We start from the raw sequence: 72,089 nt of genomic DNA on the forward strand, positions 1-72,089 counted from the left end.
GATGAGGACGGCCGTTTGGCAACGTTCACGTAACGATTTGGAAAGATGATTAAGGTGCTCTGTGCCTTCACTTTCTTCTTTCACACTGGCGTAGATGACTTTGTTGTCAAAGTGGCCAACCTGTGCCAAGTGGAGGTCCAGCTGTTGAGTTTGTAGCCTGGAAGTCGAGAAGACTCTCACCGTTTCCTCCAGAACCTGATTGGCCCTTGTCAAAGACAAATGGACAGTTGCTGCTTGCCGGCCTCTCCTCTGCTGTGCAACACACACGTTAATCACCTGACCAAATCCTCTGGGCTGGACAGGTGTGCAACTGCCAGCGTGATGTGGAGAGTTGATGGAGACACCAGGGCGCTGCTCAACTCGGGTTCCTGCTCCAATATGGTCCTGTGAACGTTGTGGACTGCTTCCACGATCTGCCAAGAATTGAAATGTAACCACCACAGACAAACTGGACATATGCTTTTGAATTTTGATTGATACCTGACAATCCAAAATTTGGATAGCAAAGAAGTGATTGGCCCTGGGCGTCTTATTTTTAGACGCGTGCCCTTTCTTCCATTTGGAATTCCGAAGTACCGGGCCGCCGCTCATCTCCCTGTAGTTCTTGATGAAGTGTAATATTTTAAGGTGGAAAAAAGTCGTTAAAAAGTGCATATGCAACAGCAGGTGGCGCGTAGTCGAGACAAAGCCAAACCCCACACAGCAATTGTCACGTTACGTACGGTTTTTATCTTTTTCTTTCTCTTCTCTCTGGTAAAAAAGCGTACCGGCAACGTTTTCACCTGACAACCAGCAGAGAGAAAGTGATCCGTTGATGATGGGTATTTATTTATAAATGTTGTTGTTGTTGTTGCTGTCAATTTCTTTCGGAAAATTACAGACGAAGAAGAAAAAAGAAAGCGTTGTCGCCAGATTGCTGGGTAATTGAACTCGTCGATGACTCATGTCTCATGTGTGTTGGACTGTTGGTGTTGGAATAAATGTAGGTCAAACAAGAAGTCGGAAGAAAATAAAAGACGGTCACGTCAGTCACACAAAGAATTTTTCGATTGTATTCACGCTGGACGCTCATTCTTCACCAACAATGGCCGTCAGAGAGAACAAAAACATTCGTGAGAAAATCTCTCCAGTCGGAATCGTCAACACACAAAATCGAAAGGAAATAATAAAGAGACCGGTGATATATTCACAAACCGAAAAAATAAAAAATTCAAGCCCGTTATTATGACCGGGGGTAATATATCGGTAAGAAAGCTAGAAGAAAAACCGTTGTTAAAAAAAAGTTTCTTAACTAATAAAATCACGAAAGTTTAACTATTTCTCACACAAGAAATTAAACTTTTTGCAGTTGGTGGGAATGATTAAAAATAAATTCCAAGGTTCTCTAGTCTAATAAAGAACAACGGAATTTCTTGTCGCCAAAATGGCGCACGTTTTATAAGTATATATTGTGTGTTGTTTCAGCTTAGCTTGTGCCTTATTGAGTCTCTGCCTTAAATGGAGTGAAAGTCTCTGATGTAAAAATCACACAGGGGTCCCATTAGAAATACTTGGATGCTGAGCAGCATAGAATATTATTATATAGTGAATGCGCCCTGACTCTGCAACATATTAAAAACCATCAAAATGATACTGCCAATGTAGCTTAGAACTCTCTCTACTTATACTATCAAGGCCTCAGGGTACCCACCCAAAAATTAAACTCAAAATTGTTCCAAAAAATATACAAAAAGATGCAAACAATAACGAGGTGTAATAATAACACGACCACTAGAGTAAATGAGACAAACTACCCGAGCAGAATTTTTCCTATGAATTTTGTAGAAAAAATGCATTTTTCGAATGGATTTACTGTTTGAAATCAATTTTGAAAATGTAAAAGAGACACGTGCATTCTGCACTTGTTTACACTATTTTACAATAAAGTAACTATATAAATGTTCATTAAAAATGCGTTTGAAGATCCCATCAAAATCAGCAATTAATCTGTAAGGGAATACCGGCTACATGCATATTTATGACGCTTATGGCGATGTTTAAAGAGTATAATGATAACAGAAAAGACAAAGAGATGTTTTACTCCGGGATTCTCAAATGTATTGTCCTATTGCTTAAACTGAAACGTCAAAAAAATTCTTAAATGAGCAATGAAATGAGCAATTAAACACGGGAAGTACTTGAGGAATCAATAACTGCTTAACACAGATGACCTGTAGACAAGAAAATGTTATTGAGCATATAGCGAGCGATAAATCAATAATTTTTGTGGTGTAGGTACAACGTACTTGTACATAAACCGCTAATTTAGTTCAAAATTCAGGATGGCGTTGTACAGTTCTGCCATTCTGCTGTCTACAGCGAGTTGGGTTTTACGATCGGCTCTGTGCCCTTCTACCTCGTCTGGGACTTCGAATTGATTCAATTCTTTGTTTTTTAACTCGAACGACAAGATGCGACGAGCGCTTTGGATGGTTCCTATTAGCTCTTTGAAGTCCACTTTAGGTGCCTTATTGTTGATTTCCCGTATGATGTTAATAATAACTAATAAAAAATATATAATCAATAACAAGTTATGTGAGGACTTGAGGGAAAAACTAACCTCCCATAACTGCAATCAGATTGGTCAGATGACCGAATCCTGGACGCCTGTCGTTTCCTCTTTTTTTCCATTGAATCTTTGATCACAATGAATTGGTGAAGAGTTTGCACATCAACATCTTCGATATTTGATCGCGAGATGACACGGTTTTCAAGATTTTTGAAAAAAAGGCACACTGTATTTAAAACAAATTGCATGGTAAGGTTAGAGTAAACATATAGGTGCTTTTATAAAATACAGCCAATCTTACCATTGCAATCGATAGATCGTTGTTGGCTAAAGCCCAATCGAGATCTTCAATTTGGTTGTCGTGTTGAAGGGGCAGCTTCACATTAGATGTCACAAATTTTTCAAAGTGGTGGAAGTGCTCCAATGTAACGTTCCCAACAGTCAAATCGGCACTCTGCTGCCCGCTATTTCGTCGACCGCTACTTTTAAGTCGACTTGAAAAGGAGTTATCTGTAAATGAACAATATAATGATGAATCATGACCAGCGCTTTAATATAATGAAATATGACACGGTTACAACCTGGTCAAGAAGGATAAAGAGATGTTTGATGTGGAATAAATGGGCGTCTAGGCTTGTTTTGTGTGTCGTAATGTGTCACGCAGCATTTGCCAGTGAACATAAGCTGCCAATAGAACTTCCTTCGAATTCCTTTTAGCATGCACAGAGAGTTAGAGTAAATCCAAAACTTTCTCGACATCTTAAATTTTCAACTTTACCTGGGAAAGTTCTTGGTATGTCGAAGATCAACAGAACTTTAAAGTTTGGCACAGCAAGGCTCTTCTCAAAAGGGTTTTACCACATTTCGTGCTAATAGGCCAGTGAATCTGAAAAGAACAAAAACAGTAAATCATAATGAGAATCTATCTGTAAAAGTTGCAGTACTACTAAGTTATGCACCAATGAATATTTTGGATCAAGAACCTCAATAGTTCACTAAAGACCGGCTTCTGGAGGGAAAGTATTGTGCCAAAAAAAATCGGCAACAAGACCAAATTTAGACTAGAGCTAATAGTTAGCAATACCAGGATTCCACACCATCAACACACGTGAAATTCAATAGATCTCACATGGGAAGCAAAATGTGGCAGCCAGCGAGTAAACTTATATGAACAAACAATCCCAGAAGTTCAGATCCAAGAAAGTGGATGGGGGACAATCGAGGAGTATTTCTTGCTGGCATCAGCATGGCTAGCATGTTATCAGTCAGAATCTAAACAAAGCACAAATGAAATAAATAAAATGCCGTAATAAACAGACAAATGAGCAAACATTTGACATACAATGATTAGGTAATGGAGGAATACCAGCATAAAGCAATTAGATTGGGATGTTGCGTGCTCTGTGAAAAATATGTATTACATTAATGACAATATATAAATTAAGAAAGCATACCAATCTTCACCTTTTCTAGGCAGCACATTGGAATGTTTACAATGTGTCACTAACTCCATGATAAAATAGCTTGCCAACACTCTGTGTATGTATTCGAGTCAACACTTTGGTCCAGATCCTGATTTGACAGATAGCCAGTGCTGCCACTTCTGAAATAGCAAAGTCGTGCAGGGTTGCCTAAAAAGTCCCGAAAATCCGTTTTTTTTTTGAAAAATCCTGCACTTTTTCTTGCACGATTATCTTCAAAATCCCGCAAAATCTTGCAAAAAACAACAAAAAACCCGCATAAATCTGACACGATCCAACAAAATTTCCTAGTTATCCTAGTATATTTGAAGTCTTTTCTTGTCAGACAGATGACAGTAAAACATTATTCTGAAACTGTTGACCGACAGTTAAAAGCTAACGACGGGAGACGGTGATGAAAGTTTTAAATTAAAATCTCGAGTTTCCAACGCTACCATTAGTTAATGGTGGCACTGGCTTTTTTTAAAGGCGCCTTTAACCATCCCTTCAGGAACTTCGATGGATGCGCTTGAAGCTTGTTTGTTTTTCAACCATTGCTGCGCCAATATAAGACTGGAGAGGGACACATTGCGCTGAGAAACGGTCGAAGAAAAACAGTAAAGTAGTTTTGTCTGGGAAAATACGCGAGAAAGCATTCTTAGTTTGCATTTTTGAAATCTATATGCTGTACATGTTTTACAAAGACGAGAGGCATAAGGTGCATCTGCATTTCTGTAGTTAATGCAACGACCAAAGTAGAGTTAATAGTATAGTCAAACGTATCGGTGAAGTGGTTAGCGCACAGCGTTTCTGTTTTTAAAGTCTAAGGTTCAACCCCAGTCTCAGACATAATTTTATCGTCGAAAACGTTGAACAACCTGCTAATCTAACAACAATCGGCGGTTGCGAAGGTAACTACGGTTACTTCGTATGAAGCGTTTCTCAACTTATAAGTAGCTAAGTAGCCCTCTTTTGAACGAGTGTATGTTAATATCTTAAAGTATTTATTACACACATTTGCCATTAAACTTTCCAAATTTTATTCGTCTTTTTCACATCAAGAAAAACGCGAAAATGAACGGTTTCCCAACAGTTAAAATATTCATTTTTTTACTATTTTTCCAAACGCAATGGTTCTTGGACAGAAAAAGATTCTTCTCGGGTAGTTCCAGGGGATTTGCGTATTAGCCTTGTTATAATTCAATTGGTGATGATGATGAAGAACAAGCACGAGCTCCCCCGAGAATATAAGGAGAGAGTTATACACTCTGTGACATGGCGCTAGCTCGGGGTTCAGTTCAAAGAGGTTAGAAGAAGAAGAACTCCTTTCTTGTTTATATGGGTGTGTGTAACAATAGAGAGAACTCTCTCTCTCTCCTGGAACATCTAGTAGCTGCTAGAGTCTAACTAATTACGACGTCTTCTCCTAATAAGGAGCCGCTGTATACCCACCTTCATTGTGCACTAGTGTCTGATTTTTACATGTCTTTTCTCACTGGTTCGATTGTGTAATATTTGACCTTGTTTTCTCTATACTAGCTATATGCTAATGAGACAAAAAATTTAATTTTTCAATCAACTTTTTTTAAATTTTTCAATCAGACGGGGAAATTATTATTCCAATTTTATTATGTATGCGGGTCGATTTTTTCGATCGAAACAAAATGAGCGAAATTTTGATGTTGTGAACTTTCACACACAATGGCCACCACCACCACCAGTTCAGCCGAATATGATGAATATCAAAAGGAGTCATTCGTCATTTTGAAACCTTCCGGCTCTCTTGCTGGATATAGTTTATTTATAACGAGGTTTCACCGCTCCCAGCCCGACTTTGTGCATATATTATTTATGGTGTAACTTTTACACGTGCCCCTTTACCCACAGCACTACGACTACTACTATAGACCATAGTATCTACTATGTGTGTTATTATTCTCCATACAAGTGTCCAATATCATCACCTTTTTCTTTTTGGTAAAATTTTCCAGTCCCGCCCAATTGATGGATTGCTATATGCGGTGCTGTGTGTGTGTTATTTTTACAAAAAGTAAATAAAATAGAACAGACTTTTTATTTTATATAAGGACAAAATGTTGGCGATCAAATAAAACGATCTAAATACCTTAGCAAAGCAAATTCTTATTTTATTATGTAAATAAATAAACTGACACACTTATTGCGGGATAAACCGAATACAGTTATAAATAAATTGAATTGCCTAATTCTCTTTTTTCCTGGGTGAAATTGTAGAAACAGAACGGTGGAAAACTATTCCAGGTATTTATTATTTCTTTTCAGTTGGCAAAATATGCATAAATTTATTACAGCAGCAGCTAGAGGCCCCGCTATTACATGAACGTGAAAAATTCTTTTGGCGCAGCAGCGGTGAAAGGGATAGGGTCATTGATTTTAGTTTTTCTTTTTTTTTATTCTACAATAATTTAAGCGCAAATTTGTAATATTTATTTCAATGTGACGTGGCTGCTGCCGTGAGTTTCACCACGTCAATTTATTTTTTCTGGCCGCCCATTATAACCGATAATATATACAAAGTATATGCAAATCTTTTCTCGGCGGGTCTTCTATAAAATTTGTTCACAGAAAACCCCCCCAAAAAGTCTGAAATATAAATTTCATTGCCGAGAGAAGAAGCTCAGCTTGTGTGGCAATTAAAATGTATATACTATACCATCATCTCTCCTGCGCATATATTTTTTTCCGTTTGGGAAATTTATTTATTTTATTCATCGGCCCGGAGAATAACAAGTATTTGGCCGCGGGGGCCGGAATAATTTCATATAGAAGAAAGACATGTGGAATAACTTTACCGCGATGATCTTATGACATCAATTTGGATACGAGCATATATACATACACAGGGGGTGGGTGGGTCATCGTAAATAAGTTAAGAAAAAAGTCAATAAAAAGTTCCAAATTAATTTGTTTTCCTAAATTTCAATTTATACGAAATTATTTATAATTCCGACACGATGAATAATTAAAATTTTAAAAAATCGCTGGCGGGTCAATAATAATTTTTAAATTGTTCGACTATTCCTTTCACTTTTTACATACTAAAACGACACTTTGAGTCGAGCTGTGTGACTTTTATACCTTCTTCTAAAATATTCGTGGGACGACATCACATAATAATAGAACCGTCCGCACACATGACGTAATTCGAGTCCATAAATGTGTAAACGTCTTGAATTTCCCCCCTTTCATCCCCAGTATATAGTGGGGTAAAAGTCCGTTCTGTTTTTCTTTCTTTCTTTCGTGTGAGAAATTTTTCGGTTTTCTTACATATCCATAAATGATTGCGGGACCGTAAAAAAAGACCCCCGACTTCCGGCGAGTGTGTGTCTGAGCAAGCTCCTCCGGATTTGAACCCACCAGTCGAAATACGACACTATATGGTTGTATAAGGTAACAAAACAAAACACAAAACAACAACCCAGTCAGTGAGTTGTTTTTTGGGGGCATGGATAAAAATGTCGGAGGCTATAGGCCGCAGGCGATGTATAAAAGATCGATCGACGATGATGATTGAAACCGTGATTTCGTTTCTTCATCATCGTCGTAGTACTCTTATTGTTGCGTGAAATATATTATTCATTTTGTGATGTGTGCGGGGTACGTGTTTGATGAATGGCATTTCACATTTATTCAGACGCTGTGTGTAACGATTGAGACCGTATAATATAATAGTCGGCCTATATTTACAGACGATATTATAGCGGAGAAAATAATAATTGAATGCCAGCAGAGACGGGTTTTCTTTTATAGAAATGGATACAGCGGATGGAAGAGAAAAACGGGCTGATGGATCGACGTGCTGCACATTGTGCCATTGTTTGCCTGGCCAATCGTCTCTACTACAGTCATATTGAATGGCACGCATGTTTATTATTATTATAAGAAGAAGAAGAAAAAAATCTTCTTCACAATAAACAAACAAGTCGTGACGCAATGATGGAATAATAGCTCGGGAAAAAAGAATAAGAAAAAATGTTTTGTGTGTGTTATTTTCTCCGGCGATTCCTATCGCGACTGTGCTGTGCACAGCGATTAGGGTTACATGTAGCACACACACCTGTGTGTCACGAAACGTATCTATTCAGATGGGGGGGGGGAAGCCAAAATCAAAATTTTTACAATATTTTTTCCATCAAGAATAGAGAAAAAATGAACATGGAAAATGGCCATTTTGGCTGATTGAATATATAATATACGACGATGCCTATACAGTATACACCTCCCAAATAGGTTAAACGTGATGTCCAGCAACTTGTTCCACTCACACCGAAAATGTGTACATGTGGGAAAAGGAACAAAACAGGACGAGGCGTGACTGGCACACAAGGTGCAAGCTTAGTAGCGGGCTTAGTATAGTAGGCTATAGCATCTTTTAAAATATATAGGGGGCTATATCACTGAGGGAAATGTATATCACAAATCCGGGCGGTATAAAACTGGACACAGAAGCGGACACAAGATCAAAAGATGCCCCTGAGAATTTAGATTTTCTTCGGGGAATTTTTCTAGTCGAGAGAGAGAAAGTGATGGCGGCTTTAGATGACATATAAATTTTAACAAATGTCCAAATATGTATTCCGAGTGTAGATACTACTCCCGGCAGCATCCGAAAGATTATGACATCATAGGCAAACATTTTTATTTTTTATTTTACGAGCGCCAATGAAAAACTTTAAAATTCCTTATAAAGAAGATTTGTGAATATGACGTCTTATTTCTGGGCTGAACAAAAATTACGTCGCAACATTTTTTCCATAATAATTACATATGCAAATTATCCCTTTTTTCCTTGTTACTATATTATATCCATCGATATGTAACAACCGCGCTCAACAATTGATAATTAGATTCAATATTATAGCTTCCGGGGCTGTTCGATCTATTTTGTTATTAACGAGGTGAATAGGAAAGAAAATGGATATCTCTCTCTATTCAGATTACATAGGTTTGCCATATCATTCCCGAATAATTTTTTGTTTTTTTCTCACGTCATCGATTCCCGAACGAACGTGCCATAATTCACCTGGAAGGCATCACATTCACTGGCGATATATAATACAACAACCGCATCTGATATGGAGAGAGAGTGCTGTGCGGTTTTCTATATATCCACATATGATGCGGATTGATACGTGAGCTGTGTCGATTCGTCAACACCTTTTTTTCTCTCCCTCCCGAAAAAATGCATGTTTATACCATACGTGTGTGTGTGTAGGCTATATGCTTTCCGATGCTTTCCTTTTTTCGTGTCTATTATTTTAGCTGCGGGGAGGATATAACTCTCTCTTGTTATCTCTTTTTCTCTCTATAAAAAGAAATATATGTTATTTTAGGCTACTATACTTATTATTATTTTGTCCCGCCCGAATAGCGTCAAGTCACTATGGCCGCCATTTTGAAAATTTTTGACAGTCGTTCGTGTGTCCTCAATCCCCCCATCGCTGCATGGATGATTCTATAATACGATGATGGAGCTCATTTTCAATTGTGTGGATGAAGAATATAAAAGGATTGAGGACATATCCCTGGAAAAATGTCGACGACAATTATACCGAGAGTCACATGTCGTCAAAGTTACAAAAGTTGATGGATGATCGTGGAATCAATGGGGAGGAAACAAAAATGGCCGACCGGAACAGAAGCTATATACAGAAAAACAAGATTTTGATGGATGGAAAGTTTTGTAAAACGATTCCTATCGGTTGAAATTGATCACGTGCTGGTTTGATACAAAAGGAGCCACTGGTTTTTCCAGATTTATCGACGATCGAATATCTGAAAAATAGAATCCGAGAGTGAAAGTTTCGATACCAAACTCTTGTCGTTTAGAACACGTCAAGTTAGACACGTTTGATGGCGAATACGTGATCAAAATGATATTGCACAGCTCATGTTTAATTGGTATAAAACAATGCAGATGTAGTCGATTTTGATTAGTAGCTAATCAGCAACGCAACCTGGTACATCTCTGAAAAGGTAACCTCTGTACAAGAGAAAATGGCATCATTTCATTTAATTACGTTAATTGTCGTTGTAATGGCTTGTTCGTCGTCTGCATTGATCGGCACCACGCAATGTGTTTCGTATCGTTATTTGCCCTGTATCGACGGTAAGAGTCAAGATCCTACCCTCGTATCCAAGGATGAATCTATCATCAAATACAACGAGTCCACGTGCATTGTCTACCAAGACGTCCCGTGCCGGGACGGTTTGAAGAGTTTGTCCCTGATGTACAACAATGCCAGCAAAGGCGTTGACCAGTCGACCAGCTGCCAAAGCAAAACGGCCCTGGCCACCGCCTTGCTGACCAAAAGTTACTGCGAATCTAATTTAACCAGCTGCCTGGGTCAGAAAGATGACATCACCATCGAATGGAAGAATAAAGCAAACGATTGGGAGATTCGATACCACAAGTCCGTCAACGAGAAGAAATTCCTGTCCGATTACATGGTGTCCGTTTGGGACACTAGGATCATCGATGAAGAAGCGGAAAAAGCCAAGCCCATCAAGGATCGAATGCGGGACTACATTCGTTATTCGGTACAAAATTATTAGGCCTATTATTATTATTTTATTAATTAATTAATTATTATTATTATTATTTAAGGTGGCCCGTTTGGGTCTACGCGAATTGGTCAACGTGCCACCACTCAAACCAGCTTTCGGCGTCGTTTACAACGACATTCTATCGTTCAAGTATCCCATCAACGTCCCTGGGTGTAACGGGGCGGCAACGTCCAGTCTGCCCAGTTTAGCGCCCAGTTTGTTTGTGGCCGTCTCGGGAGTGGCATCAACCGACATCAACAACCAGAAAAGACGCGACGAAATTCGAACCCTTTTCAACAAGGAAATCCCAGACCTAAATAAACATCTCTTTAGTTCAATCAATTTCGCATTCTTCCTGGGCCAACCGGTAGATGTTGGCAACCAAAATCTCGTCGACCAGGAGAGCGCCAAGAATAAAGATGTCGTCCAGATGGACATGATCGACAATGGCAAGAACGACTCGATGAAAATGGCCGCCATCTTTAATTGGGTTCGGCAATACTGCAGCAACGTGGACGTCGTTTTCAAAATGGACGAGAATTTCAAAATCGCAACGTTGAAGAAACTCGGTAAGGCGTTGACGGAAATGCGTATTCCCGGCACTTTTGTGTACGGCGTCAAGGGAGACGTTCGCCCACAACGAGAAGGTAATATTTAAATTTCAACTTTATTTTAACAACAATTTTATTTGACCTGTTTTTTAATAGTGGGAAAACGGATGATTACAATGGAGGAATTTCCCTGGAAAGAATTCCCTTCGTATTTCAACGGATTGGCTTATTTCATCACCGGCAATATGATCAAACCTTTAATGGCGGCCTTCCAGACTGTTCCCATGCTTCCATTGGAAGACGTTTATTTGGGCATTTGCATCATCAAATCCGGCATGAAGAGATATACTTATTGTGGAAGGGACCTTGACTCCCCTGTATTACTCCCTTGCGTTAGCACGCATCAATGTATTTCGTATCGTTATTTGCCCTGTATCGACGGTAAGAGTCAAGATCCTACCCTTATATCCAAGGATGAAACTATCATCAAATACAACGAGTCCACGTGCATTGTCTACCAATACGTCCCGTGCCGGGACGGTTTGAAGAGTTTGTCCCTGATGTACAACAATGCCAGCAAAGGCGTTGACCAGTCGACAAGCTGCTGCCAGAGAAAAACGGCCCTGGCCACCGCCTTGCTGACCAAAAGTTACTGCGAATCTAATTTAACCAGCTGCCTGGGTCAGAAAGATGACATCACCATCGAATGGAAGAATAAAGCAAACGATTGGGAGATTCGATACCACAAGTCCGTCAACGAGAAGAAATTCCTGTCCGATTACATGGTGTCCGTTTGGGACACTAGGATCATCGATGAAGAAGCGGAAAAAGCCAAGCCCATCAAGGATCGAATGCGGGACTACATTCGTTATTCGGTACAAAATTATTATAATTATTATTTTATTAGCTAATTAATTAATTATTATTATTATTATTTAAGGTGGCCCGTTTGGGTCTACGCGAATTGGTCAACGTGCCACCACTCAAACCAGCTTTCGGCGTCGTTTACAACGACATTCTATCGTTCAAGTATCCCATCAACGTCCCTGGGTGTAACGGGGCGGCAACGTCCAGTCTGCCCAGTTTAGCGCCCAGTTTGTTTGTGGCCGTCTCGGGAGTGGCATCAACCGACATCAACAACCAGAAAAGACGCGACGAAATTCGAACCCTTTTCAACAAGGAAATCCCAGACCTAAATAAACATCTCTTTAGTTCAATCAATTTCGCATTCTTCCTGGGCCAACCGGTAGATGTTGGCAACCAACATCTCGTCGACCAGGAGAGCGCCAAGAATAAAGATGTCGTCCAGATGGACATGATCGACAATGGCAAGAACGACTCGATGAAAATGGCCGCCATCTTTAATTGGGTTCGGCAATACTGCAGCAACGTGGACGTCGTTTTCAAGATGGACGAGAATTTCAAAATTGCAACGTTGAAGAAACTCGGTACGGCGTTGACGGATAAACGTATTCCCGGCACTTTTGTCTACGGCGTCAAGGGAGACATTCGCCCACAACGAGAAGGTAATATTCAAATTTCAACTTTATGTTAACAACAATTTTATTTATAATTGGATTTTTGTTATTTAGAGGGAAAACGGATGATTACAATGGAGGAATTTCCCTGGACCGATTTCCCTTCGTATTTCAACGGATTGGCTTATTTCATCACCGGCAATATGATCGAACCTTTAATGGCGGCCTTCCAGACTGTTCCCATGCTTCCATTGGAAGACGTTTATTTGGGCATTTGCATCATCAAATCCGGCATGAAGAGATATACTTATTGTGGAAGGGACCTTGACTCCAGTTCATGTTTTTAAAAGTTGCAAATTTTCGCAAATTTTTCATCCTACCCCTGACGACACTGGCATTTCTAATGGATTGTGATTGATTATTTTAAAAGCTAAAAAATGTTGTAAAATAATTAAAATTCATTGGAAATGCCAGTTTCGCTCAGGTTGGATAATGTTGGATATCATATATTTCTTAATCTACTGATGGACTAAAACTACATGTAGTTTTAAACTAAAATTTGATGTAACTAAAATTTAACTAAAACTACATGTAGTTTAGTCCATCAGTAGATTTATAAAATATGATATATCCGACATTACTTTCTTTTTCTATTCGCTTTTATTTCTTATTACATTCCTTTTTATTGTAGTCTATTAGTAGATTTAGAAATACATTTAGATTTAGTGCATGCATACCAATGTGATATTCATTTCTCTCGATTCAATTATTGTGACTCGAATATCAAATCGGCCATTTTGAAAAATGTGAAGGACATTGGGTTGGGAGGAAGGGTCAGCAAAAAAGGGGGCGTGTTTTAATCAGGTGGACGAACTAGAATGGCCTTGGATTTTTGTCGTCTGCTCTTACGGAAGGAATGAATAATCAATTCGCAAGGTCAGTCCAATTTGCATTAAATTAATTGTATTTCTTACTAAATGATTTGTATTAACTTGATACGACATTAATTGGACGTGAAAATTCCAAACAAATACCATAAAATGGCCGTCAGCGATCGATCACGTTTCCAAACGGACAATTATTCGACATGTCATCGCAGTTTCCTTTTTTTTTTTAAATAATAGCACCTTAAAAGTTGATTGATTGAATTCAAACGGTATATAGGAAAATACGACCGGAAATATAATGCCATATGCCCCAATCTCTTGTCTATAAAACGGAATGGGGGAAAAGGGGGCGGAGTTTGTTTGTGTATCTGTCTGTGTGTTTGTCAGTCCGGATGAGCGCACGCTGTGATTGGTCCACGGGCGACTACCTGCGAAAAGGGTCAAAAACACCCGGGGCTACGACTGACCTCGCTCGGCGGCTTGACCAAAATACCGCCTAAAAGCTCAAACAAAGGCGATCGCTCGCGGGCAAGGGATCCACGGGCAAGGGAATCAGCACGGGAAAGGGAATTTGCATAACGGGCTAATTTACACTAGCCCAACTAAAGACCGGCCCTGGACGGGCATAAAGTTACTAGTCCATATATAATAAAAGAACAAGCTTTTTGGGGGAGGAGCTTATTCATGTCCCAATGAGAGCACGCTGTGATTGGTCAGTCCAGTCGCCCATCAAGAGGGGTGAAAACCGCCGCAGGTTTTCACCCTCCTTGCTGATGGTCAAATAGGGGGGGTTGCTGCAAAGGGGAAAGGGGGGAAAGACAATGGGGTAAATTTCCGCGCCGTTGCAAAAAGAAGGGTGGGGTACTGGCTCACACTCACAACGCAGTACTTGCATCGATTTCTACGCGGCAAATATCGATATGTCAAATAGTACCAAATTCAAATCGGTATTTCTGTTCGAAAAATACTGTTTCCGCCCCCTCCATAGATTTCCCCTCAGATCAAGTCCCGTCTTATTTAAAGTTTAGCAATTGATGCAATTTTTTATCACGCGAAAATGTACTTATTGGCGGGTAGAATAACGAATAGGAACCCACGGGCAGAATAACTTTGGACGAGATATCCCAGGAAAGATTTGAAATTTAACAATATAGTTAGAAAATGACAATCTGTTGACTTGGCACGGGCAGATTTTTCAACGAGAAAAATTGGCGGGCAGATGGTAAACGGACATATCTTTCTTATAAAAAGATTACATTCAAATAAATATTTAATCGAATTTAATTAACAAATCAATTGAATTCCAATCGCCCAATCGGCAGGCAGAAAACGAATAATTATCGAAATAACAACAATAGAAGAGCCTATCACTACGCAAGAAAAAAAATCTTTTGTCTGAGAAGCCTGGGCAGATTTTCTACGATAACATCGTTACGGGCAGATGGGCAACGGCCCATGAGAATTCAGCAGTAAATGATCAAAACTTATTTTTTATTCATTTTGCTTAACAACCTGGGATATAATCATAGGAAATGAATTACTCGCAATAGTATTACATTTGTTAAATAACACGAATTGCTATCACCAGGCAGCTACCTATGAAGAAACGGACGTTGCCAAACAAAATTACATTTGGTTACGTCTGGCGCTGTTTACGTGCAACTCCTTGCTTTAAAAAAAAGTAGAAAATGATTCCGACTTTAAGCTAGACCCTAAGTTCCCCGGTCTCGACCGGGCTCAAGTTACTAGTAGAACCAAATAAAAAGATTAGACGGATGGCCAAGTTTTGTACTACAGCGATGCCAATCTGCTGCTGCTGAGGTTGAAGTCGATCACACTCCCAACACAAAAGGAAACAAAAGAGCTGCCACTGGTTTTTCCGTGTTGTCAATCGTGAACACAAATGCCACACTGGTCAACCCAATCCCCCCCCCAACCAGACGTCCTGCTGTGTTTGGTTCATCCGCGAGCTGGATACAAATAAAACGCCTCAGGTGGACCACAGCAATCAGTTGGCAGACATCTAAATACCCGACCAAACAAACAACTATATCCAATTCATTCCGCAGATATCAACACCATCCGGACAAACAAATTCCGCGTGATCTTGCGATAAATTCGGATGCTGAGCAGAGATGAAAATCATCCGCTCATCCAGCAAACAAACAATATTCTACACCAAAACCGCATCCGATCGAAATAAATAAAATCCGGTGAACTGTATGAAGGTCCTGTCGTGTTGTTGTTGTCTCATGCCGCCAAAAAAGAACTTTCTCATCCAGCACAACTTCCGGTGCGGATGTTGTCACGTGCTCTATGTCTCTCTTTATTTTACCTTTAAGGTAAAAAAGAAACAATGAAAATGCATCTCCTCGTCTCGGCACTCCCTTTTCTTTTCGGTCGGGAGATTTTTTGCGGCGTCCATTTTGGTTGTTTTTCTCTCCTTCACGAACCCGCGTTCGTGATTCTTCCAGCAGAGGAGGGGGTTTACCTGGTGATGATGACGGACGATGATGATGGCCATCACGATATGCAACGGACCCACATTTATTATTATATAGCCGACGCGCAGACCGACACCCACACACGCCGAACGGTCCCGACACTTTTCCTTATCTTTAACCCAAATAAATGGCGCCCAACTTGATGAGATTATTTCAATCAGAAAACCAAACGAATGAATTTCCCATAAAGTTTGAGCGCCAAAAAAATTACATTTTACCGTTACACTCACTTGATGATTAAAGATTGGCAACACTCAAAGAACTTTAACCAAAGTTTTAAAAATGGCTGATATGATTATTATATTTTCTGTCGGGTGTTTTTTGTAGCGCATCGGTTGGTAGAAGAAGAGAAAAACCATTTGGCATTTTCGAGTGTGAGAGAGAGAATGAGGAAAAGGCATCACAGTCGGCTGATCATCCAGCCAGCCGATCCAGGCCAATCTCTCTTATTATTCGTCTGCTAGCTGATGCTTACGTGTAAACGTTAAATAACAATTCCAAACATTTTCTATCTGAAATATCTTGTGTGTGAGTGGCTCCACCCTTGCAAACGGAAATCCTCCACATTTGTGTCGTCAGGCTCCGTCGAGTTCATTTTTTCAAAATCTCATATCTTCTTATTTTCGTCTTAAAAGATGAAAATGTCTCCGGTGTGGAACAATTTTTCCGAGATCTTGAGCTCAGCAAGCTCCGCCCACCATTTTCTAACCGCTCCCCCTACCACCACCATGGTGTATTAGTATGGTGGGGGAACTTATGGCAACATGGTCTCACTCCATATGTACAGTATCCTTTTTTTTTTTTTTTTTATGTTTGATGGGGCTCCGAGGAGGACATCTGGTGCTACCTTAATGGATCATCATAAACAAACAAGTACACAACAATTATAATCTCAAAACATACCTGAAGGCACCCGCCAACGCAGAAAGCACACAAAAATTAGGAAAATCCAGCAAAGCAAGCGAACTAATGGCGTCTCCTCCTGACAACTCGCCAAAAACCACAAGACAAAGGAAAAAGAACCGAGAAGAAGGTGGGGGTTAAAGGGCTACCCTGTGCCCAGCATCCGAAGACAAATCTGGCCACCAGATGTCCTCCTCGGAGCCTTTTTTACCTTAAAGGTAAAATAAAGAGAGACATAGAGCACGTGACAACATCCGCACCGGAAGTTGTGCTGGATGAGAAAGTTCTTTTTTGGCGGCATGAGACAACAACAACACGACAGGACCTTCATACAGTTCACCGGATTTTATTTATTTCGATCGGATGCGGTTTTGGTGTAGAATATTGTTTGTTTGCTGGATGAGCGGATGATTTTCATCTCTGCTCAGCATCCGAATTTATCGCAAGATCACGCGGAATTTGTTTGTCCGGATGGTGTTGATATCTGCGGAATGAATTGGATATAGTTGTTTGTTTGGTCGGGTATTTAGATGTCTGCCAACTGATTGCTGTGGTCCACCTGAGGCGTTTTATTTGTATCCAGCTCGCGGATGAACCAAACACAGCAGGACGTCTGGTTGGACGTCCGAGTTTATACCCTGTTTCATTCACAATCATTTCCTCCTTCCTCATTTCCCTACTGAAAAAAGCGACCATGCTCGTGACTATTTAAACCAATCTGAGCATTTAGTTGCTTGCGTCATCTCCACTGTTTTCTTTATATTATATTAAAATAAAGGAGATAAACTTGGCTTATTGTCAGAATAATCAAAAGCCGTCAAAAGCGATCAAAAGTTTTTCATAAAGAGGGTGTTTCATTTGGGAAAAAGATAGTCAGATAATAGTTACATTGAGAGTCAGATTCCAAAGTTAGATTTACTTAAAGCTCATTAAGAAAAAATATAATCGAAATAAAAGATACTTTAGATTTGTCTACTTATAGTGAACAAAATGCAATTTCCATGATTATGGAAATGACTGTCTTTATTCTGTATGGGCTTGAAGTACAAGTGGAATCCCCCGTAGATGGCGCTGGGATCAAGTGCTCGGATATCGAACCACCCGGTTAAAGCATGGACTACTTAAGCTAGAGGACGGGACCCTCGTCCTATCCCGCCGTGTTATAGCTTGTCGGGTGAATTTTTAATCATATTTTTTTAAGAAGGGTCAATCGATAGAGATTTAAAAAGCTATTCTAAGTCTCCAAAGCTCCTTTCTTGTGAAGATATTAAAAAAAAGATATTTGCGCTTAAATTTTGAGGGGAACGGGAGAGGTGCTCGTTGGTTGTCTCCACCTAGCGTTAAGAATTCCAAACTATGGTTTTTAGAAACAAACAGAATCCAGAGAATCACCAGAGAATCACAGATAGTAGACGCACCTAATCAAACCAAACCAAAACAAAACCAGAGAATCATAGTGTGGTAAACCAACAATCACCCCTAGGCGGCGACAACCAACGAGCACCTCCGTCAATTTCTAATTAGAATATCATCGAAATTAAATATTTGCCGCATAGGGATAATTTAATAAACTATAGCTCATTTCTAAAGCTCTATTGATTTCAGTAACAAAAAAAAAATGGTAGCCGACATAGGAATTGACGAAGTGACCCGTCCTCTAGCTTAAGTAGTCCATGGTTATAGAACCGCGCACAGGCCGGTTCTATAAGTGGACCAGCACTGTACTGTACTACTTAGTCCACAATCACGGCTACACTTTTGCTTGTGGCCGGAACAGGGTACGAAGTGTGCGAAGTGGCCGATAGGGCTTGTCTTTTTTGTTATTTTTTACGTTGTCTGCTTCTTTCGTAACGTAATTTGGACGCTATGGCTATGAGCAAAGAAATTCAAAAAGATCTTGTATCGTTCCTTAGGTCACGAGAAAGAAGTGACAGATTAAACGAAAAAAAAGGCGTGATCGTATATTAAGTGCCTCCGCGGGAACAGGAATGCGATTACGTGGTCTTTATCAAAAGAAAAAAACCACTCCTTCAGTTTCGAATCAAAAGAAGAAAAGTGATACTGAAGTGACAGCAGAACCATCATGCACTTCAACCGTAAATATTCCAAATACGTTGAACGGCTCTTTAGTTGAGTCTCAGTCTAGTATACCATCAGCAGTTGACAATGTTGCTGAAGATCGTTATAATCATGTTAATGAAAAAGTAAACTTCATTGAAAGCCAAGAGTCTTACATTGCAGAGTAAGCCGAAGAAAGTTTGAATCCTAAATCAGACTGGACTCACAGAGTGAGTGAAATCCACCAAGACTGGGCATCTGTTAAGCAGAATTTTCTTGAATCTTTTATCTCTTCACAACGTTTTGTAGCTTCTTGGTGTGCTGATTGCCAAGATTCAGTCTTGCAGCACTACATTTGCTGTAGCAGTTGTCGAAAGAAGAGATGTGATCAACTATTTTGCTGAAAAAACAAAAAAATTAAGAGAGCGCGGAAGTAAAAATTCTTTGGCCGTTGATTACACATACGTGTGTACATATTATGCTGATTCTGAATGCATATTTCGATTCAGCGTAAAAAGTTGAGATAGAGGTGTAATTTTCATCCATATTGGTGGTCAGCCGCATAGTAGCGTGCGTGAAAATAAAAATTCGTTCGCAGTTAATTACCCATACGTGTGTTCATTTTAGGCTTATTACGACCTGATATTCCGATTCAGGGTAAAAAGTTGAGTCTAGGGTGTAATTTTCATTCATTTTGGCGGTAGCCTGCGGGATTTAATTTTTTGCGATCAAACTTTTTTCCGAAAAAGTCCGCCCTGTTAACGTATGCGAGTTGCTGCCGTGCTGCGCTTTTTCCCTTAAAAAAAATGCTCGTAAACTATAAATAACTCCCGCAGGCTACCGCCAATGTGAGTGAAAATTACACCCTAAACTTAACTTTTTACGCTGAATCGAAATATGCATTCAGAATCAGCCTAATATGTACACAAGCATGTGTAATCGACGGCCAAAGAATTTTTTCTTCCGCGCTCTCTTAATTTTTTTGTTTTTTCCCCCTATTCGTATCTTCCTAGTACAATCCTAGCACTAGATTTCTCCTGGCTTATTCTTACTCGTTGATCGATTATGCGTTGCTTCTCCCGTTGAGCTTCATCGTGCAATTCCTTCGAAAGTTTCAGGCGTAACTACTAACTAATGCCTGCAGAGCTTCTGCACTGCTCTTTCGTCTAAAGACGTCATCGTTTAAAAAACGTAAACAAACAAGTTCTATTGTCTGCACCAAAAAAACTTATTTACTATCGATTCTTAGGAATCGATAGTTGATTATTCACCTAAAAAGGTGACACTAGTGGCCATTCCGGGAACCTCGACTGCTTGTTGCCATGAGGAAAAGTGCAGCCACGATTGTGGACTAAGCAATACTTCTACCAATGCGCTTTGCTCCTTGGAGAGGTTTTTTTTTTGTAAAATGTGGTTTTGTAGTAAAGGTGTAAAGAAAGAAAAAAACGGCGCATTCAATCAAACTCACATTTACAATATTTAGAAGCGTCGAATGGTGAGCTTTGATGAGATTTACTCGTAGAGGATAGATGGAAGAGCCGTTTGAGTTGTGTAAAATGTCATTTGTAAATATTGTTGTATGGTTGTGTTAGTAATTCCGATCTCTTGCTGTGCGCGCGCTGAAATGTTTAATTGCTGGGTGTTCGGAGGAAACCGCTATCACGCTTGATCCGAGGGGTTGTCAACTCTAATTTATCTAGAATTTCCCGATAGGGATTCTATCAAAACTCGATGTCATACGACCCCCCAAACCCACCAGTCGACATCCGATAAGATGGCGGTGTTCCTCTCAGAGGTATAGGGTGAACGAGGGCGAATGAGGGGGAGTTCGTTGTTAATTTATACGTTTTTTCATCGTTTAATTAAATTAAAAATAATTAATTCTAGGTTGTAGAGGAGATGATGACGGATGCCCTGGTAGCACACTTACATCCATCGTCTATCATATAGATGTCTTAATGTCTAAATCAAATCTGATCTATCTGCAACCTAAATTGGATATCACATGGATACTCAATTTACTACAGCCTTATGCTATCTTCGTATAGATGTCCTATAGATCTACGTTTCTCATACGATCACGGACATCCATTTGTGTCTAGAAATTAGACGCTTAACAGACAGACGTAACATGACGTCTGTGAGATGTCTAAATTATCTGTCCACAGGATAGATGAGGAAGACAAGGACTTTACATTTTCATAATTTTAACTACTAGTATTAATTTAAAGCCGTTGAACAAAACACAGTGAAAAAGCAATATAGAGTGGTGTAGTGGGTAGAGCACTGGAGTACCACTCCAAAGAACGTGGTTTCGCGCCCATCGAGAAACGTTTCTTTTTTTCTTTTTGCTTAAATTTAAGTCTTTTGAAGACGGCTGTAAGCCGTACCCATTTGGATGTCTTACAGCGCGACATTAGTATAGACATAGGCAATCTTATGGACGTCGGGTTAAGACATCTCACTCGGCTGCAAAAGATGGGCGACGTACATCCTATAGATAGAGGCGTGCTACCAGGGTGGCAACGTCATAGTGTCAATTTAATTGGATTAAAGTTGTCGTCGTTGTAATTGATGGAAACGCAAATTTCCTTTACGAGTTGTATTTCTTTCCCGTTAGGTGGTTCTGACTTCATTCATTCAAGGCCGACGAATGTCAACACGGCCTTGGATTAAATCATTGTAAATAATCAAAAGTCAAAACATGGTCTGAATAATACATAATACATAATACTTCAAAATTTGTCGAAATTTCTAATGCCTGTGGGGGCGACAGTGCAAGTGTGTAGTAAAAAGTACAAATTTTGAAGTGGAAAACTTTAGGGTACAGGGAAGGGTTCTCTGAGTTTATTTTATTGTAAATCATTCTTTTTATTCGTATAGAGTGAAGAATTGTGCTTCTTTTGGCACAAAGAAAAAAATTTTAGCTTTACTTTTAGTATTTTTTGTAAATTTTTGAAAACGCCGTATTTAACACGGCGCATATGGGGGGAAAACGGGTGTACCTAATAAACTGAACGATACCGTAGCGCCGTTGGGGTGAATCTACGACAACTTCATGTGTAGAAAAAATGTAGATCATCATTAGATCTACTCAGGGCCAAAAGGAAAAAAATCTAGCCCAAGCGGTTCAAGAGTAATTGCATTTTTTCTATGACACGTAGTGCCATAAGAATGCACTGAAAATAGGGGGGTGTACCTAATAGTTTGGTGGGTACTGTACACACACACACATATGTTAGACCATTTGGTGCTAGTGAATCTTTCCAACTATTGTGTGAAGAAGAGGGAAAATTTTGATTAAGAAGCAAGAAACCTCTTCTTAATAAAAACGTATCCAGATTTAAATGCAATGCTTAAAAATTAAAAAAAATGATTGCAGTTGTGAAAACACATTTATATTTTTTATAATCTAATTGTCACCTGCTGTTTACGTTTCTACTCAGGGAATGAAAAGGAAGACGGGATGTCTGACTGACATGGCTGTCCATTAGACCAAATTGGTTAATTGTCACAGTTGTGACAGTTAACGTAAATGGAAACATTCATTCAGGTGATGAATAATTGCAAATAGCCTACTTTGATGTTGACTTATGTGTGAAAGTGATTCTTCAAATGTTTGTTTTATAGGGAACACAAGATAGAATTGGAAAACCAAGAATCAGCCTGGATCGCTATTGCACAGACTGAGGAATAGAACTAGTTCCAACCCTGGATTTGGAAGGAGATTGTAAAGAACCACACATCCTACAAGGACTGATTGTCATCTCCCAAGTGTGCTTTCCATCCACTGTAATGTAAGATATCTTTACATTTCTTTTTAGGTTTCAAATTTAAGCAGTATTATTGTTTAGGCTTTTTCATGCTGGTTCTGGCTTACTAACTCTTCTTGTCAAAGCTAACTATTAATTACTGAGTGGTAGTTTACCCGATATAACATGGCTTTTGTGTGCAAAAAGCTTGAGAGAGAAGCAAGTTCAACCAAACCTCAACTTTGCTCACATCTTGTTTGAGTATGGGTTCCAGGCAGATTATAATTTCCACACCAAATCAAGTCGGCTTGGGAAAGCCGGCTGCCTTGTGTTTCTGCGCCGGAACTGCTTCATGGGATAGGTAGATACACATTAAATTAATTCATTTGGAACTCGTCGTTTTAAACAACATGGAATTTTAAAATCTAATAGGTTAACCCAGATATGCTGCTTCAGCCAATATTCTTCATGAAGTGCATGCTGCCGTAAAAAGAGGAGTATTGGGATCGCTTGTAGCAACCTGGACTGTTGGTGGACACAGGATCGTTACATTTCGCTTGGCCAGGATGGATTTTACAGGCTTGTTTGGCTTGGCTAAAAACTACTATACGACTTGGCTATACGACTTGGCTAAAAACAATTATTTTAGCAGTTTTTCATTAATTACAGGAGAACTTATTAAGTAAATGGAATTATTTTTGTTCTGGTCGCACCGCATATTTTTTGTTTAATTTTCAAACCTAAAAGTAAAGCAATCTTTATTGTTGATTTTTTTAAAGCCAAAAAAGAAATTAAAAAATTCAGACAAACCATTTTCAGAAGAATTACCTTGTTGTTTCGATTCGTTCGTTCGGTTAACGGTTCTTTATGGGAACCCAAAACCGGCACTTTTTCATAATACAAATATTTTCAAAATATTTATATATAAATCAGAAAACAATTATATAAATAAAGATGTAAGATTAAAACTGGTAAAAAGTATTATATAAAGAATTATGATTTTCACGAAATTTTGACTTGTCTGAGACATGGCTACAAAAACATAGGTCAAAACAATATTTATCCTTAATAAAGGTATACTTTAATGGGATGTGAACCATGATCCTCTTCATCATCAATCAGCGCTATAGATCTTATTGCAATTCAAAAGTAGTCAAGAGTATAGGATTAGTCAAGCATAAAACAATTTCTAGTTCGGCTATAGGCCACAGTGGTGCGCATTGGCGTAAGCTGCGCACGACATTTGGCTATGTCGCGTACTTTTGAATTGCAATAAGATCTATAACCACTACATTAGTTCTTGTATACCATGGGAAACTATTTTGAAACGGAATTGATTGTTGTGTGTCATTGTTTTTTGCGTGAAAAAGTTCTTAATCGCGATATTTGGTCGTTACCAAACCTAGGCTTCATATACCCTTCCCCCGCACACAGATGATCACGAAAAACGATGTTGTTGAAAGTTGGACTTGAACCACTTTCCTCGCAAGAGCTATAGCCATTATACCGACAGCAGTTTCCCTCAAGCAACCTTTTCATAAGTGCGATGTCCTCCGGCGGTAAATTTGGTTTTCACGCATAGCCTCCGGCGGTTTGCACGACAGAGGTTCACGCATGGCCTCCGGCGGTATATTTGCAGGATAGAGAAATCCCGTACACACCTTTACATGACCTTGACATGGCAAGTCTCTGTAAAAATCAAAACGAGGGAAGCTATTGTGGAAAGTGGAATTTAGACCTAAGGTGGAAAAGTTGTAGTCACAACCGCCAGATGTCACCAGTCGTTAAGCAATTATTTTAGCAGTTTTTCATTTTTTACGGGAGTACTAATTAAGTAAATGTATTTTTTTTCTGGTCGCACCGCATATTTTTAGTCTAATTGTTAAGACGAAAAAGTCCGAAATCTGTCGTAAAACGCCCGAGTTATGGAGTGTTACAGACAGACAGACAGACAAAAAGCATGGTTTTATTTTGCCCTTCAGGCTCGCAAAAAAAACGAGCAAGCGCTTAAATAACGCTACTTAATGCGCGTCGCTCTAAATTAAGATAGAAAAGCAAGCTTATCAGCTCGCCGCGAAGGGATAAATGTAAGCCAGTTGAAAACTGTCTTAAATGAAAAATTCAGGGCCTATTATTAAGTCGGACTTTTTGCTTAATGCCTTCCTAATTTTTCAGAATTTTTCTGTAAATTCTATGTTTTTTCTTTGAAATTTTCTGGAAAAAACTTCTATCGCGAAATTAATGGTTAACAAAGGGCATGGGTCAAAATCAAAACAATATTTTTATTCTAAAAAAAGTAAATCTATAATGAGACTTAAACCATGACCCTCTTCATTATCATGCCAGCGCTATAACCAACAATCTATTTTTTGTCTTTTAATTCGATCCATTATCAAAGTAAATGAAATTATTTTTGTTCTGGCAGCACCGCATATTTTTTGTGTAATTATTAAGACCAAAAAGTCCGAAATCTGTTGTGAATCTGTTATTCACACTTTTCTTCACAGACTTTTTTGTCTTAAAACGGGATTTTCTGTCAGTTAAATATCCTTGCAAGTTAATTACGTTTAGTTTGCTCAACTCATATTTTCCTATTTTTACACATAAAGTTCAGTGATTTTGAAATTTAAAAATAACCGCTCTTTAGTTTAATAACTGCAAACTTAATTGCAATTCTGATTGTTGCGTCATGGTTGGGACATTACAGATTGCGTCATCACGGCGATGCTATGGACATCTGGTGGTAATTTATTTTGACCTAAAGTGAAAAAGTTGTAGTCGCCACCGCCAGATGTCACTGGTCATTATGCTGTTATTTTAGCAGTTTTTCATTAATTACGGGAAAACTAATTAAGTAAATGGAATTAATTTTGTTCTGGTCGCATCGCATAATTTTTGTGTAATTTTTAAGACCAAAAAGTCCGAAATCTGTCGTGAAACGCCCGAGCTATGGAGCGTTACATACAGACAGACAAAGTGACATGGCTTTTTTTTCTGCGTATGCGATTAAGATAGAAAAGCAAGCTTATCAGCTCGCCGCGAAGGGATAGTCGTAAGCCAGTTGAAAACTGTCTTAAATGAAAAATTCAGGGCCTATTGTTAAGTCGGACTTTTTTACGATTCACAATTTTCTTCAAATGTTTTGGCCTAAAAACGGGATTTTTCTTTCACAGTTCAATATCCTTGCAAGTTATTTACGTTTAGTTTGCTCAACTCATATTTTCGAATTTTTACACACAAAGTTCAATAATTCAATCTAAAAATAACCATCTTTTAGTCAAATAACTGCAAAATATAAATGAAATCTGGTTATTGCGTCATGGTTGGGACATTAATTATTGCGTCATAACGGCGATGCTTTGGACATCTGGTGGTGATTTATTTCGACCTAAAGTGAAAAAGCTGTAGTTCAACCGCCAGATGTCACTAGTCGCTATGCAATGTTTATAGCAACTTTTCATTAATTACGGGAGAACTAATTAAGCAAATGAAATTATTTTTGTTCTGGTCGCATCGCATATTTTTTGTCTAAATTTTAAGACCAAAAAGTCCAAAATCTGTCGTGAAACACCCGAGCTATGGAGCGTTACATACACACAGACAGACAGGCAGACAGACAGACAGACAAAGTGACATGGTTTTTATTTTTCTGCGTATGCGATTATTAGCTTCGCCCTTCGGGCTCGCAATTATTTTATTTAATGCGAAGAAATACTACTGCGGCTGACTGCAGCGAATGGTCAGACGAGTAACGCGAGCCCGTCCGTTTTTTCAGTGCTTGTCGCTGGTCCGTCCGCTATTTAGCGCTGTCGCCCGTCCGCTGTTTTCGGCGGCTCATTAATATAAGCGAAAAATAATCCATTCAAATGTTTTGCGCTAGATCTAGCGCTTTCTAAGCGCGCGTGGCGCTAGCGATTTGTTTGCGATAAACTTGCGCACGATGCGCTAAATATATATTTAGCGCAATTTATTTCATTGTATTATTTACGAAACTCGCAAGCGCTTCGTTAATTTAAATAAACGGTTGTGACAGGGAAAACGATTGCGGCGACTGGACAAGTAGCGGACACGCGTGCATAATTTTCGCGCTTGCCTCGAGTCCGTTTATAACTTACGAAAAACGCAAGCTTTAAAATGAATGTTTAGCGCTTCTTGCGCGATTTGAGCGTATTATTTTATCATATATTTAAAAAAGCGCAAGCGCTTAAATAACGCTATAGGCCTACTTAATGCGAATCGCTCTGAATTAAATTTTGTTATTTAATGCAAAGGAAAACGTCTGCGCTGACTGGTCAGACGAGTAATGTGAGCCCGTCCGCTATTTCCGCTGGTCCTTTCCGGTGTTTTCGGCTGATTATTATAAGCGAAAAATGATTCATTCAAAAGTTTTGCGCTAGATCTAGCGCTATCTAAGCACGCATGGCGCTAGCTATTGGTTTGCGATAAACTTGCGCGCGATTCGCTAAATTTAGCGCAATTTATTTCATTGTATTATTTACGAATCGCGCAAGCGGTTCGTTAATTTTAATAAAATGTTGCGAAAGGGAAAACGATTGCGGTGAATGGACGATAAGCGTGCACCCGTACATGATAAGCCCATACATTATGAATAAGCTCGCTGGGCCAATTATTTTAAACTGTTCGCGCTGGATCTATAGCGCTATCTAAGCGCGTATGGCGCTAGTGAATTACCTGTGATAAACTATTGCGGGCTCGCAATAAGAAAAACCCCCGAAGGGCGAAGCTAATAACCGCATACGCAGAAAAAAAAAAGCCATGTCACTTTGTATGTATGTATGTATGTGTGTATGTAACGCTCCATAACTCGTGTGTTTTACGACAGATTTCGGACAATTTGGTCTTAAAAATTACACAAAAAATATGCGGTGCGACCAGATCAAAAATAATTTCATTTACTTAATTAGTTTTCCCGTAATTAATGAAAAACTGTTAAAATAATTGCTTAATGACTGGTGACATCTTGCGGTGGCGACTACAACTTTTTCACTTAATGACTAGTGACATCTTGCGGTGGCGACTACAACTTTTCACCTGGTTTAAATTCCACTTTCCTTTCTTAACGTGCTTGTCATTTACTTAACGTATTAAGTTTAAAATAACGTGTTAAGTTTAAAATTAATTCTTTCTTGTCGAATATTTTTTGTTGAAATATATTCGTTATGGATGTTTAAAAATGATTAAAAACCATCAGATGTCCATAGCATCGCCGCGATGACGCAATCATTAGTGTCCCAGCCATGACGCAACAACCAGATTTGATTTGTATTTAAGTTTTGCAGTTATTAAACTTAGAGGTGGTTATTTTTAGATTCAATTATTGAACTTTATGTGTAAAAATAGGAACATTTGAGTTGAGCAAACTAAACGAATATAACTTGTAAGGATATTGAACTGTGACAGAAAAATCCCACATGATTGCAATTGCGAAAGAAAGTATTGATACGAGGTTATATAAAGGCGCTTCGATTCGAGGTGATTTTAAAGGGTGCCAAACACACACCGTTTCTGTCAGACTGTTTTTACCACACACAAATACTCTGCCTGATTGTTTTTTTACCACACAACAAAAAAACAAGAAAGAACATCAACAATTTAATTTCATTCAAGTACCTTAAAGCTAGACCCAAGAACCCCTAGCAAAGGTAAAACTTTGTTGATTATCTATTCCCAGAATATCGATTGTATTTACCATACAAAAACAAGGAAGAATTGATTTTAAAGGGTGCCAAACACACACCGTTATACACGACCGTTATACCGTTACACACACGAGGTTATATAAAGGCGCTTCGACTCGAGGTGATTTTATAGGGTGAAAAACACACACCGTTTCTGTCAGACTGTTTTTACCACACAAAAATACTCTGCCTGATTGTTTTTTTACCCCACAAAAAAACAAGAAAGAACATCAACAATTTAATTTCATTCAAGAACCTTAAAGCTAGACCCAAGAACCCCTAGCAAAGGTAAAACTTTGTTGATTATCTATTCCCAGAATATCGATTGTATTTACCATACAAAAACAAGGAAGAATTGATTTTAAAGGGTGCCAAACACACACCGTTTCTGTCTGATTGTTTTTTACCACACAAAAAAAACAAGAAAGGTCTTTGCTCCATCAACAACCTTAAAGCTAGACCAAGTTCTTTGTCTTCATAGGGCTTAAGTTAGAAGTTAAGACTTCAGTTAGAGTCAAATCTATTCCCAGATTATCGAACGTCAAAATGTCTTCTAAAAGAAAACGAAAGGATGAACTTGCAGCTAGGCAAGCCAAACGTAGAGCAACGGAATCTGAAGTACAGCGGTTTGCTCGACTTGAAGCAAATGCTGTTAGGAATGCTGCAGCACGATCAGTTGAGTCTGAAGTACAGCGGTGTGCTCGACTTGAAACAAAAGCTGTCAGAACAGCTGCAGCACGATCAGCCGAGTCTGAAGAACAGCGGTGTGCTCGACTTGAAACAAATGCTGTCAGGAATGCAATCGCCAGAGAAGCCGAGTCTGAAGAACAGCGGTATGCTCGACTAGAAACAAATGCTGTCAGGAATACAATCGCCAGAAAAGCCGAGTCTGAAGAACAGCGGTATGCTCGACTAGAAACAAATGCTGTCAGGAATACAATCGCCAGAGAAACCGAGTCTGTTGAACAGCGGTGTGCTCGACTTGAAACAAATGCTATCAGGAATGCAATCGCCAGGGAAGCCGAGTGTCCTCAACAAACTGCTGCTAGACTTGCTGCTTCCGCTGCTCGATTTGCCACCACTATATCCAACGAAACCCAAGATGAAGCTACCGATAGGCGACAAAGTAATGCAAGTATTCAACGACGATCTAGGGAAACCCGTCAAATCTCCAAAGAAGAATATCTAGATGCTTTTGATGCTTCCGTCAATGGACCGCTTCATAAGCAACCTTTCGTCGACAAGCATATGAAAAAATTCCATTCTGAATTGCATCAATTAAATCAGCAGCATTGCCTCCACTGTCGAGAATTGTGGCCTACAAGAGATGCAATTGTCGATCCCTACATTTGCCGCCGTTGCAAGAAACTTACGGAATTCAACCCTTTTGGCATTCAAAATTATATGGTGCGTGATTTTTCATCTATTCCACTAGCAATTCAGAAGCACATACGGGAACTTACTCCTCTTGAAGAAATGCTTCTCTCGCCAGTAACTTCCATCATGTCTGTCTTCCGGCTACCTTCTGGTGGACATGTTTCTCGTGGCTACGTGGCAAATTTCAAACAAGACGTAGCCGGATTCATCAGAGAGATTCCTCTCACAGCAGAGCAACTTCCGTGCCTAATAAAATAGTAATACGCCGAAGGGCGAAGCTAATAACCGCATACGCAGAAAAAAAAAGCCATGTCACTTTGTATGTATGTATGTATGTGTGTATGTAACGCTCCATAAATCGTGTGTTTTACGATAGATTTCGGACAATTTGGTCTTAAAAATTACACAAAAAATATGCGGTGCGACCAGAACAAAAATAATTTCATTTACTTAATTAGTTTTCCCGTAATTAATGAAAAACTGTTAAAATAATTGCTTAATGACTGGTGACATCTTGCGGTGGCGACTACAACTTTTTCACCTTAGGTTTAAATTCCACTTTCCATTCTTAACGTGCTTGTCATTTACTTAACGTTTTAAGTTTAAAATAACGTGTTAAGTTTAAAATTAATTCTTTCTTGTCGAATATTTTTTATTGAAATATACCAAAAAGTATGTGAAGAAAAGTGTGAATTGTGAATAAGTCCGACTTAACAATAGGCCCTGAATTTGTCATTTAAGACAGTTTTCAACTGGCTTACGACTATCCCTTCGCGGCGAGCTGATAAGCTTGCTTTTCTTTCTTATTTTTGTATCACTTTCCGTAGATGCTGTGCATTGGTGTGAACGGGTCAGCTTAGCATCCAGAGGACTGCAGTGGCCAACGCAAGGTAGGAAGACTATTTCTAACTGTTTTAGTGTTTTTTTAGTCCAGTAAAGCTTAACAAGTGGCAACATAACAATCGAAGTGTACGTAGAAACAAAAAGACTGGTGCAGTTGTTGATATCTCGTCTTGACTTAGGCCACTCATTGTCTCACTTTTTTCTCTAAATTGACGTTGAGGTACTTCGTCACCGGAGTCTCAGCTAAATTTTGTAGGCATTAACTCAATCGCCTAACAGTTAATGATAAGGCTTGAGGTTTAAAGCTAAGTTTTTCGTGTGGCAGAAGCTCGTTTGTCCAAAGTCGTTGGACTGTTTTCCCGCGAACTTTTTCGTTGACAGGTTCATAGTAGTTTCTTTCTAGATGGAACATTCAGGATAACCTGGAAAAGATTTTCACCTGGAAGGAGATTGCTCTTATCGTCGATGTATTTTCAATTCTTATCGTGCATTTAGTTTCACGTTTATAGTTGTAATACGATTTCACTTATTTTAGGGTCAACCTAGTCTGCGATCAAATAGAAAACTTAGAAGGACACGCCCCAGCAATACTTTGCGGTTACCACTCCAACTTAGCTGCGCTTAGCTGGGGGAAAAAAAACGAACAAAATTAAGTTAACATTGAAGTAATCGCAAATCTCTTGAAGTAAAAAAAACCATAAACCATTATGACGCGAATGTGTTGGTCGTTTAGTGGATTCAGCGGAACGAGGAGCAGTGAAAAATGCTGAACCAAACAAAGAAAATTAGATGGGGTACTGTTAGATGCATTGTGAAATAGACGTGAGAGTAGAAAGGTAACTTCACTATAACTGCACGACAAAAATTGTGTATTGCTCAAGTCTGTACACATCCTTTTTCAACTCCTGCATCATCCGATTATTGGCGACTGAACTGCAGTTTCAGTTCACTTTGATTTTGTACCCCGTCAACCCTCAGCTTGAAAATTATTGAGTTCAAGCACATGAGATGGGCTGTTATCGGCCGAATGCAGTCGAATTGAATGCCTTTCTCTTTTGGTATGTACTACAAAAAAAGTAAACTAATCGAATTTTCAATTTAATATGGAACAAATCTATTTGCTATTCAGCAGACCTGCGCCTCAAAATTACTTTGTAATTAACGGTGCCACTGCAGATAGGTCAATTATTCCATAATAAAGCAGTAAAGCACTAATTAAAAATTCGAATTTCTAGATTTCCCCCGAAAGTTGATCATTCTTAACAAAAATTATGCACTATTATTTTAGGTTGGCAGCCGGGATGTTCTAAGGCCTTTTTCGAACCGGGAAAAAAAGAGACAGGCATAAAAAATGAGATGACACTGACTGCACCGATGTCCACGAGAGAGGGAAATTGTAAGTTATTTGGTTAGTCATTAACTCATTGCCGTTTAGAAATATTTTGTTGCATTATTTCTATAAGAAAAATAATTAAGAAAATATCCAGTGCCTACGTTTGTGCGATGTAATAGGTTGAAGACGGTTGAAGAAGGTGAAACGGTGGCTTTTTTTCGGGAGGGGAGTGGCGGATTAGCTATTGTTAACAAGAGCAGCGGTAATGAGCGCCTGAGAGTTGATCACTGTTAAAAAACTTAACAACTATTTCGGGGTTAAACGCCCTAAATTCTCGCTAGACCAGATCTGGGGTTCCCAAACCCGAAAAATTTGTATCGTATCGCAATACGAAACGTTCGGGGTTGTATAGAAGACAAATAAAAGATGCAACTTGGGCCAGGATCGAACCTCCAACCTTTGACTTGCTATCTCAGCTCGCTAACCACTACACCATTTGACTATATAGAAAAGCAAGCTTATCAGCTCGCCCAATGGATAGTCGTAAGCCAGTTAAAAACTGTCTTAAATGACAAATTCAGGACCTATTTTGTATTCAAAATTGACGTTACGTTGTTGAGTGACAAAGGCACACGAAAAGCGAATTTATGAGACAGCAAAACAGTAAGAAAATAAAACAAATTTATTCTGGGTTATTTTCAAACCATTGATCTTGTGTAGCCTGACACAACATATTTAGCAGTCTCTCTTCCATCTTTCTAGCAAATAACCCATCGCCAGTCGATAGTTTTAATGCTCTTTGATAGTCAAATGGCAAGACGGCCAAATCACTAATGTGTCTTACCCTTGAAAGAGTGACGAAAGTCAGGCCGGCGGTTTCTTTGGGACCGATGTCTACAACAGTTTTGCCTAGAGTTTCTCCTTGAGATTTCCATACGGTCATCGCATAAGCCAGGCGAAGGGGAAACTGAATCCGGACGGCTCTCGTGTCATCAGACCGTATGGATATGGCCGGGATTGGTATACAGTTGTGAGTTGAAATGCCGTTATTCATGGTTGTAGAGAAGAATTGAGGACCGGTATAATCAGGCCATCTAACAACGATGAAATCAGGCAGATCAACATTGGGCTGTTTGGAATAGACGATGTCAACCACGGTACCTCTGGCACCATTAGTGAGACCCACATCCGTGTTGATGTTGGATGTTAACGTTACTTGGGCTCCAATCGCAAGGTACAGTTCAACTTCAAGCCCTCGAAACTGATCAGATGGCTTTGACTTGCCACTTGAAGGCACATTTTCCGACCGTAGTAGGGTGATTGGCATTTGAAGTTGTGGTAATTTAAAGTAATTCCTGCGATTTACAGCTTCGTTGGTGGCAAACAAGTAGGTCGCATCTTCAAAATCAGTGCCAAAGTTGGCAATGGCTTCCGGATTCCTTGCTTGAAGGAATTTCCACTGGTCTATGGAACAGTTTCCCTCTCTCAAAGAGTTGAGTGTGTCCAGGAATGTTTGCTGGTCAATGTCGCCATCTTCTACTTGTTGTCGTCGAACTTCTGTCAACTTGATGACGGATTGGAAAGCCAAGTAAGCGGCCCGACCCTCGTTGGCAAACGGTGCTGTTGATTGGGAATAGAGGGAAGGAGCAGCCACAGGAGGAAGCTGAGCTGGATCTCCAACCAAAATAACAGTCAGCCCACCACAAAAAAGGTTGTTGCCTTTGGCTTCACGAAGACGAGCGTCAATTTTTCCAAGCATGGTCAAGCTCAACATTGAATATTCGTCAATTATGATAATTTTAACATGACGAAATTTCTCTTGAAGAGCTGCCAATTTCGCTCCATTAAGAGGGCCAAACTTTGTGCCTTGACCTTTTTCTACTGGAATTTGAAATATCTTGTGCAAAGTTTCACCGCGGATGAGATGGGCAGCTTTCGCGGTGTAGGCCGAACGGACGATATGTTCTTTAGGGACAGCACTGGAAATTGCTGAAATAGTGAAGGTTTTGCCAGTACCAGCTGTGCCATTGACGATCAATAACAACTGTTTCCGAGATTGCAGAGCCTCAACAACCATATCGAACCACATTCGTTGTGAACGATTCAGTTGACTGGGACTGACAAACGGTAAATCTGTAGAATCAGTGCCGAGATCTCTTCCGTTGGTTAGATGATTAACCACCCAAGTGCTTCCACAGGCCAATTCATGTGGAGTGTAATGAAGCTGAAGACTAGTCAGCCAAGGGAAAGAACGGTCAATCACAGGTAGATCAGAACGCTCTGTGCCAATGCACACGCCAGCAGGTCGCATACCGACCGCTTGCTGCCATTCAAGTTGATTAAAGTTGTCGTTTTCAATGTTGTCTTCTTCCTGGAGGTCATCAGCTGCCTGATCTAATCGACTTTGTAATTCTTCGTCTAAGTTGAAATATTGGCGCAGTTCCTGAGCTGCAGTCAATCGAAAGTCTTGCCATTGGCGTACGACAAGGTTGTCATCCAAAAGGATTGGAATAGATGATTCCGTCCATGGGAAAAACTTGATTAGCGAATATCGGCAGAACAGATGGTAGGTAGCTGACGTAGGAGAATTTCGATGCACCGGGAATGTCAAAACAATGGTCAAGTCCGGATTGGGGTTATTTCTAAGATTCCCTTTGACGACAGTGAAGTGACGACAAAACTCCATAAAATTGGGTTGATCAAGATTCCAATTGGGGTAGGTGTTTTGTTCAATGTAGACATGACGTTTGGCAAAGTAGGTAAGCAGAGTTGGTCGAGTTTCCAACTCACCAGTCGTTGGATTTCTGTAGACTTCGTTAACAGTCAGGTCCAAAGAAACGTTGACGTAATTGAAGGATGATTCACAGTGGTGGCCGGAAGACAAAATGCGCGACGCTTCACCTTTCCCGATGTCACGATGGCCAATGGAACGAATTATTGAGGAGCGAAATGCGGAGCCAGCATTGTCGGTGACATCAGCTTTGTTGATAATCGTTTTGATCACTTGCTGTAAAGTGTTTCCAGATCGCTCTTGTTTGCTGGCATATTTGACCATGTAGTTCATTGCAGCGTGATGATCAAGAATGAGCTGAAGATCTACATTGGCACACCAATGTTCCAACATTGATCTGTTGTGGACATTCATGAACTTGTCGTTTCTTTTGAGAACAATTTTAGCACGAACAGAGTCTGTGTTTCCGATTTTTTCAAAAACTATTCTCGATTCACTAACTAGATCAAAAGGAAAGTGAAAACGACATTTGCCATCCTTCGATTTAAAGTAACCGTCTGGTCGACAGACGTGACGTTGAACACAGTTTGCCAATCTTTCGTAAAAGTCGTCCATGGCTGCTCCATCGTTCAAAATTGACGAGACATTGCTTGAACACGGATGGGGAACTGGTACTTCAGCATTGAACGGGTTGACTGGATCAGACCGAGTATTACAGGCACACAACAGAGTATCGGCATACTTTAGAACCTTGAGTTCTGCAAGGATGCCGGCTTCAACCAGATCTTGCTTTTCTAGGACGTCTTGTTCGCTAAGGTTTGCTGTGTACTGTGGATCAGCTAGTTTTTGCGCCATAAGTCGGCCAGCATAGACTTTAATCACTAGGTCGGCAATCCCCGGGTCGTTTTTGAGCTTTAAAACACCGTGGGCATGAATGGCTGTTCTTGATTGCCACTCGAAACGATACCAAAACCATTCGTGATCCAAGACACCACCGAAAAAATGCTTCATAAAAAGACGTAATTTTTCGGAAAAGTACCAGTCTGCTAGATGTAAATTTGCATTTGTACTCTGGTAGCGAAGTTTTGGTTCAGCTGCACCGTTGGGCATGAGACGATGGAGGTCGTACCAGTGATTGTCAGCAAAGCTAACAGTAAAAAAAGCCGTGCCAAGACCTTTCTGTTGCATTATAGCCTCTAATTCTCTCCGACGCTTGCTCCAGTAGGCGTCACTGCCAGTGACATTGGCTGTATAGGAGTACATTTTGCTGATGACCGAGTCAAGTTATAACTAACTTAAAAAATATTCAAGCTAACTTCCGTGCCGCAATAAAATAATAATTGCGAGCCCGAAGGGCGAAGCTAATAATCGCATACGCAGAAAAAAAAAGCCATGTCACTTTGTCTGTCTGTCTGTCTGCCTGTCTGTCTGTGTGTATGTAACGCTCCATAGCTCGGGTGTTTCACGACAGATTTTGGACTTTTTGGTCTTAAAATTTAGACAAAAAATATGCGATGCGACCAAAACAAGAATAATTTCATTTGCTTAATTAGTTCTCCCGTAATTAATGAAAAGTTGCTATAAACATTGCATAGCGACTAGTGACATCTGGCGGTTGAACTACAGCTTTTTCACTTTAGGTCGAAATAAATCACCACCAGATGTCCAAAGCATCGCCGTTATGACGCAATAATTAATGTCCCAACCATGACGCAATAACCAGATTTCATTTATATTTTGCAGTTATTTGACTAAAAGATGGTTATTTTTAGATTGAATTATTGAACTTTGTGTGTAAAAATTCGAAAATATGAGTTGAGCAAACTAAACGTAAATAACTTGCAAGGATATTGAACTGTGAAAGAAAAATCCCGTTTTTAGGCCAAAACATTTGAAGAAAATTGTGAATCGTAAAAAAGTCCGACTTAACAATAGGCCCTGAATTTTTCATTTAAGACAGTTTTCAACTGGCTTACGACTATCCCTTCGCGGCGAGCTGATAAGCTTGCTTTTCTATCTTAATCGCATACGCAGAAAAAAAAGCCATGTCACTTTGTCTGTCTGTATGTAACGCTCCATAGCTCGGGCGTTTCACGACAGATTTCGGACTTTTTGGTCTTAAAAATTACACAAAAATTATGCGATGCGACCAGAACAAAATTAATTCCATTTACTTAATTAGTTTTCCCGTAATTAATGAAAAACTGCTAAAATAACAGCATAATGACCAGTGACATCTGGCGGTGGCGACTACAACTTTTTCACTTTAGGTCAAAATAAATTACCACCAGATGTCCATAGCATCGCCGTGATGACGCAATCTGTAATGTCCCAACCATGACGCAACAATCAGAATTGCAATTAAGTTTGCAGTTATTAAACTAAAGAGCGGTTATTTTTAAATTTCAAAATCACTGAACTTTATGTGTAAAAATAGGAAAATATGAGTTGAGCAAACTAAACGTAATTAACTTGCAAGGATATTTAACTGACAGAAAATCCCGTTTTAAGACAAAAAAGTCTGTGAAGAAAAGTGTGAATAACAGATTCACAACAGATTTCGGACTTTTTGGTCTTAATAATTACACAAAAAATATGCGGTGCTGCCAGAACAAAAATAATTTCATTTACTTTGATAATGGATCGAATTAAAAGACAAAAAATAGATTGTTGGTTATAGCGCTGGCATGATAATGAAGAGGGTCATGGTTTAAGTCTCATTATAGATTTACTTTTTTTAGAATAAAAATATTGTTTTGATTTTGACCCATGCCCTTTGTTAACCGTTAATTTCGCGATAGAAGTTTTTTCCAGAAAATTTCAAAGAAAAAACATAGAATTTACAGAAAAATTCTGAAAAATTAGGAAGGCATTAAGCAAAAAGTCCGACTTAATAATAGGCCCTGAATTTTTCATTTAAGACAGTTTTCAACTGGCTTACATTTATCCCTTCGCGGCGAGCTGATAAGCTTGCTTTTCTATCTTAATTTAGAGCGACGCGCATTAAGTAGCGTTATTTAAGCGCTTGCTCGTTTTTTTTGCGAGCCTGAAGGGCAAAATAAAACCATGTCACTTTGTCTGTCTGTCTGTCTGTAACACTCCATAACTCGGGCGTTTTACGACAGATTTCGGACTTTTTCGTCTTAACAATTAGACTAAAAATATGCGGTGCGACCAGAAAAAAAATACATTTACTTAATTAGTACTCCCGTAAAAAATGAAAAACTGCTAAAATAATTGCTTAACGACTGGTGACATCTGGCGGTTGTGACTACAACTTTTCCACCTTAGGTCTAAATTCCACTTTCCACAATAGCTTCCCTCGTTTTGATTTTTACAGAGACTTGCCATGTCAAGGTCATGTAAAGGTGTGTACGGGATTTCTCTATCCTGCAAATATACCGCCGGAGGCCATGCGTGAACCTCTGTCGTGCAAACCGCCGGAGGCTATGCGTGAAAACCAAATTTACCGCCGGAGGACATCGCACTTATGAAAAGGTTGCTTGAGGGAAACTGCTGTCGGTATAATGGCTATAGCTCTTGCGAGGAAAGTGGTTCAAGTCCAACTTTCAACAACATCGTTTTTCGTGATCATCTGTGTGCGGGGGAAGGGTATATGAAGCCTAGGTTTGGTAACGACCAAATATCGCGATTAAGAACTTTTTCACGCAAAAAACAATGACACACAACAATCAATTCCGTTTCAAAATAGTTTCCCATGGTATACAAGAACTAATGTAGTGGTTATAGATCTTATTGCAATTCAAAAGTACGCGACATAGCCAAATGTCGTGCGCAGCTTACGCCAATGCGCACCACTGTGGCCTATAGCCGAACTAGAAATTGTTTTATGCTTGACTAATCCTATACTCTTGACTACTTTTGAATTGCAATAAGATCTATAGCGCTGATTGATGATGAAGAGGATCATGGTTCACATCCCATTAAAGTATACCTTTATTAAGGATAAATATTGTTTTGACCTATGTTTTTGTAGCCATGTCTCAGACAAGTCAAAATTTCGTGAAAATCATAATTCTTTATATAATACTTTTTACCAGTTTTAATCTTACATCTTTATTTATATAATTGTTTTCTGATTTATATATAAATATTTTGAAAATATTTGTATTATGAAAAAGTGCCGGTTTTGGGTTCCCATAAAGAACCGTTAACCGAACGAACGAATCGAAACAACAAGGTAATTCTTCTGAAAATGGTTTGTCTGAATTTTTTAATTTCTTTTTTGGCTTTAAAAAAATCAACAATAAAGATTGCTTTACTAAAAAAGAAATAAGTTGTGTTATTCTTTATTAAATAAAACTTAAATTACAAAAAAACAAAGATTTTCCTTGTTTAGCCACATTATTTTTTCTACTTCGGTACTATTTTGAGTTAATTTAGATTTTTTTAAATTAAATACGAATCTTCATAAGGAATTGCATTTAATTAAAAAATTCTTAGTTAGTAAAAATTTGCATAATCCCCAAAATTACATGGTAATAGCGCTTTCGTAAAAATAGATAAAATCTTAAGACGTTGCTTTGTCTGAAGTATTTTTTAAATGAAAGATTCTTGGATTTGAAGTAAACTTGATAATTGCTTTACGCTAAGGTTTAAGTTTTTTAAAGAAATGCTAAGTTAAAAAGAAAAAAAATTCTCAAAATGTGCAACCCTCAACATATGCTCTGCGACTTAAGATAAGGCTGTGTCTGAAATTTTTTATGTCACCCATACCATTAAAACAGAATTTTTTTTAGAAAATTATGAAAGGGAATATAAACGTTTGGACGTTTATGCTGTGAATTGAAAAGGGATAAAATAAATGTATAACAAATATAAGGAGGCAATGTAATAAAAATAAGGAAAACTTAAGACATGTCTTTGTCTGAAATTTTTTATGTCACCCATACCATTAAAACAGAATTTTTTTTAGAAAATTATGAAAGGGAATATAACTGTTTGGACGTTTATGCTGTGAATTGAAAAGGGATAAAATAAATGTATAACAAATATAAGGAGGCAATGTAATAAAAATAAGGAAAACTTAAGACATGTCTTTGTCTGTTACATGAAAAAGTTTCAGACAAAGACTTGTCTTAAGTCGGAGAGGACATGTTGGTTTCTGTTGTGTTGTTTGATGTTTCTAGTCTCCTGGTTCTTGTGTTTCAGTCTTGGACTTCTCTTCTTAGTTCTTTATGAATTAATGGCTACTTGTGACGTTGCGCCGGAGGGAATCTCTGATCAGCTGATGTTCTCTCAGCTGTTTTTCACATCTCGTCTCTCGCCGTTGGTGTCGCCACAGTTGCCCCAATGTTTGTTATTTACTATACGGTCGTTGGGCATTGCTTTACGCCCTCCAACAAAGCGTTGTAGACGTGGTGGCGAGTCTGCAAGGAGAGCAAGATTGAAGAAGAAGTTCCTGCACTGCTCGCTGATTAACGCGAGATCCATTCTGAGCAATAAGTCTGTCATACAACACCACATCATCTTTCATGACCTTGACTTGCTGGCCATTACAGAGTCCTGGCTCCGTGAAGACGAGGGTGATGAGATCCTACGCGAATTATGTCCAGCTGGCTATGTATCACTTCAGAAGCCACGGGTGGGCAGACGTGGTGGAGGAGTTGCAATTATCTGTCGTGATTCCATTCGTATTCGCCTGCTTCATCTCGACTATGCTGCTACCTCTTTTGAGTTCATGGCAGCATCACTGACAATCAACTCCACTTGCTTTGTCCTACTCATCATTTATCTCCCTCCTTCATCGAAGCCAAGTCAGTTCATTGATGAATTTGCGAGTTTGCTTGAAGTACTGGTGCCTGCGCCGGGTCTTCTACTTATCGTGGGTGATTTTAACATCCATGTTGATGACAGTTTGTCCTCTCTCAGTCAGTCCTTCACTTCGCTTATCGGTTCTTTTGATTTGCGGCAGCACGTCTCTGATGCAAGTCATGTTGGTGGTCATGTGCTCGATCTAGTTTTATCGCGTGCGGCTGACAACTTCTTGTCTAAGTGCTATGTGTCCGATCTTATCACTGATCACTATGCAGTTCATTGGTATGCCAAAGCTCATCGTCCAATGCGTCCTGTCAAGGCAGTGCAGTTTAGGAAGCTCAAGTCTATTGATTTTGCCTCTTTCTGCAATGATTTATCGAGGTCGTCACTTTTCGCCAGCCCGGTGACTGATTGCCGGGAAGCGGTGATAGAATACAATGCCACCTTGTCTAGAGTCCTGGATGATCATGCTCCGCTTATAAGAAGATGATTTACCGTTCGTCCTGACAATTCATGGGATAGTGAGGAGATCCATTCTTCTAGAAGGTGTGTTCGGAGGTTTGAGAGACGCTGGAAGCGGACTAAGTTGACAATCGACAAGGAGATTATGCTTCGTGGACTTCAAGAGCTGCACAACATGATCAACAAAGCAAAGACAACGTTTCTCGAATCTCAGATACAAGAATCGTCTCGGAAGAAGGTGTCTCTCTTCAGGCTGATTGACTCGCTGCTTCTTCCCAAACCTGCCCTGTGCCTGCCTGCCCATTCCTCTCTCACGGAGCTTGTGGAGCGCTTCAGCGATTTCTTTGTCTTCTAAATTGTAAAAATCCGGGAGGATCTCGATGCTGCAGTTGGTCTATGGGTTCCTGAGGTACGCGTGCCTGTTGTTGCTTTTGTGTCCTTTGCTCCTGTTTCTGCTCATGATGTGGTGTCTCTAATTATGAATTGTCCCACGAAGTCTTCTCCTCTTGATCCACTCCCGACATTTGTCCTTAAAGAATGTTTGTCAACTTTGGCTCCTTGGATTGCTGACTTTGTCAATCTGTCTCTTAACACCGCGACTTTCCCCCATGAAATGAAACTTGCTCATGTCATCCCTCTGTTGAAGAAAAATGGTCTGGATCCTGATGTTCTTTCCAATTATCGGCCTGTGTCCCTACTCTCCTTTCTATCCAAACTTCTTGAACGTGTCGTTGCTAAGCAGTTAGTGAACCATCTGGAATCGCAGTCTCTTTTTGCTGCTGTACAGTCTGCTTATCGTCCTGGCCACTCAACGGAGACCGCTCTGCTTAGAGTTGTGAATGATCTACTTTCTTCTGCTGACAATGGTGATGCTGTGATTCTGGCTTTACTGGATCAAAGTGCTGCCTTTGACACGGTCGACCATGCTATTCTGCTGGATCGTCTTGAAGCTCGCTTCGGAATCTCTGGCTAGGCTCTCGCGTGGCTGTCCTCGTACTTGAATGGAAGAAGGCAATCAGTCAGTATTGGCGGAATCTTTTCTGTCCCAACTCCTGTCATCTACGGTGTCCCCCAAGGTTCAGTGCTGGGTCCTATTCTGTACATCTTGTACAATACCCCAATGCATGATATTTCAGTAGCATCGGGAATCATGGATCACTATTTTGCTGATGATGCCCAGGGATACAAGTCTTTTCGGCCATCCCCTTCTGCTGCCGACCAATGTCTAGCTTTCGCGACTCTCTCATCGGCTATTACTGAGCAAAGGAAGTGGTTGTCACTGAATCGTCTCAAACTCAACGAGGACAAGACGGATGCACTACTAGTCTCTTCTAAAGATGCTGTAAGGAAGAAAAACATCTCATCGATGCCACTCATGGTAGGTGATGTACCTATTTCTCCTTCGCCAGTTGTGCTGAATCTTGGTGTGCGCCTGGACTCCCATCTTACCATGGAATCAAAGATAACATCGTCTTGCAGGAAGGCTTATTTTCATCTAAGAAGAATTGCCGGAATCCGGAGATTCCTCTCTCGCTCTGCGCTATGTCAGCTCGTCCATGCCCTTGTTCTATCTCAACTTGACTATGGAAACTGCTTGCTAGTTGGCCTACCAGCAACAAGTCTGGTCAGACTTCAACGTGTGCAGAACTCGGCGGCTAGACTTATCTCTGGTGTTCGTCTTCGTGAATCTATCACCCCGACTCTTCGTTCTTTTCACTGGCTTCCTATTTATCAACGAATTGAGTTTAAGATAGCTGTGCTTGTGTTTCGCTGTCTCATTGGTCTTGCTCCTCTGTATCTTACTGCATTGATTAGTATTCGTGATTCTGGTCGTGAGACACGTTCATCTTCTAAACTCCTTCTTCACTGTCCCCGAACCCGTACGAAAGGCTTTGGTGATCGTGCCTTCTCTGCTGCTGCACCTCGAATATGGAATTCTTTACCCCTTGAGTTGCGCTTGCTAGCCCTTTTTCCCTATTCTTCTTGTTTTTCTCTCACACAATTCCGATGTCATCTAAAAACATTCTTGTTCCGAAATGCTTATGGAAACTAAGTGTCACATGTTTTCTGTTGGGAGCAATAGCGCCTTTGATCAGTCTATGGAAAAGGCGCTATACAATATCAAATTCAATACATTACATTACATTACATTACATTACATTACCTGAACCGTTGACTGTCTCCGTAACAGACACCCATGGTGTAATTTTCTACATTCTTCATGATTGTTTTTGCAGCTGAAACTCTAGAAATTTTATGATCATAGGCCAATTCAGGACGAAACATATTTGTTTTACATGAGACGAAAACTAGGAAATAGGAAAGTGTTGTTTCAATGGACAAAATGTAATTAAATGGATTTCAATCGGTATTATTACCAGAAATCAAATTAATGGAAGGAACGTAGATTGGGCCTATAATGTCAAGCCCACAGTTCGTTTGTGTTGCAGTTTTGAAATAGGACTAAACAGCAATCTTTTGTCCCCTCCTACAGCTCCCTCCTACAGGAGGTGCCAAGATGCTCTGTTTTACCCCGGTTTCCATGTCCCAGTTCATCTGGGTTTTACAACAATATTTATTTTAGTATCAATAAAATAAAAAACTAAACGTCTTAAATATTTTTTCAGATTCCCATTTTTTTAATTTCCCATAAAACAAGAAAAATAAATCGCAATTTCAAGAAATAAAGTTTATATCATAAATAAAACGTAATTAAACATACTCTGTATTTATTCCACAATCTTTAAACGAATTTTACATATTTTAATTCCCTTGTACATTATAGCCCCGTGTCCCACATAGCCCCGGTCTCCCCTATTTCGTCACACAATTGCTTTTACTTGTTTTGCTATCGTTCAACAGACAGACCACTTCTCTTTCAATATATCTAAAGAAATAAATGTAAATTAGAACTACAACGAAAAATTGTAGAAAGTTTGAAGTGATATTTTATTCTTAGCAAAAATTCTGTGGCTTCAATGTCAATAAATATTTGGGAAGCCCTATTCCCACCATTCCAGCATTCTCTTTTATTACATTTTTTTGAAAATGTTGTACTACAAGTCTACAAGCACGATTACTTTCCATTTTAAATATTTGTATAGCCAACGTAAGAACTATAAAAAAAAACTGAAAGACAGTGGCAACAATCAGCGTTGCCTCATTTATTTATTATAGAATACCCTACAGGGGGTGGGGATAAATATCAGTTGGAGTTGAACTGAAGATCAACGGTGGTCCAGACCACTGTTGAGCAAGTTGAACTTTTCAAGTTCAACTTCAAATTCAGCTTGACACAGAAATGGAGGTTGAACGGACCTCAAGTTCTACCACCTAGCGGCAGTTGACAGAAAAACGGCAGTCGACCTAACCAGTTCAACAAAAAGTTGACGCGAAAACGCACCCAAAGAGAGATAACGACGCGAGAAACGTATGAGTGACGTCGGGCGAGAGAAAAACCAAAGGCAAACGGGATTCAGAGACAGATTTGTTGTTTGAATTCTAACAGTTATTCAGCGCCGAAACTTTATTTTGCTAAGACAATGCCTAATCGGCTGGAAACCACAAATAATTGTGCTGGAAAGAAATTTTGAATGCTGTGGTAACAACGTCATCTTCAGGCGCCGAGCCTAGTCCGCCATTTGGAAGAGCCAAAATGCATGTGATGCTGCTTTCGGATTGTCCATTACTCCCCGAATTAAGGAAGAGACAAGAAGTTTTTCAACAGTTTGAAATTGTATTCAAAAGGCAATACTGAAGCGGTATTTCTCATTATTTACTCATTCTTCATCAGTCAATTCGGATTTTTTCAATTTTCTCACTTTTCAAACGGTGCTGACGACGTCAAAACCAATAAATTAGCAAGCAGTAATGACTTGAATATGGCAAGCGCGCATGGGCGAGCATTATGAGGTATCAAAAAGAAACAGGTTGAAATTAATTTCAACAGATTATGATGTTTTAATGTAGCTGGCCAAACGTGATTTGAGTGCCCTGAAATTACCATCTGTTACCATTTAATATATCAGTACGCCTTGCCTGTGAACTTGCGAAAACTCCCATCAAAAACTGGCTAAATATTACACGCCACAGAAAATGCTTATAAAACGGCCGATAAAACCTAATCCTCCAGAAGAAGGTGCCCGAATGATGTTACTATGACAAAAATTTTTGACGTTTTAAACGGAGACCAAATGGGATGGGATAATATTCTTACGGAAACGGCAACACAGAAAAAATATCTCCCAAGAAAGAAACAAAAACGTATGTCTACATCTAAATAATGGAAACAAGCAAATGGACATCCAAAATGACCATTCAGCAGCAAACTACGTAACGTAGTAAATCTGGCCCTAACTTTTCCGGACCTAAAATTTTTTATTAAATGGGGCCGGAATTGTAAAAAAATACTTCCGTTCCTGTCCCGTCCTTTCCGGCTCGCTGTCAAATTTGGAAGATGATGGAAATTCGACTCCTGTTAGATAGTTTAATTTTCCTCCATAAAAAAGACAAGAAGAAACAAAAAAAAACTCTGCTTGGTGGGAAATCAGCTATGTTGTTATGTAGCCTCATAATAAAAAGTCTACAATGGGCTCTGCACGATTACAATATTCTCTACCAAGAATTAAATAAATTTAAATACCCTGGTTTCTCGCTGAGAACTGGAGAGAAAACATAGAACTTCAAATGAAATCGCTGCAAACAAAACCAAATTTAGAACCTCGTTATTCCTCTTTCTACAGGGAATTTCGCTATTCTATTCCCAGAAGATGGCACATAAAAGCAAAGTGCGATTCTAACTCATAATTCTAGCTCTCACTGCTTCTAGTGATCTGATCCTCTCAGAAAAAAAAATTCTGCTGGCAACATTCGTTTTGGAATAAAAAATGGAGCTCGTACAGTTTTGTTTAGAAAATGCGCCATACAAAAAGTACGCAAAGTGAATGTCTATTGTTTTGCGTTTTCCGTTAGCGATGTATGAAAAGTTCAAGGATATTTTTCTTCCTTTCAAGAATTCTGAACAAGAAAAAATACTCCCCCTATTTAAAAAGAATTTTAGACCAAGGCCATTATTTAGTTAACGAAGGTTATTGTATCGTTCAATGACAAATGTGTTATATCCTGTATGGCATATTCCATTCGTTTTATAATTGATTTAAAACTTATGTATTATTTATTGAGTAAAAAATATGATTTTGAGCATATTTATTATACCCACATAGTTTATATTGGGTTTATGAATCAAAATAAATAATTGCAAAAGTGCGAGAGAGGAAGAATCTGAAAAGAAGCTTCCAAAAACACAAAAACAAATTTGATAGGAAGAGGATATTCGATAGACAAGAAAAGAGAGGGCTGATTTCAAATTCGCGTTTTCTAGCTGCGAATGTTTTTTCCCGATCTTGATGAAAAAATCGTTTCCTATTTGGATCACACCGGGTTGTATCATATCGGATGTTTCGGAGAGAACCCGACCGAAACTCGTACCTCTCTTAAAATAAAATAAAAGGCAATTGAAAATCCAAATCCAGTCATAATGGATTCAGTGACAAAAGATATAAAGAAAATATAGACAACAATAGTTTTATATACCTCAAATTTACGAAACATCAACGAAAGGCAGTCAGAAGTTTGGACGCCTTTTATCTTTTCTCTAGGGACATTATTAGGAAAAATATGTAGTAGTAACTCAAGAACTATCAGGGAATAATCGGACGAGCCTGAAAGAAAAAAATCTATTACAAAAAATATTCTCGTCATTATAAATTATGGTGCTAACGAAAATCTTCTTTGGCTTGTTTTGCTGAAGCAATAAGTTCCCTCGCGCTAGTTGACGAAGCGGTTTTTTCCAAATGTTGATTCAGCCTCCTCTATTATCGAATCTTCATCCCATGTTTGAACAAGCCTATCTAACGGCTTCCCAGTTATAGCTTCAAATTCTTCTAATACCTAAAACATACTATATGATTCAAAGTGGAAAAACATATTAAGACAAACAAAAACCTACTGCTTCATGTAGCGTGATTAACATCGGGTATTTGTTTAATATCATATCAGCCGTTGTCTTTTTATCCTTCACAAAATCCCGTCGGATTTTGTGAGTTACAGTCAGGCAATGCAACATTTTTTGCTTGTTGGCCCTTGTTGGTGGTTCTCATATATATTTCAGCTTCTTTGACTTCCCTTGGCGAAAATGTCTTTATTCCAGTCAGCGGCGAATTAGAGTTGTTTTTTAGAATTTTCTTCTTCTCACGGCTTCTCTTTTGCCGGACATACCGCTCTAGAGTCCCAGTTTTCGTTACGGGATCGTAAAATATTTTCTATTAGAGAAAAATTTAAATATAGTTTTAAAGACTGCTGGGATTAAACATGATTACTGAGTAATCTAAATACTGAATTTCCCGTGTTGGGGAAAAATGCGTAATAGATTCGGCCATTTTCGCGAATTCCTTTGGGCTCGGGTACTTATCTTTCCGTCTAATTTTCAAAGTTAATGCATAATCATTAAAAAAGTAAATTATTAATGCCCTTAACTCTTTGCAGTTGAACATAAGCCAGCGACCAGTTGCGTTCATAATTAATCTAGTATGAATTGACGAAGGTGTCTTTTCTTTTTGGATTGCTTCCATTAACACGGCTCCTTTTAATCCTCGAATTCCTTTCCGCATGCTTACAATTATGGTCTGCAATGGATAGTACTTGTCCTAGTTTACAGTAAACCCGATGACAAAAAAAGCATTTAATGTAATACCTTAAATATTGACTATAAATAATAGCTAGCTTGTTAACTAGCTTTACTATTGAATTAGAAATTCATAGTTTTATCAATTTCTATAGAGGAGAAACGGCCTTACGTTCATGTTTTCGTCCTGGTTAAGGTCTGGCATTTCTTCATCTTCATCTGAATCGTTTCTAATCGATTCTTCTTCTTCCACCTCATCGTTTATCGACTCATGATTATCCTAATTCTCTAGATCTTCCATTCTGTTGTCAGACAGCAATCTTGATGACTATCCCCGACACTATCCATCAATTCTGCATCATCACCATTGTCTTGGTCTTCCATCTCACCCACATCTTCAACCCTTTCTACTACTACACCATCTTCCTCACCCTCTGTACTACTACAACAACTTCTTCAACCCTTTCTGCTACTACACCAGCATCCTCACCCCTCTGTATTTCACCAGCTCCGACACCCATCGTTATTACATCACTAGGCGCTTTAAAAAACAAGCGAGTCCCATCAGAATGCAACTTAAACAATATTTTGTCAGACTTGACGACGGTTCCACGTAAGTTGACAATTTGGCATGGTCCGGATAAATTGAATTCTACCTGTGCTTAAATAATGATAAAAACGCTAATTACTACTTTTACACAAATTTCGTAAGTAGTTTAATTAAATACTGTATCACATACCTTCAGAAATGACCTCTTCAAGGGTAGAAGCAACAACAAATGCCATATCCGTATTGCAGTTGGAATTAGGATTCCCGATACAAGGGTCCATCCACAGACTTAATTCAAAAACTGACATTGTATAAATCACTGAGTATAGACTTCAAAACGATAATAACTAGTAAAGCGCTTACACAAGACTCAGCATTTTCTGAGAGTGTCGAAATATTTCTCGCTCCCGGCGCCCTCTGCCCGTAATTTCGGTGCAATCGTAAGATTTTTTTTTAAGGAAGGAGGGGGCTAATAAGAGGCTAACAAACTAAATATACGCCAACCTTAGTATTCAGCATTCTTTTAGCAAGTCTGTTTTCGTTTCTGCACAAACGAAGATCGATATTTTCGCACTAAATCAAAAATAGTTTTCTTCAAGTTCACAATTTCAATTAAAATTTTTTTGTTCATCTATTACAAATTACGAGTGTTTCAAGTGAGTTTTCAGAAGCGAATATTTGGGAAAGAAAGAGGAAAGGTCCAATAGACCTTGGAGTCGCGCCCTGGTTGGCAGCACCCATTTTTTAGTCCACTCTTTTTCTGATTTGTCTAGCTAACATTTGCCAGTTATTTGTGTGTGTGTGTTTAACGTGATAGTGAATTTGTTGTGCATCGTTTCGAGTCTCTTTGAGCGTCGTTCTTTGCTTGTGTCAGTGTCTTTGTCGTTGTTTTGTTTCGATGGGCAGTGTGGTGATGTCCGCCATTAAGTGTCTCTCACGCGATTTTCTGGTTGCCGCCGGCATGTCCTGCGGTAATGTTCGTCTTCCCTGGCCTGTCTACAGTTTCCTGAACGCTTGCGGTCTCTTTCGGCGCACGCATGCGCGCACGAGACGTGGTGGCCGTGGCGGTGGCGCTACTAGACTGATAGTGCGACAACGCTCTCTGCTAGGTCTTGTCAATGCGCGCTCTCTTCTGAACAAGTGTGAACTGATTTCTAATCACTTAATTGATGCCCGTCTTGATCTGCTGGCAGTGACTGAAACCTGGCTTAACAGCGACATTGGTGACTCTACTATAAAAGCGGCATGTCCGGATGGCTACACCGCTGTTCAGCTCCCTCGTCTGAATCGAAAGGGTGGTGGTCTGGCTCTGATCCATAAATCCTCTATTGAGGCTAAACGACTTCCTGTGACCATTCATGAGGCCTATGAGTGCATGGATCTGTTGCTTTGTTTTCGGTCGCAACGTGTTAGACTATTGATCATCTATAGACCGCCTTCCTCTCTACCTTCTCGTTTCTTTGATGAATTTTCTTTGACTATGGAAGCTGTCTGCTCTACTCGTGATAAGCTAGTCGTCGTTGGGGATTTCAACTTTCATGTTGATCTGGTGGAAAACTCGGTGGCACAGTCATTTCTCGGTCTCATGGAGGCGTTTGGTCTTACGCAGTGTGTTGCTTCTCCCACCCATATCAAGGGCCATACACTTGATCTGGTATTTACTCGGGATGTAGACAATTTTGTCTCACATACATGTGTTAGCTCCCTCATAAGTGATCACTATGCTGTTCAATGTTGTCTGGCCGTGCGCACACCTAGGTGGCTTATCGGCCGTACGCTCTTTCGATCGTTTAAGTCAATTGATAGTGATCTCTTTGTTGCGGACCTGATTGGTCTGGACTTGTTCACTGATCCGGCTACTACTATCGATGGTCTCATTGATCAGTATAACGTAGGTGTTAGTCAAGTGATTGACAAGCACACCCCATTGAAAGAGAAACTGATGGTCCTTCGCCCCGCTAATCCCTGGATGAGCGATGATGTGCGAGTTCTGAGGAGAGAGCTTCGGAAAAGAGAACGAATATGGAGGATGAGGAGGCTACACGTCGACTTTCAGACCTACCGGGAGACACAGATGAAGTATTCTCGTCGACTTAAGGCAGCGAAGAAGTTATTCTACAGCAACAAAATTTTGGAGTGTGGCAGTTACGCTAGGGCTCTCTATCGTCTTGTCAACAACCTGATGGGTAAATCTGATGTGCCCACATTACCGAAACAAAAGCTTCCTGATCGGAGTGTTGCGCAGGAGTTCAGTGTCTATTTCTCCACCAAGATAGCGGATATCCGCTCATCCCTTGACTCTTTGGCCAAATCTAGGAATTCTGACAGTGCCGTTGAAGAGGAGTCCTTCCTTTCGCTCTATGGCGAAAGTTGTTGTTTGGATAGGCTATTGCCGGTAACAGCTGAGTTTGTGATAAATCTCATTCTGTCTTCACCTGCAAAGTCCTGCTGCCTGGACCCACTTCCTACTCCTTTGCTAAAGAAGTTTGTAAGTACCTTGACCGCTCCAATAACGAGAATTGTAAACTCTTCGCTGTCATCTGGTCGGTTTCCTGATTCGCTGAAGCATGCTGTCATCACGCCTCTTCTTAAGAAACCGTCACTGGATCCCTAAGATATGGCCAGCTACCGCCCGGTGTCTGGCCTTTCATTCCTCTCGAAGCTTATTGAACGTGTAGTTCTTTTTCGCCTCTCATCGCATGTCGCTGAATTCAATCTGCTGTCTCCTAGTCAATCTGCGTATCGGATGAACTACTCGACTGAGACTTCCCTGCTTTCCATCCAGAACGACCTACTCGTCGCTGCGGATGCTGGTTTGGGTAGTGCGCTCCTCCTCTTGGATCTCAGCGCCGCATTCGACACGGTTGACCACCGTATTCTGATTGAGAGGATGGCTACAGCTTTCGGTGTCTCTGGATCTGCCTTAAACTGGTTCCGGTCCTACCTCTTTGGCAGAACCCAATCGGTGAAGGCGCTTGGAGTTACATCATTCCCGGTACCTCTTCCGTTTGGCGTTCCGCAAGGATCTGTTCTGGGTCCATGTCTTTTTAACATCTACACCAGTCCGGTTCCCGCCATTGCTGCTGTCCACGGGGTTAAACTCAAGCAGTTTTCTGACGACACCCAAGGGTACGTCCACTTCCACCTTGATTCTCATCATCAGACTATGGCTCTTGGATCTCTCTCCGCCTGTTCTGCGGATATCGAGGACTGGTTTACCGCCAATCGGGTGAAGCTTAACTTCGGAAAGAGTCTGCTACTTTATACCATTCCACCACGTAAAGCCTCGGCCATTGTACTCTCTCCACTTGTTGTTGGTGACTCTGTTCTTCCCCCTTCTAATCAAGCTCGCAATTTGGGTGTAACTTTTGATAGTGAACTCACAATGGTCCCTCATGTAAATGGCATTTGTAAATGTGCTTTCTTCCATCTCACCCTTATTGGTCGGATAAGGAAGTACCTTGATACAAAATCGGCCAAGTCCTTAGTTCATGCTCTTGTGCTTAGTAGACTTGATTATGCAAATTCTCTTTTGTTTGGCCTCCCGAAAACTCTGATGGTGAAACTGCAGCGCGTTCAGAACGCTGCTGCTAGGCTAGTTGTCGGTGCGGGTAGATATGATCGAGTTTCTGATCATATCAAGAACCTTCATTGGCTGCCGGTCGAGCAGCGGGTTGTTTTCAAGACGGCGGTTTTGACGTTTCGTTGCCTGAATGATTCTGCCCCAGTTTATCTGTCTGATTTGGTCAAATTGTACAAGCCCACACGTGATCTTAGGTCTGATAATTCCCGTACCATTGTATCCCCACTTTTTCGACTTGCGAAGTATGGGGGGAGGTCCTTTACATGTGCTGCCCCGTCCATTTGGAATGCGCTCCCTCTTTCAGTGAGATCTGAGACTAACCAGCGACTATTCAAGTCTCGTCTAAAGACTTATTTTCTCTGGCTTTTCCCCGCTGATAAATTTGTTAAATTGTGTGTCTATACTTATGAGCGTCATTAGATCTTTTTTTATGGATAGTGCGCTATATAAATATTACAATACAATACAATACAATACAAGGATATTGAACATTGACAGAAAAATCCCGTTTTAAGACCAAAAAGTCTGTGAAGAAAAGTGTGAATTGTGAATAAGTCCGACTAAACAATAGGCCATGAATTTGTCATTTAAGACAGTTTTCAACTGGCTTACGACTATCCCTTCGCGGCGAGCTGATAAGCTTGCTTTTCTATCTTAAAAGAAAAAGCTTTTGTGGGAGGAGCCTGTGTCTGTCACGGATAATGTCACGCATAATGTGTCAACATTTTGGGGGAGGAGCTTATTCATTGTCGCAAGGGGGAGGAGCTTATCCCTGTCACAACGCTGTGATTGGTCAGTCGAGGCGCTACCCAAACATGCCCAAACTTGCCAATCACCACCAGATGTCTATAGCATTGCCGTAATTACGAAATCTTCAAGTAAGGTAGTGACTGGGCAGATTTCCCACCATTGTATCCCCACCTTTTCGACTTGCGAAGTATGGGGGGAGGTCCTTTACATGTGCTGCCCCGTCCATTTGGAATGCGCTCCCTCTTTCAGTGAGATCTGAGACTAACCAGCGACTATTCAAGTCTCGTCTAAAGACTTATTTTCTCTGGCTTTTCCCCGCTGATAAATTTGTTAAATTGTGTGTCTATACTTATGAGCGTCATTAGATCTTTTTTTATGGATAGTGCGCTATATAAATATTACAATACAATACAATACAATACAAGGATATTGAACATTGACAGAAAAATCCCGTTTTAAGACCAAAAAGTCTGTGAAGAAAAGTGTGAATTGTGAATAAGTCCGACTAAACAATAGGCCCTGAATTTGTCATTTAAGACAGTTTTCAACTGGCTTACGACTATCCCTTCGCGGCGAGCTGATAAGCTTGCTTTTCTATCTTAAAAGAAAAAGCTTTTGTGGGAGGAGCCTGTGTCTGTCACGGATAATGTCACGCATAATGTGTCAACATTTTGTGGGAGGAGCTTATTCATTGTCGCAAGGGGGAGGAGCTTATCCCTGTCACAACGCTGTGATTGGTCAGTCGAGGCGCTACCCAAACATGCCCAAACTTGCCAATCACCACCAGATGTCTATAGCATTGCCGTAATTACGAAATCTTCAAGTAAGGTAGTGACTGGGCAGATTTCCCACGAAAAAATCTATTCTGGGCAGATGATTAAGCTACAGAAAAGCGAATAGCAAAAGAGTCCAACTTTACGCAAGACAAAAGTTCCCCGGATTTGACCGGGGCTCAGGTTACTCGTCCATATATAATAAAAGAACTAGCTTTTGGGGGAGGGGCTTATTCATGTCACGGATAATGTCACGCATAATGTGTCAACATATTGGGGGAGGAGTTTATTCATGTCAAAAGGGGGAGGAGCTTATCATGCCCAAACATGCTAAAACAAATCACCACCAGATGTCGTCGCCGTGATGACGCAATCTTTTTATGTCCCAACCATGACGCAACAACCAGCATCACCACCAGATGTCTATAGCATTGCCGTAATTACGAAATCTTCAAGTAAGGTAGTCACTGGGCAGATTTCCCACGATAAAATCTATTACGGGCAGATGATTAAGCTACAGAAAAGCGAATAGCAAAACAGTCCGACTTTACGCTAGACCAAAGTTCCCCGGATTTAACCGGGGCTCAGTTTCTAGTTACTACATAACTAGAAAAAGAGTGGCCACTCTCTTATCTCTACACGGTACCCATTTTTGCAGCCTAACTATCTTTTACCTTCTAGCGTATTTAACAAAAGGTTAGGATTCTTGGTTGCTAGATGGCATTGGAGTTTCCCTTTCACCCCTTCTTCTGAAATTAATCTTTTTTTTTAATATCTTCTCAATGGACTAGGTAAACGTCCAAAGTTGCCAGTTCGAAAAAAAATGTTGTGCACAAACCGGGCAAAAAGCGGGTATGACGGAATGTGTAGATTTCACCGGATTTCACCGGTTTCATTATTAGTTATACTTTTCCACTAGATTTATCTTCAGTTTCTCTTATCTTTTTTAAAATGATGTCCCTTAGTTATCAGGTGATACTTAAATTATGTAGCTATGCCCCGGTGGCCCGGTTGGTGCACAATTTTTTTTCCGAACTGGCAACTTCGGTCGTTTACCTAGTAATACATTTCACTTAAGACGATTTAGTTTCAGTTTTATGCAGTTTTAATTTCTGTTTAATTATATATCTTATAGTTTTTCCGTTAAAGATCTCACCCCGACAGCAATAAGTGCCCTGTCCTTATTATGTTAAATCAACCATGCTTCGTCATACACGAGCTTGCAGTTTACAATTTTCCTGATTTTATAAAATTCATTTTAACTATTTCCATATCAACTTTATAAAAATTAGATAAAGTCTACTGTTAACATGATTATATCAAACGACACTTCGACACTAAAAAATCAAAAATGGCTTGACGTTTGAATAATCTCAATTGACTTACTTTGACGTCATGACGTGAGAAATTCTGTGACGTGTTACATTGTTGTGTTTTACTCGTTTTACTTTATTTCTTTAGACTGACTTCCTGTTTACTGATAATAGTGAATCTTACATTTGAAAGTTTAGCGAACTCTGGGCTTACAAAAATACCTGTGCGCACTTTCGCGTTTGCTAATGTTTCATTGAAAAGTCTTACCATTTTCTTTGTGGAATATTTTTTATATACAATTAAATTTTATCTGTTTGAGGATCACCTGCTTAGAGATCGTTATATTACGTGCGAACATACGTTCACCTAATGCCCAGTCCTTTCAAAGTGTACATCACCTACAACATTTTTTTATTATTAGGATTACACGCTTGTTCATGTATATTTGGATGCATCTATATACCAGAAGTCCAGTAAAAATATTTATACTGCATAGTCAGCCACACACATCATGTTTAGAGACATACATAGATTGCGAAACATTTCTCCATTAGTCAACTCTTCTTTTTCTTCATCTCGTTTCCCATCTCTTATTCTTTTCCTCGTCTACCCTAGCTGTTTTTCTAACCCTCTATTTTCCTCCCTCCGGGATCCCCCGTGTCTTTTGCTGTATCACATACTCTGTATGCTCCGGTTGTGCTCGGTGGTTCCAGATCGATGAAGCCCTATTTCTTTTGTCTTGTGTCCCCTGCTTATTCCCTATATATATACATATATAAATATACTTATTTCACGTAGCCTACAGTGCTGTACTACGAGAACGCCTAGTTATGATGTCCCACTTGAAAAGGGACATTGGAGCTGTGACGTTCTCTCAGAAGGATTCCTACTTTTCTAGGAATTAGTCCCTGGCATTTTTATGAAATGGTTCGTTTTGTTATCGTACACCGTACACGACTAATCAGGATCATTGTCATTATATCAAATCAGGGTGTTCCACGTCAATTTATAGAAAGAAGTCACACCGAATTTTTTTTCTCTTAATCTAAAAAGACAACAGACAAAACGAGTTGTTTGTGGAAAAAATATTTTGGTTAGTCTATTAGCTACGTTTTAATTATTCAGAATTATGATATTGCCTGAAAAATGTTCTATTGCATAATGCACGTATTTATTGTACAGTTGAATCGGCATAGTTACGTACTTACGTAAGTGCATCAGTTAACGCAACAAGTCTTTATTTATTAGAAACTGTTCATTGCTGTATAGTAAATTTTATAGAGGGATTCACGAGCATTAGTCATAATTCTATAAAACTGATAGCGGAGTTTCTTTAATAATCATAGCTGTTACAATTTTTTTAATCGTAGATGTGCGCATGTGCGGTATCATGAGGTAAAATGTATGATTTTATGAAATTTCCAGAATATCTCAGAGTAATAAATTATTTCACGTTGCGAATAGGCCTATAGATATAGAGTGATTGTTATATATACGTATCATATATGCACGTATTGTATGGGAATTATTGCATAAATTCCATTCATTATAGCATACTTTTCTACCTTCGGCTATTTTGTGGTCACGGAATGACAAGCTTTAAGAAAATCGATCTGTGAAAAGTTATTAGATTTTCCCTATATACCCTAAATAGCTAAGTAACAAAAAACTAATTGCAATAACTTGCGAATTAAAAAAAAAAAAAAAAATGAGACGGCGTTGCTGGTTGACGCATTTGAATGCAAACGCTTCTCCGTTGTGTCTGCAAGTGCACTTGTTGTAGCCTACGGTCCAGGACTGAAAAAACAGGATGAGGATAAAGAGAGGGCGAAAGAAGAGGAGGGCTTTATAGACGGAGGTTGAGGGGCGTAGGGGAGGGAGATGCTGCCGCTGCCGTTAAGGCCGACTATACTCTCTCTCTAGCTGACTCTGTTGCTGGCTCGCCCTGTTGCTGGTAGTGATGCTGACGCTGTGCTGGCGCTGTTGCTGTTGCTGTTGGTGCTGCGTGATGAGGGCGCGCGCCAGCACCCAATGAAGAGAGAAACTGAAATAACGAGCGACACATGAGACGAAGAGGAAAGAAAGAGAGCTTAGAGACATCAGCAGAGACCAGTGACTAATAATACTGTGTTGGGAGGCGGTTTTCCGATAGCATGGGAGGAGTTTGCAGGTTGTGTCGCTGGTGAACTACGTGAACGATGGGCCGAGGCCAAACAACGGCTTCAAAGTTTCTTAGGAGAAATGCGCCGCCGCCATCATCACCGCGCCCTCCCGTTCGCCCACCCGCCTGTCCGCTAGTTCACTCACTCGTTCAATCGACAACTATACGAGTTCTTATCCTGGACTGTCAGGCAAACTTCAGTCAGTAGCTGCCGCACAACCGATCTGGACTGTGCTTTCTGTCCTCAATCTTCTTTGACCCTTCTTTCTTTTACCTTCGACTCTTTTTTTGTGTGCAATATTCGTTCTATTCGTCTCCACTTCTTCTTTTTGCACTACAGCATTGCATTTCAACATTACCCGTCTGATCTACATCCTAACGCCTCCGTAAGTCTTATTCTGAATTAACTGCTTTGAAGTTCTTTGTTCATTTAACCTTTCCACAAGCAACAGCTTCCCATCTTCGATCACCACCTGCTAGTAGCGGTATGGTGAACTTTAAAAATCGTTAGGAGAACTTCATCAACTCATCGGTAAGTCTACGTTTTTATTTTTTTGTTTTTATTCGTCCATTTAGCCGCTGTTTTCTACATCAGGCTTGGCATTGTTTCTTTTTATCTATTGAAAACTAGAGGTAGAATAGGTAACACACTGTATATAATATACATATGTACGGTATATCGTTAGACCAGACGAGTAGTAGTACGACTGCCGTATGCAATACAACGTCAACTAGAACGGGAGCGTGATATATGTGTATAGCGCCGTCTATAGTAGGGGAAGCGGGCTTGAACCACCATCTGCCTGGATAAGTAAGGGCCCGGTTTGGTGGCCTCTTTTAACGGTGGGCGACTGGGCGTAAAAATCGATATCATTCAGTGGCATGATGCACCAGCCAGGACCAGAAGACGAGAGCAACGACAAACGATGGTTCTGAATTTTTTTTTCTCTTCTGCATGCAGTGCATAGGTCTACCTGCATATTTACGTATAGGCTATTTTTTTAGTGTGGTTTAGTCCATATAAAGTTACAATGCGGTTTAAAGTCAGGCTCATTTTAGATACAGAGATTTCTAAATTTTCAACTGATATTGTTAAACAATATCCATCAAATCAATTACTTATTTTCCTTCACTTTCGTAAAATAACTCAACTGTGCATGATGAATGAGGAAAGATTTCAACTGAGTTATTTAAGAAATGGTCTTTTCAGAATGCCGTTTTAAACATTTTTGACGGGACAAAACATGTAATTAAAATCTTCAAGAAGGATTTAAATTCTGTGTTACAAGGAGGTGCCAAGGAGACGAGAGGCCCCTCTTGGCAATAATGGCTTTAGGGATTGAGGTTTATATAGAAGTAGATATTTTTGTTTTCATTCATTTTCAAATATTGAATGTGTTTCGTATTACCAAAGTTCGTACAATCCTACATCATTTTGAATGCATTATAAAACAGTCAATACAGCCACCCTTGTAGTTTGTTAAGCAGGCAAATCGCTCCATGTTATTTTATTTCTTCTTGTCGGAAGGTTCAATATATGAATGCACCTCATGCCTCAAAATGCAAAATGGGTATGATCACGGAAGAGAGAAGTGGAAAAGAAAAAAAAAAAAAAAAAAAGAGAAAAAGGGGATACGGCATGTCTGGTACTAATCCTTCCGCCAAGAACAAATAAAAAAAACATCGATCGATTTGTCTGCTAAATTTGGACAGGAATCCACTGAGTGGATTTTGGATTTTCTTGTCTGAGCAGTGCCACGAGTTACATGGGAATATGTAACCATGTAACCCCACATCATGCAGGTTACGGGGGAGGGGCGGATGTAGGCCTATTTTAGTTTTTCGCAGTCACGCTTGGATAATATTGACGAAAAACGGTCGCTCAATAAGATCCTCCCCCCTCCCCTCTTCCAAGACTCCATTGATTAATTAATGGGGAATGAAATTTGCATTTCGATTCATAGAACGAGCAGCCGTCAAATAAGTTTCTTCTTCTCATCCGAAGATTCCCCCGTGTATAACTTGTACTGAATTTCAATTTTTCATTATGTTGTTCATATTTTGTTTTGGCTGGAAGCTGAAACACTAATATGTGTTATGGACAATATTTATTCGCCTTCCACCCCTTCCAAAGAATATCGATTACCCATATTCGTAACTCGGGCGAAATTAGGCTACAAAAACGAGTATCTCATTATAAGTTTTTTCGAGTTTTTTACTGATGCACACACGTTGTTGTTTTTCCTTGAATGTCCACTCACAGCTGCTTCTGAAGAAGTTCAGAGCAATGTGTTAATAACTACAGTGCCACTTCCTATATGGTTATATAGTACTGGCCAAATGAACAACAAAGGGAAAAGGAATAAATGAATGATTCATTTTGTTTATTTACTTTTCTTTGTTCCGTAATAGCTCTTACCTGTCCCAATTTGCACACCTGTTCAATTTCACATCTGTTATATGCATACCAGCAGCAGACCTATAAATAGTGCGCTAGCAATACTAGCAAAGGGTATTCTGAACACAGTGTTGCATTCTTTGCTCTCTTTCGACGCCCTCTTTGGTCTATTCCTTTGGTCTTGCGCTCGTATTCTATCCTTGATGGCAGCATGTATGCTGTTCAATGAGCGGAGTAGTTGTCGTAACTATCGATCAGTTGAGTTGGGAGCTGGGCGACCCACAAAGCAAGCCAAACCCCTCGTCGTCGTCCTCGACCCTCTTCCACTGCGGCGTTCTCGTGTCTCTAGCCTATACAGTGTACACTCTACAGCGCGCTGGGGTCAGCAGCGGTGTGATGGCAAAAGAACAACATCCACGTCGCAGATAAGCTCCCTCTCCCATCTCTCCCCGTCGTTTCTCATCCGCTTTCTCCCGTTTTCACTCCACTACGAGTTCAGCATGACCCTTGCTTTCGACTCATGGCCGCTAGCACGATTGCATCTCAGTTGGCGACGACCTATCATTTTAGCTTCTATAGCCTACTTCGTCACAGCAAGTTTCATGTCGATGTACAGTATATCTATGCAGTCACACAGACAGAGCATGCGCGATATTATCCTGAAGATTGGTGGTTTTGGTGAGTCGTATAACACATACACGGGAGACAGCAGACAGGGCCTAAAACGAAACAGCAGCATAGCATAGCCGTCGACGTTTTGCATCTTCGTTTTATACTTTATTCTTTATTTGATTCGATGTTGAACGCCCGAACGTGTGCCCTAACTCCTAAGTCGGTTATCTATTCATTCACGTTATTTGTCTATTCCAAAGGTCTAATTGGTAAAGACTAAAGACGCAGTTTTTTCTTGGCATTGTTCAAGGATAGAATGCAACCACCTTGGTATTTATGACCAAAACATATTACCTACATAAGAAAACTGATATTATGTGAGTTAACTGTACTCTTAATCACACCAGAACGAACCGCCCGCGCCCACAAACGCCCAAACTGTTACATACAGTATATCTGAATCATTTCTGTTATATAGCTTCTTAAAAAAAAAAAAAAAAATACTGATTCCTAAAATATCATGGGACGAAGAGTGGTACAACGACGGAAAAAAGGGGAATTGAGTCAACCAAATGCTTGCTGCCTTGCTGGTTATCGATCTTTCTCGCTGGTACATTAATGCACATAAAGCATACAGTAAGGCACCAGAGTCCATGAGTAGGTGTGAGGCAATCTGTTTTTATTTTTGTTTTATTCAGATGAATTTCTTCGTATTATGAAAGGAACGTCTGCTAATCGAACCACGGAAAGTTGGAAATTCGTTCGATTATGTTTCGATTATTTCGCCGAATTCAACAGAGAATAATAACCTTGATAATAACTCTGCGTCGTTTGATTTTCGAGTGAAGTTTAATTGACGTGGTTCTTCTAATACCTTTTGCGGTTGAAGCCAACAAGGTCCGTGAATCGATTACTGCCCTGCCTTTTGCCTATTGATAGGTGAGGTTTCCTAAGATTCTAAGAGAACGTTAGGAGCGTACTTTGTTAGATATGGGTGAGTGGCACACTGTTCCCTGTCTTTCTCCAACATTTAATTTGCAATCGGCAAGACTGCATGTCGAAGGAAATGTTTTCACGTGTTTTCGTTCACGGGCGTGCTACGTAGGTTCTGTTATTTGTCTTCCTTCTTTTGACTACATGCAGCTCAGGCTGTATGCCAAAGGAATCCAATTAACTCCTGATTAGTGGATCAGTGCGGTTTTGCACCGACTTTTTCAACAGGGAAGTGAAAGGCTTGGTGAAAGGGCAGCAACGGCAAGCCGTTGCTTGTTTCGAATCGACGATTTGATTCACGAGACTCTTCGCCCAATCGGATTACAAAAAAAAAAAGAAAAAGAAAAGGAAAAAACGCTCTAGGTTTCAATAGGTCGATGTGCTGCTGCCTACTTTTTGACTTGTCTCTCTTCTCTAGATTACCACCTTCTGATAAGATGTTGACACTGCCTGTCTGGCCCATGTTCTGTTATGTTATGTTCTGCATATGGTAAGTGCTTGGCAGAGCGTCGAAAGTAAAGGCAAGGCTTGAGAGTTGAACCCACAGTAGTAGTGATCAACCATATAAAGAGGCGGCGAAGCAGGCCCCGTCTCATCTCCTTTGAATTGATCATTTAGATTCGATGGGAATTAGACGTGGTACGCGCGGTGGGGAGGAGTCTACGTTGTACGGGGTTAAAATGGAGGCAGCGAAAACGAGGGAGAAACGAAAATGAGCCAAACGACAGCGAGAGAAAGAGAAAGAAATGAGTTCTGGTCCAAGCTTCCGCGAGCACTCAAGCAAATCCAATCTAGCGCAGTAGCGCTCTTTTAGTGTCTCCCGGTGCACACTGCATGTATAGAGCGAGAGCAAGAGAGAAGGAGAGAGAGAGAGAGAGAGAGAAAGATGAGAGAGAGAAAAGGCTTACTCCACTGCTCTGGGGGTAGTTTTCTTCGCTTAGCTAAACTTTTCCGAGCTACGACTGTTGCTCAAAGCTCGACCTGCCTGAACATTCGCTGACAGCCAACATTGGTGTACTTGTATTATGTATAATGTACAGCCTCGAGCTCTCAATCTACTGCCAACGCCTGCGGGTTTGCGTTTCCTATTGACTGAAAGATCCGGAAACGCGCATAGCATTATCGTTTTGACTATTGGCGGTAAGCGCCTGAGTGAGGCAATCTATGGTGATATTAGTTTACGTTTGTCTAACAGCTGAAAATTATTCAGTTTTAGTCAGCCATCTTAGTTACATCATTTTGGAATAGTCCTATTTTTTTTTTTTATGAAATTGTAAATTTAACGAGCAAATGCATGAAGTGTATTATTATTTCCTACACACATTCACAACATTTGTGAATACTTAATGGCAGGCCTATACATTCACCATTTCACCCAGGCTATATGTTTACGCGTGCCCTACGTAGGTGAAATGAAATCTGCAGAGGTGCTTTGTATAGGTACGCAAGAGACAATAGCTGAGGATTGAGCCACAATGGTGGGTCGCCATCAAAAAGGCCGTTGAATAGGCTACACGAGATGAGTCCACCTCGCCGCCGACGTCGTCGTTGGCTGTAATTTGTCAACAGCCGACGAAGCGACTGGTACAGCCAATGGAAGCAGAAAAGCATCAATTACATTTCTCATGAAAAGAATGGGATCATCTGATGGATGGGGGGAAGGGGGAGAGAGAGAGAGAGATTTCGTTCGACAGAATCCGCGTTCGTGCGCACGCTCAGTTGGATGGAAAAGCGGAGTCAGGAGCTGTTGCCGGAGAGAGGAAGCGAAAAAGAAACTGATACTCGAGGAGACGGTGGGAAATGGGGAGAAAAAGGAGAAAAAGGAGAAATCAAATCGAGGCGGAATGAGAGCGGCCGTGTTTAGTTTGTAATTCTCTCGTCGGCCAATTCTACCGTGTCTTTGCAGAGACACACCAATGACCAGTGGCTTTTTCCAACTACCCCGCTTTTATTCTCCTATCAGAAATAAGCTACTCTTTTTAAATCCAGCCCAAGTGTGGATCCAATAATTCTGGTTCTCTGCATTTCTTATAAGATGGGCTACAGTCGGTTGAACAAATATCCTCCGCAGAGTCCTATGATCTCGTGGAATCCAATCGTAATTGTCTCTTACCTTTAAGTGAACATTCTTCTACTCCATATCCTGTAATTCTTCTTCTACTCCATATTGTAAGTACTACCCCTGGACATTGCTAGTAATATAATCCAGACAAAACGTGGAGCATGCAAGCGAGAGAACAATTTCATGACTATTAAAATCTCACAATGGTTCTGTTTTAATTTCGGTGTGGAAACAAAGAGAAAAAGAAAAATAGCTACGAATCGCAAGAAAGAGGCAGAAAGTGAAGAAATCGACCATATTCAATGGAAACAAGGGGCTCAGTTTTCTACGAGATGGTAGTCGTGTTGGTGAAGTTGAGACCAACAAGTGAAAGACAATCATAAAAACGGACGAAATCAATACGCGTCGTCTATCTGTAGGAAAGTAGGAAGCGATTTGGGGAGGTGCAGAATGGCTGGAGTAACGAGAGCAACGGTAAATCCTCTGCTGCCATGTATCAGTTATGTGCCACTGACTTTCCTCGTCCCCCCTTCGTTCTTTTCTCTTCTTCTCTCGTTCGTCTCTCTCTCTCTCTCTCCCACTCCGTTCCTCTCTGCTTTTTCTCTCTCCCTCTCTCTCCTCTCTCCTCTCTCTCATTCTTCCTTCCTCCTTTTTGTCAAAAACATCAGGATCGAATCAATAAAGTGAGCGTCTAGGAGTCGGGGTTGGGCCGGAAGAGAATATATGCAACCAATGGCCGCCAGCTGCGTATTATTCTTCCATATCTACATAGATACTAGACTTTACCTAGTTTCACGCTGGACGTGCTCCATATGCAGCACGTAGCAACCGTAATCATCGTTCAGCCATGCACGCCACGATTGTCAAAGGCAGTTAGAGCAACTGGCAAGAGCTGGCTGAGCTTATTTGGACCCAGCAAATGAACTGCAACTCTTTCGCCAGCAGGCGGAACTTTTGTTTTCGATTGGGATACTGCTGCTGCCGTTGGTCCTATAAGAGAGCTAACGCGCTTTTCTCGGTAGTAAGTTCAAAAGTACATTTTGTCTTATAAAAAAGTACAGAATTATCTTTGCAACCGGATTTGCCGCGGTCAAACTCTTTGCTCAGTGATGTACTGATCTTCATTGGCGTGTAGGGGCGTTCACAAAAAAATTACAATTCGTAGCAGGAATCTTCTATATAGCCTGTAAATAGTTGCTTATTTAAACCTGTAGCGGTGTAGGCCAGCATGAGAACAGGGATAATTGGTCAACTCTTTTTTCGTTCATTCCGCGCGTCAAGATATGTATGTATATTTTTGAAACTCGGTCGCACTTCTCACTGTATATATAGTGATTGGGTAATTTCGTAAATAGTTAGAGTGAAGTACGTAGCTATATGGAACTATTAGTAAATAGCAGTCATATTATTTCTCCTCTTCTGGACTAACATTCCGTTTTACTTTCCTGCTTCCTACTGATTCATTCTCGCCCTGCTTAATTGATTTTTCCACATCTTCTCTTCTCGTTCTGTGTCCCAATTCTCTGTCTTTCTTCCATGGTGCTCTACTTTGCATTAGACATTAGGCCTAATACAGATTTCCCGTCGAATACAGGTAAGGCAGCAGCCGCTAGAAAACCGTGTGATGGCGCCACGCCCCTAATGCAATCGGTGACCAGGGAAAGAAAGGAAAAGAGAAGATTGACAGAGAAGATTATATGGTGAGAACTCACGGAAGAAGCCGAGCATGCTACTCTATAACACCCTCAAGAATTGTTATCAACTTCCTGATGGACTATATTCGGCCATTTTTGCATACTGCTGGTGTTTGTTTCACTATTTAATTTGTAATACTCCAATTTTAAGACGATTACAAAACTTGTGAACGTCTTTGGTTAATGAAGTGCACGCGTGTCCTGATGAATGAACGGGAATATGAAAATGCCTTTAGACCTCGGCGGGTATTCTCAGGTGATTAACACGTGATAAGAAGTTGTTATTGCTTGAGAATACACGTTGTCTCTAACACAAACAACCGGAAATGAGGACGTCTCCAATTCCAGCACATCAAGTCTACACCTGTTTGCTGCACACGCATGTAATTATAAAATCAGTAGTTACTATATAGGCCAACAAACTATTCTTCTTTTTCAAATGGTAAGTGAATCTTGTTCAGAGTCAGATCATCGAATTCTGACAAAATCTGGTTTCATCATGTAGCATATTCATTAATAATTTTGTCCTGTTTTGTTTCTCATTGGCCCTGTTAAGTAAAAGTTTCTTTTGATTCGGGGAACTAACACGCATGCGATGCAAATTACTAAACAGCCGGCTAAACAAGGGTTTGCGGATATATATGCACCAAATTCCGCCGAATTCGTAGTTTCGTACATTGCGGTTAGTGCACGCAATCAATCTTTTATTTTCATTTGAAAGTTTTCATTGTACACATTGCACACCATTTCATATGCAACAGACAGAAAATAAACAGATTATATCCCATCAGTGCCCATTTATTAATATTGATTTTGTGCCATTAAGTTACGTGTTTGACATTATTTTTAAACTATGTATTCGTAGAACACAACATTTTGATTCAATTAATTTACTGAGTTATTCTTCAAAGGCAACAATATTTGTTAATATTTACAGAATATAATTTCAGTATAATAAAAGGGAACATTTTTAAAACTTGGTCTTTCTCCATAGTCCATACAATCATTCTTAACCGTTAATTAATGAGTGAAAACCAAACACAAGACTCGCAAAAAAAAGGGGGGCTGTAAAATAATGTTACGCGTTTATTAAAGGAGCGAAAGCGAAGGGGCGGAGAAAGGAAGTGGAACGAGAAAAAGCGCCATTGTGCGGTTGACAGGGCCAATTCCACTCGACGACTCACACCTTAGAGTATTCTGCCTTTCAAACTTATATAATTAATTTACACAATGCTGTTAGCTTTCTTGTGTAATATGTATACACGTAATAATTTATCCTTTTTTCACCATCATTTCGGCCTTTGGTTGAAATGCGAGTTTACCAAAATTATTCGGAAGAACTATTTGATTCCAAGTGTATTCCATACTTTTAAAATACTCATGATTTTTCACCTGTAGTACTTAAACTCTTAAATTTTCTGTCGAAGTCTTTTCTCCGCGCTTAGCCATAGGAGGAAAAGGTGGCCGGGTTAGGTGAGAGTTGGTCATTATTTATGCAAGATGCTATCCGTCAGAAGTAGGCTACTCGTTTCTTTCATATTTTCCGAGAGGCTTTACAGAATCCACAGAATCAGTATCCCACCACTCTGTCTGTCTTTTTTTGCCCTCCCCTCTTTTTTTAGATGTTGAATAACAAAATAAGGCCCACAAGTTTTATCGATCGAGTTCAAAACTCGAAAGGAGAGCCTGTATTTTTTAATGCTGCTACGGGTTACGGAATAAATAAGAGCTTGGGGTCTCCGTATGGTTGAGCACAGTGATGGTGGGTGTGGAGGGGGGGGGAGTGGAAGAAAAAGAGAGCAGGGAGGGGGGGGGGGAAACAGAACTGCCGCTATCCCTACCGCTGGTGTGCGCTGTGTGTGCGCGCTGGGCGGAGAATTACAAAGTTTGGGTAGGTAAAACCGTAAAGTGCATCAACAGACGATGAGCTAAGAAAAGCGAGTGCCACGGAGGAATAAGAGGGAGCAAGTCTGCTGTATGAATAGTAGGAAAAGGATTTGGTTTGTGAAACAGTCAGCAGATCGCCCATCTAAATGCATGCGGTTTGCGTGCACTGCACTTATTGATCAAATCATATGCGCTCTAATGTGGAATCGCTCTTGGCTGCTCAGTTGTCCTTTTATCAGCAAGAGAACCAAAAACGATCAAAACTCAACCGATACTAGTGATTGTCAATTCGCCAGTTTCATTAACTTCCCCCTCCTTGGGCAAGTATAGCAAGCAAAAGTATATCTAAGAATCTGGTGAAGGACGCCAGAGGGAGGAAAAAGCTGATTAGCGAGCCTGAGTTAGTGCGTCTACCCTTGATTCATTTTGAAATTGTATTCCGTTGAATTAGCAAATTATAGAGTAATGGGAAACAGTCTAGACGATGAAGTCGTTTTTGCAGGAATCGGTCTATACTTTTGACCCAATGGGAACCCAAAAATAGAGTGCTTGCGCCAATTCAGCAGGGAGGAGCTCACGGCGTTATCCATGTATGGAGATGCATTTATATGCCGTGGACTCTCATTATGCGTCTAATAGGTAGCCACTTGGTAGCCACGGTGCACGCGCGCATATAGCCGCGCATAATAGCAGTGTATCCAGCAGATATATACGATGCTCGCTATGTACCTCGCATCAATAAAACAAACAAGAGTAGACGATGCACTGCGTATTCGTGTATCTGATGCAAAGAAAAAGAGTTCTAATTTAGCCAATTTAGTCTTGTGACCTTTTACTTTCGCCGAAGTCCATTGTATGCCTAGAAAAAATATAACTGTATAATCCGTAAAACGGTAATAATTCTAAAATAAAATTTTTCTTTTTGTTTTGAGTGTCATTCGTTTTTTTTCTGAGAGAACCTGTTATTAGTTCATTAGAACGAACAGGTTATACAGTCAGCAATTATATAATGTGTAAGACTACTAACTAACTCGTAGCGAACTTAACTCTGTTATAAAGCAAATATATAAGGGAGACGATCTCAGAATAGAGGAAAAGCAGACACAATAAAAAATGATAAAACATAAGACACAAGAGAGGCGGGGGATCGTGGGTGACGCAACAACAAGTGTTGCAATGGTGGAAAGTCTTACCGTTTCAAAATCGTTACCAGTAATCACCTTTTACTGTAATGTGACATACATTTGTTTACGGGAATAAAAAAATCTTTCAGTAATATAACATGAATACAAATATTTCAAATTATCTGAGACATTTTCAGCTTCACTCAAACTTTTTTTCATTACACAAAACAAATTATTCAACTTTTAGGCTACCATAGAACAATTAACAAACTGTAAGACTTGAAGTGAAATCCTTTATATGCGAGTTTGCATTGAAACATTGCTATCGTGAATGCCCTGCTCCGAGGATTTACCTTTATTTAGCCTTGCACAAAAATATGAATAAATTCGATCAATTTGTGGCGAAGGCGAATGCGGTATACGGTATGTAATCATCTCGAGACTGCGACAGAACAAACAAGTCTTAAAAAAAAGAGGCAAAGTTTCCCGGGCTTCTAATTAGAATGGCGTAACTTCAATTATTATTATTCACGCTCACACGTGATGGACGCACACATTAATTCTACGCATATTGTCTTTTTTTTTAATTGTATGAATCAGATATGAATTTGTATCAAGTGAAAAAATAAAAAATACGTGTTTCCTGCTTTATGTAATTCCGTTTGGTTTTGCTTTTCTATTGAAAACTCAATTTTATTAAGACGATGCACGATAATAAGTGTAAAGAAATGGTGTAGCAGTAAGTAAAGATGCGTACATGTCATCTATCTACAGTCATAAATCTTGTCCATTTCACTTACCATCAATCCCTGGCTATCTATCTATCACAAATCAATTTATGCACATAAATGTGGATCGCAGTGTCTATATAAGGCCAGTCTCTATATCTGTCTGTCGCCAAGTCTGTCGCTCAGCCTTTAAGCAGATTCTTTCAAGTAAAACATAAATAAGATACCGATGATACCAATACTGGTAAATGTGTATAGAGGGCTAGGCATTAGGATTTCATTCATTCGTTTGTTGCAACACAACACACTATAGCTGCATTATTGGTGACTGGGAGAGAATCCCGTGATATTCCTTGCTGCTGTATTTCTGGGCATGTAACATTTAATATTATTTATAATCGGCCAACTTTCCGTGGAATACAATTGCCGCTACTCATGCCTCATGTATAGGAGTGGGTTTAAGCGAGGGATTGAGTCGGCAGACACACACACACACACACACACGAAATCGCATTATGAATAGCACAGCACGTCTATTTTCATCAAGCCACTGCTGCGCTAATATAATTCCAGAACGGCGAAACTGCCATCAAGCGCAACGGAAAGCGCCAGCAGGGTGGAGAGAGGAAACCCGGGAGATGGGAGGATGGAGCGATAGAGAGATAGAGAGAGAAAGGAAAAAAAAAAAAAAAAAAGGAGGGTGCCATACAGTGAGAGAAAGAGAGTGAGGGAGCCAGTAAAAATAAATGATAGGAGAGAAATAAAGAAGGAGAAAAATCGAATCGATATTATGTAGGGTGATGGGTCTGCGTCGCCTGGTATAGCGATATAGCGTCCATATACACAGCTGTATACTGTAGGACTGTAGGTCTAATACTACGTAGGAGCACTGCACTGCACAACAGCGCCTTCGGTGTCAGGGCGGGGAAGCCGATACTTAGACGTATTACTGACACCAGACAAGCAGCAAACGAGTGGGAGGAACGCGGGAGCAAGTCTTATTATACAATGACAGACACTTGTGTAAGACCCTTGTCAATTAGATGCGGCGACCTGACGTTGATGAATAGAGACTTAGTGGCTGGCTCGGACTCAATTTATATCCAGGTTTCCGAGACTGTATAAGTGTGCCCAGCAAACGGCCAGCCGTTACGGTTCAAAGCCGCGATGGCCCATCGTAACCACATCTATCCTTATCTACAGTGGGAGAGACACCTAAACACTATAGGCCTATTGTGTCTATTTCCACGTATTTCGGAATCGTTGCAGCTTCATCGCAGTTGAGTAATCAATCTTCGCTGCAACCCGAAAAGAATAAAAATACAAACTATAGCAGACAAGGAGCCGTCCATAACTGACGTCTCTCGCTTTTTTTTTTCTTTCTATCTAGTCCAACGTTAAATTGAACGTAAGAATAATCTTAAAAATCAGACATTATATATAAGGTTAACCACATGAAAGGCACAGACCAGCGTCAAAAATTGCCATCCACTTTTAGAGCAACTATTACTAGCTACTGTACATCTTATACGATATTGCACAACTAAGGATGGTGGACAAGTAGCCACTAGTTGGTTGGCTGATGCCGGCACGAAAACTCGATCAGTAGCCGAGCCCAAGTTTCGGTCGGAAAAAAAAAAAAAAAAAAGCCGCGGTCACACACAATGAGCAATCAAGCGGCGATTGATGGATGGAGTTAACAAGGAAGAGGCGGCATAGGAGCAGAACGCTGTTATTTATGTCACCGTGGATGAACACGAGTCGCGGCTGCGACAACGTGTTCGGTGACTATATAGCACCGACTATATCCAGCAGCTCATCGGACATCCACCTTTTTGAACCGTGCTGCCAGCTGCTGTGTCAACCTTCCCCATATTCTCTGTTTGTGCCGCGTGTGTCCAATCTCCCTCATTTTCTTCCTATATATATACTGTATATACGTGTCAGCTCCGCACTCAATATTGATCAAAATACACTGCCTTCGTATTACGCTAGCTAGCACCTGCATTATTGGGTTCACAACGCTGCGGCTGGCTGCGGCGTGGTCACTATCTTCCAGCGACGGCGACAAGTTATTTTGTTTGTTTTTTTCTTTTTCGTTGCTGGCGCTTTGTTCCCCAATGCATAAAGTGAGACAGCACTTGCCTCGTGCCTTTGCATCGCATTTTCCTCGCTACCACCCCAAATATAATGAACAACACACTGGGTAGAGATGTGCAGTTTCTATCCAATAAACCGGATGTTTTTTTTCTTTTTTTCATGTATAAAAAAAAATACATAAATAAATCAATAAAAAAAACTTTTTCCTGGGTATGTTGTTTTTTTTCGGCGGTGTTACGGGCGTGGGTTCCGGCCCCCTCACGAAGCAAAGTATAACGAGGCCGATTGAAGCGCGTTCAGTGGTGTGAATTTGACCCCATTTTATTCGATCGGTGTTTCGAATAAACAACGCCGAGAACAACAACCAGTGACAAAAATGATAAATTACTATTAACAAAAGAGCTAAAAAAAAGTCTAACTAAACAAACCAAAACAAAAAACAGCTTAAAGGACGATATGGGTCGAATAAGCTATGAATCGATGACGAAATCCCGTTTTAAAACATTCGGTTAGTACCGCAATTTCTGTTGCACTTGCTTGTAGCTGCGCGCTTGGCTGCTAGTGTATAGTCGTTACGGTAGCTACTAGTCGCCAACATACGTAACAATGAAATCGATATATCAGTGACATCAGACGCAACAGCAGAGGAAAAGAAAGACGTATACAGCACAATGGGATCGAAAAGTTACCCCTGACGTTATCGGGTCTTAATGTATTAAGAGTCTTTCTGTATTGAAAATAGTTTCAATAGAATATAGGTATGATTTTTGAATCTAAATGATTTTTTAGATTTGAAAGATGATGTAAATTGCGGTAAATTGAAATGTTTGACGGTGCAGAATTCTGATTTCAATTCTGATTGGATCTTTTATAATACAATTATTTGATTTGATTTAAGATTTTATGTTTTGTGGGTTTCCCGGGGGTTTCCCCAGGTTTCCAAAAAAGATTTTATTGAGATTTCGTGATTTTTCAAAAATTAAGTATAGTCCGACGGTTTGCTGCCATGGTTACTTACTTATTATCCGTAACACCAAAAATACAATAAATTTCTTATCGGAATAATAAAATAGGATGTGACTAAAACCCTGCGTCAGACATATGTAGAACTTTACACTCCTTTATGTGGCGGAGAGGATAAACGGGTGATCAGAATTTCATGTGGGTACTATACACCGCTACTAATCTAAGTATGAAGGTTCAATGTTTCACTGACAAACGGTTTGACTCGAACCATGCAGACTTTAGCAGTTTAGCTATATAGAAAAGAGAAGCCGTATTATATATAGAGTGTGTGCACTGTGTGCTGCTGAAGTGATGTAGGGAACATTTAATCGGTTGCTTAAAGCGGTGGCGGAAGCAGGGCCAGCAGTCTAGAGCAACGTGCTGCTCTAATGAAAAAATCGTACTTCCTCTCTCCCTTTTCTTTCTTGTTCGCTCTTGTTTGTTATTTTGTTTGTTCGCCCCCAAGGTGCCGGGTAGCGTATATAGCAAGTCGCAGTGGGCGGCGCGGTAACAGAGCGGCATAGAATCCTTATAAGACAGTGACGGGCAGAGGTAATTCATTTCCGCTCGACCACAGCAGCAGCAGCACTCCTTTTTCCTAGCTTAATCAGCTGGTTTTCTGGTTCATCCACAATCAACACAATGTTTTAATGGACTCCCTCTAGAAATTAAGAGCTCGCCTAAGTTTTCCCTCTTCATTTATCAGCATTTATTTACACAAAGT

General features: G+C 40.0%; 4 protein-coding genes and 2 long non-coding RNA genes across 8 annotated transcripts in view; 3 read left to right on the forward strand and 3 right to left on the reverse strand.

The window, feature by feature from the left end:
* Positions 1–911, reverse strand: part of LOC124195417 (A-kinase anchor protein 7-like) — a 3,593-nt gene extending 2,682 nt beyond the window's left edge. For both annotated transcript variants that reach the window (XM_046589806.1, XM_046589807.1), the window contains exons 1-3: positions 481–911; positions 277–413; positions 1–205 (exon numbers count right to left, since the gene is read on the reverse strand). The exon at positions 1–205 is cut by the window's left edge and continues 78 nt beyond it. In XM_046589806.1, the coding sequence (XP_046445762.1) occupies positions 1–205; positions 277–413; positions 481–654 (516 nt within the window). In that variant the 5' untranslated portion in view covers positions 655–911. The remainder of the gene's footprint in view (positions 206–276; positions 414–480) is intronic.
* Positions 912–2,074: 1,163 nt separating this feature from the next.
* LOC124195419 lies at positions 2,075–4,170 on the reverse strand. 2 transcript variants are annotated; one of them, XR_006875184.1, is made up of 9 exons: positions 4,013–4,170; positions 3,891–3,949; positions 3,508–3,820; positions 3,327–3,434; positions 3,130–3,258; positions 2,850–3,058; positions 2,600–2,774; positions 2,286–2,541; positions 2,075–2,210 (listed from the first exon to the last, which is right to left on the reverse strand). It is a non-coding gene; the product is annotated as an uncharacterized LOC124195419 (long non-coding RNA). The 2 variants fall into 2 exon arrangements; XR_006875185.1 differs by having other exon boundaries at positions 3,633–3,820; positions 4,013–4,168.
* Positions 4,171–9,590: 5,420 nt separating this feature from the next.
* On the forward strand, positions 9,591–13,362 carry LOC124195591. The gene is made up of 5 exons (XM_046590073.1): positions 9,591–10,587; positions 10,655–11,240; positions 11,301–12,019; positions 12,085–12,670; positions 12,737–13,362. The coding sequence occupies exons 1-5, from the start codon at positions 10,045–10,047 to the stop codon at positions 12,967–12,969; spliced, it is 2,667 nt and encodes an 888-aa protein (XP_046446029.1). The 5' UTR covers positions 9,591–10,044; the 3' UTR covers positions 12,970–13,362.
* A 9,052-nt stretch (positions 13,363–22,414) lies between these two features.
* Positions 22,415–23,318, forward strand: LOC124195337. The gene is made up of 3 exons (XR_006875152.1): positions 22,415–22,527; positions 22,605–23,087; positions 23,159–23,318. It is a non-coding gene; the product is annotated as an uncharacterized LOC124195337 (long non-coding RNA).
* Positions 23,319–32,925: 9,607 nt separating this feature from the next.
* Positions 32,926–35,972, reverse strand: LOC124196172. Its single transcript, XM_046590986.1, has 2 exons — positions 33,140–35,972; positions 32,926–33,072 (listed from the first exon to the last, which is right to left on the reverse strand). The coding sequence occupies exons 1-2, from the start codon at positions 35,970–35,972 to the stop codon at positions 33,029–33,031; spliced, it is 2,877 nt and encodes a 958-aa protein (XP_046446942.1). The 3' UTR covers positions 32,926–33,028.
* Positions 35,973–49,094: 13,122 nt separating this feature from the next.
* LOC124196173 lies at positions 49,095–50,795 on the forward strand. The gene has a single exon (XM_046590988.1). The coding sequence runs from the start codon at positions 49,095–49,097 to the stop codon at positions 50,793–50,795; it is 1,701 nt and encodes a 566-aa protein (XP_046446944.1).
* Positions 50,796–72,089: the final 21,294 nt, after the last annotated feature.

The sequence above is a fragment of the Daphnia pulex genome, chromosome 6, assembly GCF_021134715.1.
Source record: "Daphnia pulex isolate KAP4 chromosome 6, ASM2113471v1".
NCBI lineage: Eukaryota > Metazoa > Arthropoda > Branchiopoda > Diplostraca > Daphniidae > Daphnia > Daphnia pulex.

What these genes read in the sequence shown, in the direction of transcription:
- LOC124196172 (XM_046590986.1), bottom strand. Translation starts at nt 35,972, where the DNA reads ATGTACTCCTATACAGCCAATGTCACTGGCAGTGACGCCTACTGGAGC. An exon ending in TCTCACTAATGGTGCCAGAG is followed by an intron (nt 33,073 to 33,139) that starts GTACCGTGGTTG and finishes CATCGTTGTTAG; the next exon opens with ATGGCCTGATTATACCGGTC.
- LOC124195591 (XM_046590073.1), top strand. Translation starts at nt 10,045, where the DNA reads ATGGCATCATTTCATTTAATTACGTTAATTGTCGTTGTAATGGCTTGT. An exon ending in GGGACTACATTCGTTATTCG is followed by an intron (nt 10,588 to 10,654) that starts GTACAAAATTAT and finishes TTATTATTTAAG; the next exon opens with GTGGCCCGTTTGGGTCTACG. An exon ending in CATTCGCCCACAACGAGAAG is followed by an intron (nt 12,671 to 12,736) that starts GTAATATTCAAA and finishes TTTGTTATTTAG; the next exon opens with AGGGAAAACGGATGATTACA.
- LOC124196173 (XM_046590988.1), top strand. Translation starts at nt 49,095, where the DNA reads ATGTCCGCCATTAAGTGTCTCTCACGCGATTTTCTGGTTGCCGCCGGC.